Source organism: Nothobranchius furzeri, chromosome 19 (assembly GCF_043380555.1).
Source record: "Nothobranchius furzeri strain GRZ-AD chromosome 19, NfurGRZ-RIMD1, whole genome shotgun sequence".
Lineage (NCBI taxonomy): Eukaryota > Metazoa > Chordata > Actinopteri > Cyprinodontiformes > Nothobranchiidae > Nothobranchius > Nothobranchius furzeri.
In genome coordinates this window covers 13,674,070-13,746,158 of record NC_091759.1, presented here as the reverse complement: position 1 = coordinate 13,746,158, position 72,089 = coordinate 13,674,070, and the positions used below count along the sequence as shown (strand labels likewise).

General features: G+C 43.2%; 2 protein-coding genes across 2 annotated transcripts in view; one reads left to right on the top strand and one right to left on the bottom strand.

The window, feature by feature from the left end:
• Positions 1-2,344, top strand: part of LOC107374607 (voltage-dependent calcium channel gamma-6 subunit) — a 16,834-nt gene extending 14,490 nt beyond the window's left edge. The window contains exons 6-8 of the mRNA XM_015942763.3: positions 1,153-1,227; positions 1,654-1,791; positions 1,985-2,344. Coding sequence (XP_015798249.1) covers positions 1,153-1,227; positions 1,654-1,791; positions 1,985-2,205 — 434 coding nt within the window. The 3' untranslated portion in view covers positions 2,206-2,344. The remainder of the gene's footprint in view (positions 1-1,152; positions 1,228-1,653; positions 1,792-1,984) is intronic.
• A 39,023-nt stretch (positions 2,345-41,367) lies between these two features.
• LOC107394394 (voltage-dependent calcium channel gamma-4 subunit) lies at positions 41,368-63,676 on the bottom strand. Its single transcript, XM_015973321.3, has 6 exons — positions 63,545-63,676; positions 62,956-63,280; positions 61,679-61,930; positions 59,332-59,415; positions 52,652-52,792; positions 41,368-46,474 (listed from the first exon to the last, which is right to left on the bottom strand). The coding sequence occupies exons 2-6, from the start codon at positions 62,984-62,986 to the stop codon at positions 45,636-45,638; spliced, it is 1,347 nt and encodes a 448-aa protein (XP_015828807.1). The 5' UTR covers positions 62,987-63,280; positions 63,545-63,676; the 3' UTR covers positions 41,368-45,635.
• Positions 63,677-72,089: the final 8,413 nt, after the last annotated feature.

Below are 72,089 nucleotides of genomic sequence, written 5' to 3'. Positions count from 1 at the left end.
AGTTGGGATGCTGCCCCCGCGACCCGGACCCGGATAAGCGGAGGAAGACGAGAGACGAGACGAGACGAGATTGGTGGCTTCATAACACATAACCATAAAAATTGGGTCTAAAATACATGGGAGCAGGTCTAAGTCTGAGCGAAGCTATGTTTTCTTCTACGGGAGCCCGTGGGGACAAAATGCATTTACTGATTTGTAACAAACTGTTACAAAACCTTCGCCATTCAGAAACATTGTTATTTTACACATTTACCTCTTCGCTCGTTATGAAAGGGAGTCTGATGTGCTTGTCATTTTGTTGGAGGTTGCATTCCCAGGGATTTTTGACCCTAATGGCCATCCGTTTGTAAGCCCTTACTCAAACACAAAATATACTGTTTGCTCACAGTGATTTAGGTATTCACTGCCCCATATCGACAAGGAAACTACACATAGTCACTTTAAGGCTCATTTAGGGGAACTACATTCCCATTTGTATCCATCCAACTGTAGAAAGAGAAAAACTACAAACTGAAAATATACTTTAAATAAAATCTTTTCTCATTTAAAGGTGACAGGATTCAGAAAAATACTTGTTCTAGAGTCAGAATTGCTGTTATCAACTGATGCAGGTAAATTTGTTCAGTGAAAAGTCTAATCATTGCCTCAGTGGCCAGTGCCTACCATCTAATTTATGACAGGATTAGAATTTGCTCCTGTGGGATTAGTGATCCCCTGCCTCTCTGTAACCCTAGTTTCTCTAGCAAGGAAAAACAAACTTGAACACTCCCAGGATGAGGCTTTCATCACTCTAATTGAAAGTGATGTGTGTGCGTGTTTGCTTGCTCGCATTTGCTAATGTGCAAGGGAACAGATAGAGGTGTCACAATCTATTAGACGGCCAAACTCTAATCACTGTAACACATCGTCAGGACAGCAGAATACAAATAGCGCAGGGAACTTGGGATTGTCACCTTGAGCTCATCATTGACGTTCACGGCTGATTATGTTTGATGGAGAACAATTAAAACTAAATTGTAAAAGGTTTGGGATGTTGGGAAAATTAAGAAAGATGTGGCTCCTTGAATTTCAATGAGATGCTCATCAAGATTACCTGGCAGCGCTTACGTCTGTCTCAATTACAGCAGCCGCTCCTTTTCTCCCTTCCTGCAGAATCGAACTGCACCTACTTCAAGTTTTTCACCACGGGGGAAAATGCTGTCATGTTTCAGAAGACAACAGAGAAGAGTGAGTCACACCTCCTTATTTAAAAATCCTTTTCAGTACACACTGCCCCCCCCCCCCCCCTTCTCTTTATTTATTTATTTTTTTACCCTTTTTTAATCGCTGCTCCTGCTCTCAATCTCTGCTGCTTATTTTCCTCTCGTCACCTCCTTGCCTCACTCTGTCAGGCTGGCTATTGTCTGCTCTCCCAGTATTTCCACCCACGCTGCGTTCAAGTGTCTCTGAGCTGCCGTCTAACCTCCTTTTTCTCAGGCAGCTTCACAATGCATCAAGATTACTCAATGCCATATGCTGATGAAGAAAGACAGACATATGTTAAATCACATTGTTCTGGGTTGGCACACCCCCGTTCCCTTTGTAGGCCTCGGTGAGGTAGTTTGATAAAGATTTGTGATTCTTTTATGTTTTATATGTTCTGCTTCTGATTAGACCTTAATGTAGCAGCAGCCATGTTGGCCCTATTTAGCCTCTTCCTGATGGCAATGGGATCCATCTGCATCACCATGTCTCTCAGTAAAGAGATCCTGTTCTTTCTCAAGCCAGCATCCATCTGCTTCATTCTTTCAGGTCAGTAAACACAGCCAATTGATGTGAAATCTCCAATGCCTTGTTTACACCAAGTACGGAACGAACGCGGTCCTGACTCCGTACGGCTTCCACCAAGACTTGGTGGAAGACGTATGGAAACTGGACGGTATCTGTTCCGTAATCGGTGTAAATGAGGAGTAAGAGTAATTGCTTTCCGGTGTCTCCTCTGCAGGTGTTCTGGTGCTCCTGTCCCTGCTGGTTTTCCATCAGTCCGTATTGGCTCTCTTAGCCAGCGATCACACAGTCCCTCTCCACCATGAGCTCTCCTGGTCGGTGTCATGTATCGGCTGTGCTGGTACTATTCTCATCGTGGGCGGGATCCTCCTGCTGCTGCTGGCACTGCCCTGCAGTCCCTGGAAGAAATGTTTCCCTCAAAAGCAAAGCAGCAGTTAGGGGTGTTGAGGTGATAAAACTCTTTAGTGGCCCTTTTCAGAAGGGTGAGAAAGGTCTGTATTGATCACTTTTTCTGTTGTCTAGATGATTCACATTCACAGATGAGACTTATGGGAATAAACAATATTTTAAAAAGGCACGTTCTATAGTTCTTCTTTATTGATTATTGTTGGTTTATCATATTGTATTGTTTAGTTAGCCATTATGGATGCCAATTTTAATTTATATTTATGCCACAAAACAAATAGTTTAAACAATATTTTAAAGAGTTACAATTCTTCTGCAGTTTTATAAAGAATATATTGATTTTTATGCTCAGTTGTATGTTGGGAAAAACATACATTGTCTTACTAATTATCCTCCAAGGCTTAGAGACATTGTGCCTTAGTTCTAATATTAGCAATCCTCATGGTTCTCAGTTTATTCCACCTAATTTTTCAGCCAAGTCATGTGATTGATATTCACTTATTCAAACACCATTTTAAATGTTCTTGTAACCTAATATTTACTGATTGATTTGTATTGTTTGGTTTTTAAATGCCTTAATTAAATGCAGCTAAATTTTTTTGAAACACAGATGATGATTAAATAAAGGTAAAAGTCTGATAGTGCAGATAGAGGAGAACCGTCACTAGATGTTTAATGTAAGCTTCGCTCTTTTAGTTTGCATCGTTACATAACAAAAATATCTTAAAAGCAGCAAAATGTGGTAATGTGAGAAAAATCTGAGATTAATTTTAGTTTCCATGTTCACTTGTGTGGTGTTCCCTTTAAATACACAAGTTGAATTTTTGGGTGATTTTTAGTGCACATTGACCAACTTCAACATCAAAATATCTGAAAAATGAAACTTTCATCAGAATCAGAATCAGCTTTATTGCCAGCGCTCCAGTGACCCAGAGCATAGAAACTTGACTCCGCGAACACAACCTGACCAAGGTTAAACACACACACATGTGGACAAAACAGGTACAGGCAGTCATGAGAGCAGCCAGAACGGCGCTCATTTCATTAGATGAAAAGGGTGTTACATGAGGATAATTGGGGTAAGGTAAAAAAAGGCATAGCAGAGTTAGACCCAGCGGGGAGTAACTCTATTATACAAAAAAAAAAACTCCTCAACATAGAAGCACGAACATCACAGATACAAACATCAGAGTCCGATGGGGAGGCGGGGTTGGGAGGGATCCTGAATCCTCCAACGGGAGCTGCCATTACAGTGCTTCACCAGCTGCAGTCAACAGGTGGGAGGGAGAAATGAGGAACAGAGAGCGCATTGAGTTCCTGCAGGTCGATGACCTCGAAGCCGAAGTCACAATCTGAAGGCGGGGGGGAAGGTCGGGACACAGCATCTGTCAGCATTCCTCCTTTCGTGGCGGTGAGTTGAAGGCAGCCTTGGAGGCTGCTTGGCGTCAGATAAGGATAAGCAAGACTTTGTTTAGGGCAGACAGAGATAATTTTCCTCTCTGCCTTGGAGTCTGTTAAGTGGTCATTCATGTCCACCAGTGAAGCCAATTTATGCGTTCTAAACATCCCCACACCGTCCGGTGACCCTCTCTGAGATGACATCCATCTTGCGCACTAACACAGGCAACGCCGCGAGGACATTGTCCAGCTTACGGTTCACCTTGAGTAACGTACCAGTCTGTGAGGTCACCGCCCAGGCGGCACATTCCGTGGGTGCGGGTCGCACTCCAATCGCTCCCGTCTTCCCAAATTTCCAGAAAACCAGATATCCTCCCACTCCAATCAGAATAAATCCAGTGATCATCAGGCCGAATATCCACAAATCTTCCACGTCCTCGATGGACAACTGAGAGAGGCACACGATTCACCAGACCTCCCAAGAATCGAGTGCATATCCCGCTGCGAATGTCCCCTCGGGACAGGTGGGAGCCCCCTTCTCCGTTCTCATCGTAGAAAAAATCTTATCAATCGCGTTGAATGACCAGTAAATTAAGTCCATTTTTCAAAAGGAAGTGGTGATTTCAGGAGAAATGCAGAGAAGTGCTCTGTAGGCAGACAGGACAGAGAGAGCCTTGGGGAAGCAGATAAGGGAGCTTAAGTAAAAAGCGTCTGAACTTTCTGAGAGCTGGATTCATGTGGATTCTTCTTTGACAGCTATCTGGTGAACCATTGTTCAGGTCCTTTATGATCAAATTTAACATTAACAGCATTGGGACAGCTGTAGTTCAGGAGGTAGAGCGGGTTGTCCAGCACTCATAAGATTGCAGGTTTGATCCCAGCTCCAACCAGAGAATGCTGCTGTGGTATCCTTGGGCAAGACACTTAACCCACCTGCTGGGACAGTGCTGCTGGTGGTGGTTGGAGGGACTGGTGATGCAAGTGTTCGGCAGGCCTTGCCTTTGTCAGTGCACCCCAGGGCAGCTGTGGCTCATCACTATAAGCGTGTGAATGTGTGTATGAATGGGTGAATGACTGATTGTGTTGTAAAGTGCCTTGGGGGTTGTAGAACCCTAAGACGGTGCTATACAAATACAGGCCATTTACTATGAGCAGGTTATTATTTTTGCTGAGACATAACTGAATTAACTGGTTTCCAACCCCTCCAAACAACTAGTAAAATGCATTCATACACTTTGTATGAATTTGTATAACAAAAGTTATTTTCTTCCTTTGTTAGTTAACTTTATTGATTGATTAGCATTCAAATATCTCAGTGAAAAACAAAATATTAAAGAAATAAAAACAACAAAAAATTACCACAAAGACAAGGCTAATCCAAAGGTATTGGCTGAAGCATTTGCTTATTATGCCAACCCTTCTAACAAAGATCATTTTGCGTGCAGCTCCAGTACACAGGAGCTGCATGCAGAAAATGAAACAAAGCAAAACAAACAAAACAAAAAACATTCCACCTTAAGTAACTTCATCAAAGCAATACATTCAAGAGTTTCAGTATTATTATTTTTGCTCTTTTCATTCTTGATTTTATATTTTTCCTAATACTCGTCGTCGTCTTCTTCCTCCGATTATCCGGGTCCGGGTCGCGGGGGCAGCATCCCAACTAGGGAGCTCCAGACTGTCCTCTCCCCGGCCCTCCTCCACCAGTTCCTCCGGCAGGACCCCAAGGCGTTCCCGGACCAGATTGGACATGTAACCTCTCCAACGTGTCCTGGGTCGACCCGGGGGCCTCCTGCCAGCAGGACATGCCCGAAACACCTCCCCAGGGAGGCGTCCAGGAGGCATCCTGACCAGATGCCCAAACCACCTCAACTGACTCCTTTCGATCCGGAGAAGCAGCGGTTCTACTCCGAGTCCCTCCCGAATGTCCGAGCTCCTCACCCTATCTCTAGGGCTGAGCCCGGCCACCCTACGGAGGAAACTCATTTCGGCCACTTGTATCCGTGATCTCGTTCTTTCGGTCATTACCCAAAGCTCATGACCATAGGTGAGGATTGGGACTTAGATCGACCGGTAAATCGAGAGCCTGGCTTTCTGGCTCAGCTCCCTCTTCACCACGACAGATCGGCTCAGCGTCCGCATCACTGCAGATGCTGAACCAATCTGCCTGTCGATCTCCCGATCCCTCCTACCCTCACTCGTGAACAAGACCCCGAGATACTTAAACTCCTCCACTTGAGGTAGGACCTCTCCCCCGACCCGGAGTTGGCAAGCCACCCTTTTCCGGTCGAGAGCCATGGTCTCAGATTTGGAGGTGCTGATTTTTCCTAATACTCTATTTTTAAACATGTTTTAAAACAAGGAAAATGAACTACACCTTTTTAAGTTACTGTAATAACTATTCCACAGGTTAACTCTTCTAACAGAAACACATCTCTGCTTTATATTTGTCCTTATTCAGTTTTTGTTAAAAAATTCAGTTCCCCTTAAGTCATATTGACTCTGAGTTTAAACAGCTTCTGAGTACTGTTGCAAAGCAAGTTATTTTGTGCTTTATACATTATCTGTGCTATTTTAAATTCAATTAAATCATAAAATTTCAGGGTATTCAGATTAATAAACATAATGTTAGTTGGTTCTATATAGTTAGATTGATTTATAATTCTTATAGCTCTTTTTTGTAACTTGAAAATAGGAATAGTATTTGTTTTATATGCATTACCCCATATCTCAAGACAATAAGTCATATATGGAAGCAACAGATTACAATATAGTGTGTTTAACTGTTTCTTGTTCAGGACATATTTTGTTTTGTAGAGTATAGCAATGGTTTTTGACATTTTTGTTTTCACATGATTTATATGAGACTTCCAACTCAACTTGTCATCAATTATCACTCCAAGAAATTTATTTTCATACACTCTTTCAATTTCAATGCCATTAACCCTGATTTTAGATATATTTTTCATTTGTCTAGTGCCAAACACAATCAATTTAGTTTTCTTTATATTTAATGATAACTTATATCAAACAAGTTTTTAATATATTTAACTCCCTTTCCACTGTAGTCAGAAGCTGTTCTAGATTTGTACCTGAGCAGTACAAAGTGGTATCATCAGCAAACAATACATATTTTAACAGTTTGGAAACACTACATATATCATTTATATATAGTATGAATAATTTAGAGCCCAACACAGAGCCCTGAGGAACACCACAAATAACTTTCAACTGCTTAGATTTTACATGATTAATTTCAGCATATTGACATCTGTCATCCAGGTAACTTTTCATCCATTTGTATGCTATCCCTCTTATGCCATATCTCTCTAGTTCAAACCTGGGCATTTTACGGCCCGCGGGCCACATATGGCCCTTTGGTTGACTTTGACCAGCCCGCGTAAGGCTAACTGGAAATTACAAAATAAATTTATTTCCTAATTTTACCTCATGCATGGACTAAGGCTGCATTGCTTTTATTTTGAAGTAGTTTTTTACGTGCACAATGACGCAATACGTATAGCAACAAGTGCCCGCGGTTGACATGATGATTGTAGCCCCCAGAAATGTCCACTCATGCAAAAATAAAAGAAAGATGTTGAATGCAGGATTTTCAACAAAAATTGGACTGCTAAGTATTTTTTTACTGAAGTCAGAGGTAAAGCCGTGTGTTTGGTTTGCGGGGAGGAGATTGCCGTGTTTAAGGACTACAATTTGAGTTGGCATTACGACAAGAAACACTCGGAAAAATACAAGAACTTGTCTGATGCTGAGAGGGCACGGACATCCGAAGCTCTGCTAGCAAAGTTGCAAAAGCAGCAAGGCTTTTTTACTAAGCTTCACACATCCAGGGATGCAGCAACCAGGACCAGCTTTGTGATATCCCACAAAATAGCTAAAAACAGCAAGCCGTTTTCGGAGGGAGAGTTCGTCAAAGAGTGCATGGTGGACTCTGCTGCACTAATATGCCCTGAAAAAAAAAGGCGCATTTGAGCAAATCCCACTGTCCAGGCGAACCATGACCAGGAGGATCGAGGACATTGCCGGCAACCTGGAAATTCAGCTGCAACATGAAGTGGCAAGTTTTGACTTTTTCTCATGTTCCTTAGACGAGAGCTGTGATGTCCGCGACACAGCCCAGCTGCTCGTATTTGTCCTGGGATAACGGACTACAAGCTCACAGAGGAGCTGGCAGCAATGCAGTCGATGAAAGGGACAACGACAGGGAGATATCTTTTTACAGAGGTAAATACGTGCATGGACACTCTGGGATTGAAATGGGAGAGACTGTCAGGTGTCACAGCAGACAGTTGTCCAAATCTTACAGGGAAAAATGTCAGACTTTAGAAACGCATGCAAGATAAAGTGACAGAAATAGATGCAGATCAAAAATTGGTGTTTTTGCATTGTATTATACACCAACATGTGTTGTGCGTCAGTGCTAAAGATCAACCATGTAACTGATGTTGTTACTAAAATAATAAACTTCATCAGGGCGCGGGCAATGAATCACAGACAGTTTGTCTTTTGGAGGACTCCACACAGCTGTCAGATGGCTCAGCCTGGGGAAAGTGCTGAAGAGGGTTTGGGACTTGAAAGCAGAGATTCGAGAGTTTTGCGAGAGGAAAGGCAAAGACATTCCAGAGCTCTCAGATGAGGATTGGATGGCAGATTTTGCATTTGCTGTTGATGTGACTGCACTGATGAATGAACTGAACACCAAACTGCAAGGCAAGGGCCTTGCTGTTCATGAAATGCACAGCCTCGTGAAGGCCTTCATGAGAAAGCTGCAGTTTCTTTCAAGTCAACTGGAGAGCAACACTCTCACTCACATGCAAACCCTGAACGAAGTCACACCATCAGCTGATCACCTCAGCAGGTACTCATCCATGTTAGGAGCGTTACATGGTGAGTTTTCAAAGCGTTTTGAAGATCTCAGAACAATCGAGGATGAAATGCACATGATTTCCTCTCCCTTTACCTGCAGTGTGGATAATGCACCCAGTGATGTGCAGCTGGAACTCATTGACCTGCAGTCTGATGCAGTACTGGCAGAGCACTTTAAGTCAGGATCTCTGCTGGATTTCTACTCTTAAGGAGGAGAACTTTCCAAACCTGAGGAGACATGCTCAGAAGATGTTGGTTCTCTTCGGCTCTACCTACATTTGTGAACAAACATTTTCAATGATGAAGTTTACAAAATCCAGGTATAGATCCTCTCTCACTGATGATCATTTGTCAGCTGTGCTTCGCATCTCCACCTCAGACATTCAACCTGACTTTGATGCACTCGTTAAAGCCCAGCCGAGACTAGAGTTCTCTCACTGGATAAGAAAAAAAATCGCTTAAAAACACGAAATAAGGTGTTTGGGCCACAAATGTAGGCAACTAGCAGTGAACTGGGACACTTTTTTTTAAACCTCTTTCTCAAGATCGCAGTTCAGTGATTTTATTTTACAGACATTACTGTGTGTCTGTAGAATGCTAAGAACCTCTTTCTGACAATATTTGAAACTCAAAATGTGTTTTGGAGTGAATGTGATGGAAACTGTTAACTAATATAGGTCACAAATGTTTAACAAAAAACAAATGTGCACCCTCTGTTTACCATTGCCTTGGGAAATTTGAATAAATCACATTTTTGTAAGCCAACCTCACTTTTTCCTTTTTGCTCATTTATAACATATAGTCTACTCTTACCAGCTTGAAAAAACAATGGTATTCACTGCTTTTTATAAAGAAATACCATTAATATTATGCATGATTGACTTCAGCCTTTTGGCCTGGCCCTCCACAATATTTTCTGTTTCTCATGTGGCCCCATGGAAAAAAATAATTGCCCACCCCGCTCTAGTTTATTCATTAATATAGAATGATCAATTGTGTCAAACACCTTTTTTAAATCTATAAAAAAACCAACAGTATATTCCTTATTATCTATTGCATTAGATATCTCTTCTACAAGTTCCATCACTGCCATCGAAGTCGACCTTATCTGTCAGGTTCGGTGTGCTGAACGGGAGTGTAGCGGAGATAATGTAGCGGAGATAATGTAGCGGAGATAATGTAGCGTGGCTGTGTGACCCAGACGCGGAGAGGCTGGCGTTTGGTCTGAACAGAACACGCAGCTTGCTCTAAGGACGGCAGTACGGCGCACTTGAGATAATGAGGCTTTACTGCGGTTCCGTTTGGTAGGGTGATGTCGTGGTGGAGGTTAGACAGCGTGGAAAGATCACTTTCCTGGATTGGTTTTGGGTTAGATTTGGATCGGTTCGGTTTGGCGTCTGTCATGAGATGATGACTGAATGACAGCTCAGCGGTGACAGTTCCTTATATAGCTTCCGCGTGGTGATGTCACCGAGAGCATCGGTGACGGGAATGCTGGGAAATGGAGTGCCCCGTCAGCCCGGCCCGCAGAGGAGGTCAGGAGGAGGAAGAGTTCATGACAGGACACCCCCCCCCCCCACGAGGGACGGCACCAGAAGTCCCCGGGCGACGGGACCAGAAGTCCTCCAGCAAGGCCGGGTCCAGGAATGAATGGGCCGGTTCCCAGGAGCGCTCCTCCCGGCCGTAGCCCACCCAGTCCACCAGATACTGCCAACCACGGCCCCGGCGGCGGGCATCCAGGATCTTGCGGACGGTGTACACCTTGTCGTCACCCACACAACGGGGCGGAGGCCCGCGGGCCGGAGGAGGATGGAGAGGAGAGGAGACCACCGGTTTGAGCTGAGATACGTGGAAGACAGGATGTATCTTGAGAGAGGTCGGAAGGCGCAGCCGGTAAGTAACCGGATTGATGACATCCCGGACCGGGAAGGGTAACAAAAACGGGGGATGAGCTTCCGGGAGCTAGCCGGCAACCTCAGATTGGACGTAGAGAGCCATGCCCGGTCACCAGGCTGGAACACGGGGCCGGGCCGGTGCCGGCGGCGATGTTGCCGGGAGTACTCCGTGTTGGCTCGGGTGATGGCGGCACGGGCCCGGACCCAGGCGAGACGGCAGCGGCGGCCCATAGCCTGAGCAGCAGGGACCTCCACCTCAGGCACCTGATGGTTAAAAAGAGGGGGCTGGTAACCATAACACGTCTCGAAGGGAGACAGCCCCGAGGCAGAGGACGTCTGGAGGTTATGTGACAGTTCCGCTCATAGGAGGTAGCAGGGCCAGGTGGACGGCTGGGACGAGGCGAAGCAGCGCAAGTAACGTCCGAGCTGCTGATTAGCCCGTTCCGTCTGACCATTAGTCTGGGGATGATAGCCTGATGACAGACTGGCGGAAGTGCCAACCAACCAACAGAAAGCCTTCCAGAAGCGTGAGATGAATTGGGGCCCTCTGTCGGACACCACGTCCTGGGGGAACCCGTGGAGCCTCACCACATGGTCGAGGAGGAGTTCCGCCGTCTTCTTGGCTGTGGGGAGCCCGGCCAAGGCAACTAGATGCACCGCCTTCGAGAAGCGGTCGGTGATGGTGAGGATGGTGTCTAGATCGTCGACAGCGGGAAGGCCTGTGACAAAATCCATGCAGATGTGCGACCACGGCCGTTTGGGCACCAGGAGCGGTTGCAAGTCCCCGGCCCCAGGCTGGTTGGACGACTTGGACCGGGCACACGTCTCACAAGCAGCAGTGTACTCATGCACATCCTTCCTCATGGTGGGCCACCAGAGAGCGCGGCGGAGAAACTGGAGGGTGCGAGCCTGGCCTTGGTGTCCAGTGAGCCGTGAACTATGTCCCCACTCCAGGGCCTCCTGACGACAGACGACTGGTACGTAGAGGCGGTTGGGAGGCATCTCCGGGGGCGCCGGATCAGCAGGGAGGGCAGCCCGGATGGAGTCCTCCAGCGGCCATTGTAGGGTGGCCAAGAACCATTCGGCCGGGAGGATGGTCGAGGGCTCAGGAGGTTTGGGATCTTGTGAGTAGCGACGGGAAAAGGTGTCCGCCTTGAGGTTCTTGGAACTGGGTCGGTAGGCGATCTGGAAGTTATATGGTTCGAAGAAAAGAGCCCACCGGGCCTGACGAGGGTTGAGTTGGCGGGCGGTCTGTAGATGTATGAGGTTCTGGTGGTCGGTCCAGATCAGAAACGGGTCGGTGGTTCCTAGGAGCCATTACCGCCACTCCTCCAAGGCCCACTTAATCGCAAGCAGTTCCCGGTCCCCGACCCCATAGTTCTGCTGTGTAGGAGAGAACTTCTGGGAAAAATACGCGCAGGGGTGGAGCTTGGAATCCGAACCCCGTTGTGATAGTACGGCTCCTGCTCCCATCTCGGAGGCGTCCACCTCCACGACGAAGGGTCGGGTAAGATCCGGGTGGAGAAGGATGGGTTCGCTCACGAAGCGACAGACCAGCCCATGGAAAGCTGTGATAGCCTCTGGGGTCAGGCGGAAAGGGTGAGGCTGATTGGTAGTCTTAGTTAAAGAGGTTAATGGTGCCGCAAGGGTACTGTAATTATGGATGAACCTGCGGTAAAAGTTACAGAACCCCAGGAAGCTCTGCAGCTGTTTCAGAGTTGTGGGTAGTGGCCACTGTGCTACTGCCTGCACCTTCTGAGGGTCCATCCCTAAACCCCGGGAGGAGATGATGAACCCCAGAATGAGGTGGACTCCTGGTGAAAGGCACACTTTTCACACACTGGTGTGAGGAAGAACCGGCCTGCTGCTCGGTCGGGTAAGGATGCAGCAATCCAGCTGGAGAGCAAGGTCCACCGCCTGGTCCAGGGAGGTCGGGACCTCGTGTCCGATCATGCCCTCATGGATACGAGGGGACATCCCCTCCAGGTAAACGGCCTTCATGGCCTCATCGCCTCAGGTCAAATGGGCAGCTGTCATCCTGAAGCGTGACGTGTAATCAGCCACGGTCTGGGAGCCCTGGCGGAGTTGGAGCAGACGAGTCTCATCCGAGATCTCGCTGCTGGGATGAACGAAAGCCTTCTTCATCTCCTTCACGAAGACCTCATAGTCATTACAGATGGGAGACATTCACCGGCTCGCCCCGTCAGCAGGGAGGTTAACATGGCGACACATGAGCAGGACGTCAGGTAGCGTGCCGGCTGACACTCGAATGTCATGGCTAGAACAGCCAGCATGCTCTCTGGTGAGCCCTTAGTCCCGTCCCATTTGTCTGGGAGGCTCAGATTGGGCTCCTCTTTGCCACAAGCGGCAGATGTCTGGCGTTGGACTGACGTGGAGAGCTGGATGATCAGCTTGGTGATTGAGTCAAGTTTGGACGCTTGGCGGTCCACCACAGCACGTAGCTGGTTATTTTCCACCTCCTGGCGTTCCAATCGGCTGCGCAGCTGTGCTACCTCTGCACGCAGCTGTGCCACCTCCGCTGGGTCAACTTTAGTTTTAGTCATCCTGTCAGGTTCGGTGTGCTGAATGGGAGTGTAGCGGAGGTAATGTAGCGTGGCTGTGTGACCCAGACGCGGAGAGGCTGGCGCTTGGTCTGAACAGAACACGCAGCTTGCTCTAAGGACGGCAGTACGGCGCACATGAGATAATGAGAATGTACTGCGGTTCCGTTTGGTAGGGTGCTGTCGTGGTGGAGGTTAGACAGCGTGGAAAGATCACTTTCCTGGATTGGTTTTGGGTTAGATTTGGATCGGTTCGGTTTGGCGTCTGTCATGAGATGATGACTGAATGACAGCTTAGCGGTGACAGTTCCTTATATAGCTTCCGCGTGGTGATTTCACAGAGAGTGTCGGTGACGGGAATGCTGGGAAATGGAGTGCCCCGTCAGCCCGGCCCGCAGAGGAGGTCAGGAGGAGGAAGAGTTCATGACATTATCGCTCTAAATCCATATTGGTTATCACTTAGGAGATTATGTTTCTCAATATATTTATCAAGTCTATTAACAAATAACTTTTCTAAAATTTTTGAGAACTGTGGGAGTAGTGATATTGGCCTGTAATTGGTAAACTGACATTTCTCTCCATTTTTATAGATTGGTATAACTTTTGCTATTTTCATTTGTGAGGGAAACATACCAGTTCAAAAGGATAGATTACAGATATATGCAAAAGGTTTCACTATATATTCTATAATACTTTTCACTAATATCTTATCAATACCAAAACAGTCAGTGGACTTTTTATTTTTAAATGTTTTTACAATGTCAATTATTTCTCTATCAGTTACAGCACCAATAAACATGGAGGACACATTCTGAGTTATATGTTTATTTAGATCATTATTAATTCTTGACTCTGTAATTTCTTTTGCTAAATCAAAGCCAACATTTACAAAAAATTATTAAATTCATTTGCAATGTCTTTGGTTTTATCAAGCACAATATCTTTATCTTTTTTTAAATAGTCTGGATAATTCTTGAGCCATTTTTGATTACACTATTTAAGTGCCTCCATGTTTCTTTTGTGTTACTTCTGCTTTGCTCCAATAATGTGTGGTAATAATCTTTCTTACTTGTTCTTATAATATATTTTGTCCTCTGTTTTATGAATCATATATATATATATATATATATATATATATATATATATATATATATATATATATATATATATATATATATATTTTTTTTACATGCATCTTCTATCCCATTTGTGATCCATGGCTTATTTGATCTGTAATGTTTTCTGGTGATTTTCACTAAAGGACAATGTTTGTCATATAGGGAAATTACAGTTGCTAGGAATGCATCATATGCGCTATTTGAATTTTCATTTGTAAAAACCTAATTCCAATTGTGTTCCTTTAAGTCCACCTGGAGGGCAGTAATGGCTCTTGTAGTTCTATGTCGTTTCATATCAAATCTTTGATTCTTTTGTTTAGTTTTAATCCCAAAATAATTTTGAAAAATTACAAAACAGGAAGATGATTGCTTATATCAGTTATAAGAAGTCCACCTACTATTTCATAGTCAATTTTATTCGTGAATATATTATCTATCAATGTGGCTGTATCAATTGTTATTTTACTTGGTTTTATAATTACAGGGAAAAGGGAATTACTATACATTGTAGTAATGAAGTCTGTTGTTTTCTGATGCCCATTTGGGTTTAGCAAATCTATATTAAAATCACCACAAATTATTTGCACTTTTTTATCATTTAGGTTGCTAAACATAGCAGCAAGTTTTTCATAGAATGTCTCAAGACATGATCACGGTGTCCTATAAATGCAAATTATTGTTATATTGCTAGCCTTTTCAGCATGGATTTCAACAGTAACACATTCCAATACATCATCTATGGTGCTTGACATACATTCAATCAGACTGCATTTCAAAACTTTATCAACATATAAAGCAACACCACCTCCTTTTTTATTCACCCTGTTCATTGTAAATAATTCAAATCCTTCCAGTCCCACTTCACTAACTTTCTCATTATCAAGCCATGTTTCTGATATTGCAATTATAGTAAACTTTTTCTTAATTAAACAATCTGTAATTTTAGAAAAAAAATTATACAAGCATCTACTATTGAAATGTTTGACCGATAATGCATTTACCATTTTAATACTCATATTGAATTGGTCGTCTGTATAGTACTCACAAGTATTATTGTTGTTATTGTAGAAGTGGTCATCTGGGTCAATGTTACTTTCAGGGTCATGCATGTTGTGCTCTGCATAGTTAAATGTTTTGAAGTTCGTTTTCTCAGCGTGTGTGGTTAAATAACCTCCTTGACAGTCCTTTTCATAATCAAAGTCTTCCTCTTCAATATCTCTGAATGGAAACCTATAATCTGTGTCCAAACTTGTCATTTATGTATTTTTGTTTGTTTTTGTTGTTGTTTTTCCATTGTTGTATGAGCCACAAGGCCAGAACTATTTTCCATACCTATTGTTCATTATTCACTTGTCACTTTTCCAGTAGATTCCATAGCAGACTCCTATTATTTATATTGCTCTAAGTCAGTGGCGGTTCTACATCGAATTACTCCCCGGGCGAGGCCCCCTTTGATCGCCCCCCCCCACCACCACCACACCACCCCACCTGCATTAACACACGCATGTTTTCTACAAACAGGCATGTTTATTAGAACGACTGTTGAACATTCATTTTTCCTAAGTTGCACATATTTACATTAATTACTATGAAGTTGTCAGAATGAAAAGCACTATACATTATATACTGTATCAAAATACATAGAATCAAATATACAAAAACAAACAATAACTAAATATTAAGAATATATGAACATAATAGATAATAAATATTCTAAATAGCAAAAATATTTCACACATAACAAACTAAAGATAATCACTACAGCATTGCACTTAGAATAGAAAACACAAACTAAAATTAAAACCTAACCTTGATGCAAAGTCATCAATAATGTCATCATATGAAATCTGCTCCCCTAATGAGTGATTGATACTAATCAGAGCCAGGTTAGTGAGCCGTCCCTGAAACATAGGTGACCTCAGGTATGACTTGATCAAGTTTTGAAAAGCTCCTCTCAGCTTGAGCCACAGTGACCGGCAGAGCAGTCCAAAAGTTGGGGTAGATCTCCAATAGATCTCATGATCCATAATATTTTAGAATTGCCTCTGAAATTGTAATTTAAACTGGCATAAAAAACTGTAGACTACCAAAAATGCCAACTTTTACAGAACAAATCATGTAAAAAATAATCAGTGCAGCCATCTGCAATAAATAAACAGGATAGTTAGTGGTGACTGGGGAGTTTTCTTCTGCTTGTAGAGTTGTTTTATTTATTATTATGTGAACATGATCAACACGTGTTGTTGTTGTTCAGGCAGGCCACAGGCTGCAGCGAGAATTTAACAAATCCTAGTTTGAATCAGTAAAAAACGATTCAAGGACTTTTTTCGAACCATTTGAATATTCGTTTCAATATTTCAGCCCTATTAGCTCTGTTAGCAATTAGTTGACCGCATTTAACCGTTAAAATCCCAGTTAACTGGTTCAAAAAATTGAAAACATGCATCATGAGAGCTACATACCTTTATCTTTCTCCTCTTTTTTCTTTTTTTTCCCCTGAATGGGGCCCCTGGTGGTTTTAGCCTTTTTATGTTATTCTCTTCTGTTTGGCTCCTGACTCAGTAAGTTTCCTTTAGTCAGGACTAAACTATTTGACCTTGATGGGGGGGGGGGGGGGGGGGGGGGGGTGACCACAAAATCGTTTTGTTTTTCCTTTTTTTATTCGGCCATTTCACACAATTCAGAGAAACCTGAAAGAATGATAGGCCTGTGTTTATGATATTATGAATGAAAAATGGAAGAACGTTAAGATGTGATTGACTTTAGCCATGTTAATACAGTTGATTCAGCCCCTGCACGCTCATTTCATTTGGGAACGACGCAGAGGTGAATTCCCCCGCCGCACCCCTACCCTTCCTGTTCTTCATAGACACACGGTGCACGTGAACGTTCTCAGTCAGCAGGAGCGCCTGCGGCTGCAGGGGGCGCCAACTTGCTGTTTCCTATCCAGACACTGTCATATGACAGATAATAGAAAACCTCGGTGCGGCGCAGATTTCCTTTTTTTTTTTTAACTCAGCGCTTGTGCGCCCCTTTTGTGTCATGAAAAAATGCCGCCCCGGGCAACTGCCCTGTCTGCCCGTGCCTAAAACCGCTACTGCTCTAAGTCTTTAAGTTCACTTATCATCACAACTTTTGCTTCTTCGGGAGTGCTATTTAGTCCTATCATTACTTTGTAGTTCCTCGTCCATGTCGCTTGTATCTTATGTTGTTTTTTCAGGCTGCGGGCTTGTCTTGCAATTTCAGCATTCTTTTTCGTTAAATGTTCATTTAAATACACACCGGTCTGGGGGTGGATGTGGATGTGGTGGCGATGATGGGCTGGTGAAAATTCCGCTGGTGATCGATCCAGCCCTGGTACTGTAAACCGCGGGAAATGCAGCAGGAGGGGGAGGAACCGCTGTAAAAAAAAAAATCACTGCTAGCGGGGGGGGGGGGCCCAATACAGCCTCAGTGACAATAATAATGATAGTGGCTGGGTTAGTTTGGGAAAAGAGGAACAGTATTCCAAGTGGATCAGGCATTTTGATGAGCCAGTTGGATACTGTGGAGACAGGGATCTGTCAAATTCAGAATACATTGATTTTCTGTAAGTTTTTTTGGATGAGGAGTTCTGGACTCTCATCACAACCGAAACTAACCGATATGCTCACCAGTATTTAGAGATGGAGGAACTGAAATCTAGCTCCAGTTATAATGACTGGTACGATGTAGCTGTCCCAGAAATGAAAGCGTTCATTGCCATTCAGTTCTGCATGGTGCTTGTGGTAAAGCCTGCGATTGAGGATTATATATATATTATAAACAAAATAAACTAAAGAAGGGATGAGTGAAATGTGTTCATGACACTGAAGCACCAAAAACAGTGTTCTTGATTGATACGCAGTAAACATAACAAAATACCAATAAAGTAATAAGTATTATATATGTACATACATAGTTATACATATGTCTACATAGGAATATGTATAGATGTATCATAAACAATAACACACTAAGAAAATAAGACAAAAACATAAAAAAACAACAAAAATCTGCAAATGTGATGCAATCCAATATGGCTGTCACCTGATGATGCCTTAATATGCAAATTATGTGAGTGAATTTGTTCCTATCACAAAATTTGGCTCATACTGAAGATTTTTCTAATATACAATATTCCTCTATCTCTAACCAGTTTTAAGCTACAAGCTCTTTAAATGGTGATGTAAAAAAGTCATATTTTACTGAAAAAACTATGGCGCCTAAAGGGTTAAGCTTATTTAATCCCACCCCCTTTCCACTCTAACAATCAATAACCTACAGACAATCCTCCTTATAGTTTCAGTATATATGACCTGTATATTTTTAAGAATATAGGGATACCCACCGCAACATACCCGTGCACAATTATGTCAACGAAAATATTGTACAAGATCATCAATTCTCAACCTCCTTGTACTCTGCAAAAACCAAATCCTTAAACTGCTTTTTAAATTGCCTCATGCTCGGACAATGCTTCATATCTGCTCTAAAATTGTTCCACAGCTTCACTCCACACACAGAAATGCAAAAACTTTAATCTTGTATGGATACAAGGATATTTTAAGTTAAGTTCACCCCTCAAATTGTATCCCCTGTAGCGTGGTTAACTACATACTAGAATTAACGCTGTTTGCTATCAGCTTTGTTAGATTCTCAGAAAAGCTCAAACAAGTTAACAAATGAAGCTTCTATCACATGGACGTCACTAGGATTGAGATATAGGGGGGGCTTAGCCCCAGGAGCTTGACCTCGAACGTTTTTTGTCACACCCTGCAAAAACTTTGTCAATTAATTCATTATCTGAAGAACATTTAACAAAACCTATTATTTTATCACTTTCTTTTCCTTTCCTACTTTTGTGCATTTTCTCTCTTCTTTTCATAAAAAATAACACTTAATCAGTTCATTAGTGGGGTCTATGTTGAAGAAAGATTTTATGTAAGTCCATTAAAAATTAGATATGTTATATTTCCAAATAAAGCTATTCATTTCAGTCTACTGCACTTAACAGGGGGAAATGTTGTAGTCATTTATTTAATTTGTTTAATTACAACTTGTTCAATTATAAATGTTACTGAAATGTGACAATAAAGAACAAATGAATAATTGTAAAACTTTTTTTCTGCCAAATGAGTGTGCAGTTGACAGTTTTAATATATGAATAACACTGCTATGATATGGAATAAAGGAGTATGTAATTAACTATTACAAGACAAAATAACAGTATATATAAAAATATCCAGCAAGTAGTAGAACTTATAATACAGAAAGTCAACTATACAGATACAACTTGACATAAGGTTGCAGGCCAGATGATAATTATAGTTATTTTTTTCTCAATGTCTCTTACCTGTTCACTCCTAAATAGAAAACTGTTCAATTTTGCTTGGGAACTTTGTGCTCAGGTAAATGCTCATAACGGTGCACTCGCCCCTGTTTTCGCTGTAGATCACTGACCTTGACCATGCAGATCTCCTCAGCATCAACCACCTGGTCTCTCTCCTGTTCCTCACTCACTCTCTTAAAAAATCTTCGTATATCCATCTAGCCAACACATTGAAAAACATTTTCAATTTCTAATGCCAAGACAAATGCTACTATGCCATTTAGTTTTCACTCACAATAATTGAAACAGCCATTGGTGGATAAATGGGACAGAATATGGACAACTGTTAGCCTAATATAGCCTATGTTTGGTTGCTCATGATGATGGCATTTTCCATAACGTCACATTAAGCTGCCAAAATTTATGTTAAAGTTAGACGAGTACAATATCTCCTTTCTTTACCATAGGTAAACATGGGAAATATTAAGCAATTGACAACCCACATGGAAAGAATTCATATAAACATATAGGTTTTAATACATGTTTTGATATAGCTTTTAAATATATGTGACATATATAAAACTGGCTTATTATTATAGATACATATATGTACCTATAATATAATATATATATATATTATAGAAAAAATATATAATATAGAAAAACGGTCAATAATATACATTCGGCCAGATTCTGATTCAGGTTTTTAGTGTGGAGTGATTTTTGTGCCACCAACTGGAGTGTGCAGTGATAAATCTGCAAGAGCACAACGTCGTATGCAGCCCTCTCTCTGCATGCTCAACTCCGTCTCTGCCTGCACAAATCTCCCTGCTGTTGCTCAATTTGCAATTTACAAAGCAATGTAGCCTCTCCGTCAGCCAATCAGAGAGCTCTCCATTATGCAATCAAAGCATGTCCAGGAAATACTGGCAGGAAAATTGCACTTTTTTCAGATAAAGATGACTTTATATAATTATATTTAATTAGGTTGATTAACCCTCCTCTTTTCCTGGGACATTTCCACTGTTCACTTCCTTTTACACATCAAGGGATCATTTATGTCTAACCAAACAGAGAAGAAACACTTTATATGTTGAAATTAAAAGTCATTTTTAACTAAAAAGAGTGCAATTTAACAGTTTTAGGAATAGGCAAAGTGTCTTTTCTGGAAGTCAAATATGGTCACCCTAATCATGACACATGAATTACAACAAATTATTTTGCAGGCAGTGGATGGTGACTGGTAGCTAACCAGCAGCAGAAAGCAGTTCAATAAGATGTTAAATGGGTGTTTTTCTGTAAAGCAGTGTTTCCTTGACATGCTTTGATTGGATAAAACAGAGCTGTCTGTGATTGACTGGTGGAGAGGCTACTTGTTGAGGAGAGCAGGGAGAGATTTGCATGTGCAGAATTGATCCCATAGAGAGGGCTGCAGCTGCTGCACACAAGCGCAGAGCAGGTTCTGTTTGTGCAGACTCATTACTGTACGCTCAAGTTGGTGGCACTGTCACTCATTGAACTGGCTGACCCATTAATCATGTCACTTCAGGGGAGTTTTCCGACCATTTTACTTGACATCAAAGCTTTTCATTATGGTTTGCGGCATGTAAACATGCTAGCGGAGTTAGCATTAGCATGTCGGTGCGGTAGCATTTTCCACTCTCGTCTGAACTATAACCTTGAAATGTTAACGGTATGCTGCTGTTGCTGTCTTACCCTAATGTGATGTTGAGTGACTTACATGAGCGCTGAGCAGGGTTTGCTCATCGATATATAGGTTTTTCTGTATCGACCCGCCCCCTGACTTGTCAACAAAGCTGCGGGCTTAAGGAAGTGGAGGAAGTTCTTTCTTGATACTTCCTGTGTGCGACGGTGTAGTTCTATATTCATTAATTATTATTTCTGTTTCAGACTAAAAAACTCATGTACCAACTACACGTGTCGTGATTGTGTTCAGCATGTAGATGTGAACAAATAAAAAAAAGTTAACTGAAAAAAATAAAATAAACCAAAATGATAGGGGGGCTTGTGATTATTTTAGGGGGGCTGAAGCCCCCCTAAAACGGACCTAACGACGTCAGCGTTCTATCATATATAAATATCTAGGATATTATATATTCAATAGAAGTTCATATGCCAACAAGCTTGGTCTATTTTCAATCCAAAGATTAATTTTTGATTTAAGATAATTAAATTTAATAGCAAAAGTTTATTTATTTAATCAGAAGTTAGGAATCTTTGCTTATTCAATAACCAAAAATATATAAACCATTCTGTGTTTCATTTCAAAGAAGAGTCAGGTTTTTAAAGTTAAGAATTTATTACTAACACTTTAAAAAATGACAATTTGAAATGACAATTTTTACAGACAATTTGATATTAAAACTTGTTTTAAAAAACAAACATGTGACTGAATGGAAGCTAAAATGAAATGAGAGTTTTCGGATGCGTGAATGAATCTCAGAAGGTTTCTTTCAGCGAGAGAAGCGTTCTGGGTGAAAAATTGGTTTTGCAGCTAACTGATGTTACGTAGATAAACAGCATACAGACGCCATCTGTCAAAAGTGTCTACCTCACCCAGATCAGGAGACCCTCATCTGGATCCGAGATGTCAGGTGGAGATGATGTCCTCCAGGCACGAGGTTGGTAGAAGGACCTTAGTGCGACCAAATCGATCCTGAGATGTCTCTGTGGGTCACTCGACTGGTGAAACTATTTGCTTCTCAAAATCAATAACTGAAGGAGTTTTGCTGGTTACAGGTGCGTTTATTCGAAGGAAGTCTATCGGCGTGACAGAATGCTTAGTAGAGACTTGGGCGGCCGTCCCTCGTCTCCTGGTATGGTTCAAGAACTGAACTTACAGCTGCAGGATTTGGTTTTAACAAAACCCTCAGAACACGCCCACTCATGCAAGATGACCTTCTGGTTTACTGAACATACATTACTTGATTATTATAGTAACCCAAAGCATAATAAGTCATTTCAGTAATTAAAATACATTTATACTGAACCAGATGATTATTATGATGATTATAATAAATAGCAATAAAGTCATGAGTTTATTAAAATTATTGTTGTGAAATCTTGAAGTGTCCTTCATCTTGGGACGGAACAGCAGCCAGATAAAGATTTGTTGCAGCAGACATCACGGCTCCTGGCGTGTTAATTTGTGGGGCAAAGTTACAGTTCGACCCAACTTGACCTAGCTGGGAAAATGTGACCTTTTTCACAAATTAGAGGCCATTCATGACGCTACAGACCCCCTTCCCTTTTAGAAAATAATTTTAGAATGTTGTCAGGAAGTAGTTTATTTATTGCTTTATACATAATCTGTGCTGTGAGAAAATGCACCAGATCTGGAAATTTTAAAATTTTAGATTTTAAGAACAGTGGATTGGTATGATCTTTGTAGCCAGTTTTATGAATTATACTAATGGCCCTTTTTTGTAATATAGAGATTGATGATAATGAACATTTGTAAGTATTGCCCCAAACCTCTGCACAGTAGTACAAATATGGTGCAATCATGGAGCAATATAGAATGTGGAGTTATTTGAGGTCCAGAATGTGTTTAAACTAGCCTGGCAAGCCAGACTAAATAAATGTATTAATTAGTCTGGCCACGCTCCATTGACGGCTCTCGGTTGTGGGGCGGGTTCTACCGTTGTCTTTCAAATGATCTCCGCATTCCACTGGACAATGAATGTGACATACTCTTGTTTCACTCTGCTGCATCATCCCACCCACCAGGCATATAGAGTGCCCTGATTGGCCCACAAAGCGGATAAAGCTCTGTGATTTGTTCACTAAGCAGATAGAGCACTATGATTGGCCCACCATTATGGACCAATCACAGCTCTTTATGTGTTTGAAGCCCCTCTAGAGAGCTGTGATTGGCTAGCCAGAGTCCTGGTAGGAGCTGCTGAGGTTCCAATGGAGCATGCCTAGACCAAACTTTGCAAAGCAAGAATTTGGTCTAGTTCACTAGGCTATGTTTAAACAGCTTTTAAAATGAATCAAATGTATCACTAATTCAGGTCTTTGTTGTTTTGCTGAAAGGTCCTCTTTGTCACCACGTTGACCTCCTTCCAGGCTCACGTCTTTCTGAACCTTTTCCCTCAGTGTTATCTCTGTTCTCCTAATTAAAAATAGACCATAGCTAATAGCACTGATGTAGCTGGAGAAATATAAACCTGGAGACAAGCTGTGCATACAAACATACTTGTATTTATTCAGATGCTTGCTTTCTGGCTTTTAGTATTCAAATTGTTTCTCTGTTTGTGTGCACAAGGATGACCAAATATGATCATATACACAGTATTCAAATGGCAGAAATCTCAACACACTTCAACTCAAAACGAATCAGATTCCCTTCACAGTGCCACAAAGAATCAAATATCCTCCTCAGTTTAAAATGAAAGCTCATAAAATGAGGGGGACGTACATCTCAAATGGTATAGTTTCATAATTCTTTCAGCAGGCTTTGCTCTGGATGCCATACCTTCCTGTCTTGTGAAGGCAGCATGGCCCGCTATTGCCAATGAGGTATGGAATATAGGTAACTCCAGCCTGTCTTCTGGTGAAGTTCCAAATTGTTTTAAACATGCTATCATTAAACCCCTTGTAAAAAAACTGTCATGGACACAACAGTTTTATCAAATTTAAGGCCAATTTCTATGCTTCCTGTCCTCTCCAAGGACTTGGAAAAGAACCAGATTTTTGAGTTTTTTTTAATCATGTTTTGAGTCCTGCCACAGCATTGAGACTGCACTGGTTATGATTTTTAATGACATCTTCTGGCTACAGATTCTGGTGAAAACGTATTGTCACCGCTGGTGGACCTGACCGCAGCTTTTGATACGAGTGACCACTAGCGATGGGTACCGAATTCAGTACTTTTAAAGGTACAGACCGAATTCCATAGTACCGACTGAGCACCGCTTCACGTCATTTGAAACGGTGCCTCATTTCGGTACCCGTCCTTCATAACAAGAACTTGCCTAGACAGCTGCGCATGAGCAAGAGCGTGATGTCGTTGGTCGCTGCGAGCCAGTTGTAAACAGAGCAGCATGGTAGAAAGAATGCACGCTAAAGCTAGGGGCCACTTCACTGAATGTGATGGGTAACTGGGAGATGATGAAACCAGCGACAACGATCTAAGTGAGACATCCTCATCTTAATCTGCTCCGGTAGGTAAATATAATTAGCTTTACATGTTAGCTTCCGTTTCGCTAATGGTGCGTTCACTTTCTCCTCGGAACTCCGAATTCCCGACTAGAAGAACATGAACGCGCTCTAAAGTTTGGCTTCACTTTACTAAATGCGACGAGTGATTGGGTGAAGATGAAACCAGCGACAATGATCTAAGTGTGAGGCATCGTCGTTTTAATCTGCTCCAGCAGCTAAATAAACTGTTTAAGATAACGTTAGCTTGATAAATTAGCTTCCATTGCCACCATTGTTATCAGCTAATGGTGCGTTCGCTTTCTCCTCAGAAATTCTAACTTCCCAGTAGGAAAAATCAAATGAAAAAGGATGGCAAAAGGAATGAAGATACACAGTAAATTTAGTTCACAGTAAAGATGTTTGCTTCAGTTTAATTATCAGCTTATAAAACTACTAGGACGATGTTAAAATACAAACAGTTGTATGTTATTTATCGTGATATTTATCAAATATGGTTATATATTGAGAAAAATATATATTTTATTATAAAAGAGAATTAAAATATTAAACACTCAGAAGTATCTAAAATTAGTACCGTTAAGTACCGGTATCGATTCCTAGGTACCGGGTATTAGTACCAAATCGATTCAAATTTCAAAGGTACCCATCCCTAGGACCACTCCATTTTGTTGTCAGGTTTGGAAGATTTTGTTGAATTTAGAGGCATTTCCCTGAGCTGGTTCAAATCACATTTGTCCAAGGTCAGTGTCTGTCAGTGTTGGCGACTTGTTTCTAGGAGACTCCCCTTAAATGTGGTGTTCCTCAGGGCTCAGTGTTTGGTCCTCTAGTGTTCTCTTTATATATGCTTCCTCTGATTGCTATTTTTAGGAAATATGGCCTGGCTTTTCATTGCTACATGGAAAACTATCAAATTATTACTCCAGTCAAAGGGGTATCTTACAGGGTATTTAGGAGGTAAAAGAGAGGATGGCCTCTAATTTTCAAACCATAAATGAGAAAAAGAGTGAAATTATCTTTTTTTAAAACTAGTGGGTCATTGGCTGTTTCTCCTTCTCTCTTAGATGCACTGTCGCCTTAAGATGTCATTTCAAACTTGGTGGTCAATGTAGATTCAGAGCTGAAATTTGAAAGGCAGATAAACTGTGTGGTAAAATCCAACTTTTTCCAGTTAAGGAAATTGGTTAAGGTTAAGTCTGTCTTGGTAAACAAAGAGATGGAAACACTAATTCATGCTTTTGTTCCCTTAAGAATGGACTTTTATAATGGTCTTTATATTGGGGTGAGTCAAGAATGTCTCTCAAGACTGCAGTTGGTGCAGAATGCAGCTGCACATTTGCTAACAGGCATCTGTAGGTGTGATCACATCAGCCTGGTGCTAGCTTCTCTTCACTGCATCCCAGTTGTTTTTAGAATTTTATTTAAGATTCTCATGCTGACATATACATCTTTATATGGGCTGGCAGCTGCAGGTGGTTGTTCTGAGGGCAAGGCTGAGGCGGAGAGGTGATGGGTCTTTTGCTGTGGCTACTCCTAGTCTACGGAATCAGCTGCCTGTCAATATCAGGAAAGCCTCCTTGCTTGTGGTTTTTAAAACTCTTCTCCAGACGCACTTCTACTCACTGGTGTTTAAGACGATATGATTGTTGTACATCCACTCTTGTTTGAATTTTATATACCCATGTTGTTTTTTTTTATACAGATTTATTTGAGCTGTGATGTGTTTTATTATTGGTGTGTTTTTATTGTTTTATCTGTGCTTATTTATTTGTTTATTTTATTTTTTTCTTGTGCTTGTAAACTGTACAGCACTTTGGTCGACAGTGTTGTGTCGAAAATGTTATAGAAATAAAACTGGATTGAAAAAATAAAATTGGATGGGTCTGTTTTATGCTTTAGCACATGCTCCTTTCAGGATAAACAGACTGTTAACTTGGTAAGTAGAACAGCAGTGCACACCCTCTGAAACAACATGTTTGGAGTTGATGGCACGTAATGCTCAGAAATTTCAGACTTGAGCTATTGAACCAATGCCAACTGAATGGTATTTAGCACCTTTTTAATTTCTCAGTCAATTAGATAAATTAGAGTTTAAAAAAAAGCAGAAAAGTTGGTCAACCTTTAGTAATTGCTTCACTTGGTTCATGCAGAAATTTCAAAACAGTAAGGTACCAAAGATTACTTGTTAGTGTTGTTAGTTGATTATTTTGAAATAATCTTTTTTCAAATTTAAATCATTTAGACTTTTTATAGAATCCACAATGTTGTGTGTGAATGTGTGTGTTGTAGAACTAAAAAAGGCACTACACAAATACAGTCCATTTACCATTTATCTGAACACTACAATATCTGAAGCTTGAAGAAAGACAAAAGAATGAAAAATACAGAAGAAAAGAACTATTATCTGTGTCTCACAGATGCAAGAAAAGCTATATTCAAGTTTATTCATGGTTTAGTGAACACATAATAAGTCAAAGTTTAAATGAGTATAGTTAAAAAAAATACTCAGGAAGTATGGTTTGTGTGGGAGTATTACCAAGAGAAGATTATTTCTCACAAAAGAAAGGAGTTAAACCTGTAGTTCGGGTTTGTTGAGTTTCCTTTTTGGATATTGGAAATTCATGTTTTTGTTTCACATAATGTGAAATGATCAATACATTTTGTGGGAAAACTAAAGAAACCAAAAACACATTCATTCAAAATAGTTTTCCCACATATTCACCTCAGAAGTAATCAAAGAAAGTCCTCAAACGAGCAAATAGGGATGAGCCGGATACTCGTTTCAGACGAGTATCCAATACGGATAAAGCAATTTTGATGAGTACGAGCATGAAACAAGTCAAACTCGTAAAAATATCATGCTGGAGGAAAATCCTCATTGGGTAACTGACTGTCTTCACACTCTGTGATTGGCCAGTCACATAGAGCGTCCGCCCCTCCCTACACACAAAATCTGCAGCCGGGAGCTCTGTCCGCGTCCGGTCCATCCACGCACACACACAGACAGTAGCAGATCTCTCTGTGCTTGCGTCACTGTTGCTCACGATTCTTCAGTACTCCCTAGGTTTTCTTCAGTTCACCTCTTTTTAAAGTTACTTTAACGTTATTTAAAGTGTTGGGGTTATTAGGAGCGAACAATTAGTAAGCTTCAACTTACTTTTGGATTCTTCAATAAATTCTGTAAATATGGGAATATTTACTGATTTATTAATTAATTAAGATATTCTTAGATATACGGGGCACCATTCCCCTTTTTCCGGGGAAAAATTGAATCCAAAACTCTTATCAGTCTTTCTTGAAGTTCGTAGAATCCTTGGAGCAGAGACTTCTCTTCGACACAACAAAGCTACTGGACACAAAAATCTGAATTTTATAACATTTAATTAACAATTTGTCAAATGAATAAACAGTGGAATAGATGAATAATAACCGTGTGATATGATTGAAGATGGATGTGTTTGCATGTGATGGAGGATGTATGAATGGGGTCCTTTGTTCTCACAAAGGAGTAGTGTGTATGTGTGTGTGTGTGTGTGTGTGTGTGTGCGTGTGTATGGATTCAAAATGGAGTCTTGAATACAAGATGGCTGACCCCTTTGTCTGGCTAAAGTGTGGGTGGCAACTTGCACTTTAACTTCCAAAGCACTTAGAATCAGTAGTAACTTAACCTTAAATCACTCAAAACATTTCAAAAGATCATGAAACAACACAAAAGATTAATCACAAATTAATATCTTTTAGTTTCAGCCTGGCCATGACAGAAACCATTTTAAGATACCAAACAATGATCAATAAGCAGTTTATTCTTCAAAATGACCCGACGGACGTGTTTGGGACGAAAGAGGAAAACACGAAGCTACTTTTTAAGCAATAGACGCGGTTTATTGCTTATTTGAGACTATAGAGGAAACGGGAGAAGGAAAGAATGAGAGAAAGAGATGAGTTTCTGATCACCAGAACAGTGAAGCGTCCCTCACTGTTTTGATTTGACGGTTCTCCGTGTTTCTCCGCAGTTTGGCGTCGTCCGTTGGTTTGATGCTTTCTCCGTTGTTTGGCTCCACGAGTGTTTCTCCACGGCTGGACACAAAGAAAACGAAGTTCCTTTTGGGCTGAGTTTGACAACTTACAGCGTTTCTGAGAGCTGGATGGAGTTGTTGTTTCCCTCCGCGGGTTCTGTGTCCTCAAACATCAGCTGGAGGGGAGCAGAAACGAGCAGATCAGCGGTCCCGTGGGCTCAACTTGGCTCTTAGAGCTTCCGCGTGCTCAAAGAAGTCGGAGCGTTCGACAAGCGTGTCCTCACCGCCAGGTATCCTGGGCAAAAGAACGAGGTTTCTTTGTCTCATTCATGATTTATAGTCTTTGAAGTCGCGGGAAAGCTCCAAGCTCCCGCCTCCCGCAGATCGTGTTTCTGGTATTAGGCGGTGACGTCATCACAATGCTTCCGTGTGCAAAGCATCATGGGAAATGAAGTTTCTTGGCGCTGATGTGATTATTTGCTTTTCAGAGCAATTTAAGCACAGTCATTTTGGAGAAAATCACTGCATAGTAATTTCCTCATGAGGTCAGACCCTCAACATTCCCCCTTTTGGTTTCGGGGATCGCGCCCAAAGCTCGATCGTCGGAAGCACAGATGGGTTTGTTCCTCATGAACGTAGGTCGACTTGATTGTCGGAAGCACAGGTGGGTTTGTCCCTTAGGACGTTGGTCTCCTTGGACGCCTTTGTCTTTGGTCTTTGTCTTGGATCCTGGCGCCTTTGGTCTTTGATCCTGGTCAGGCACAAAGAGGATAGGAAACGGGATAGTCCCCAACGCGCATAACGAGAAGAAGCCACTCACGCAGGTGGTACGCAATGATGATGTCGTCCATGCGAGAGGTAGTAGTGTAGAAGGAGGAAGGTCGGTGGGCGGTTAACTCCACGAGTGGACACAAAGGCATCTCACCGCCGGCCATACAGTTCAGTTTATGGAGCACGCGGTGATGTACGAGGTCCATAGTTCGCAAACGCGCATTGACCTATGTGTTCCCAAGATTCCCCCCTTTTTGGTCCAAAGGGCGGATCAGGACAGTCTTTGGGCTAAAACAAGGACCATTAAACTAAGAGGTACTACAATGTGCTGGTGCGTCAGACAGAGTCATTGACAGACTGAGCTGGGCCGGCACATAACCACTAGTCAATATGTGACCAAGTAAGAAACAAAAATACAGAAACCCAAAAAAAAAAAAAAAACATGTAACATATAACATCCAAGAAAATTCATAGCAACCTTGAGGTCTCATAAAATACATTCTTAGGTCATACATTCAGTGTGTAGCTTATAAAGAATGTGACATAATGCAACATTCAGATAAAAATGTGAGGTAGACTAAAGTGAGAACTACTCTTAGGGTTACAAAATAATAAAGAAAATGTTGCTCACCCCCTTTAGACAGGTGTGGTACATTCACGCTTGGATTCTCCCCGAACGCGGTCACGAGGCACACCGTAGGTGAGCAAGTGCATCTTATCTTGGAGTTTATTAACACGCCTGTAGGCGGAATAAGCTATCACGGCCGTGATGAGCCATCCCATCCCCAGGGCGACCAATGTGCAGATTAAAGTCGTATAATCTGTGTCAATGTAGCGTCTTGGGTATCTATTCATGGGCGTCAAAGTAAGTTCACGCGGGGTTTGTGTGAACTTAACAAGTTTGGTTCCTTCAATCAGTAATTGTTGGTCAATTTCTAAATCGATGGTAAAGTTATAACCCTGGAAAGCGTCCATGATCTCAATCTCCGAATCATGCTGTTCGAGGTTGAGGTGATGGAGTGCCAGGTTTTTAGTTCAAAGTGGAAATGCCTACCGTCCTTTCAAATACCAATGTTCAGCATCGACCTAAACTTATAGATGTGAGGTGTCACAATTATGGGAACGTTTAACAGGAAACCGAGTTCTAATTTTTTTTCAACGTGAATGGGAATTGCACTGCCTAGGCTGTACGCTAGGTGGATTTGTGAAAGGTGCACAGTAGAGGGGTAGCAGCTGTCAAGCTATCTTTGAGCAGGTCCAGTGGTACCAAGTACGGGGAAATACGACTTTCAACCAAGCTGTCCAGCGTGGAACTTACTTCCCTGAGCAGGTCCTGCATCAAATCTCTCACCACTCATGTGTACACAATATCCTGAGGTATGGTTTCAGACAAAGTCTTGATTGCACGTAGAGATCCATTAATCAGAGCCTAGTGTAGGTACCAGAGTACCCTGTAAGGTTTTAGTAGGTACATCCTGTTAGCGGTCTAGGAAGGAGTTTCTCTTGGTTAGTGAAAGTGACGGCGGGGGGGGGGGGGGGGGGGGGGGGGGGGCTGGTTCTTTGTCGGTTAGTACATGTTAGTGGGTTAAACGTGCACTTTCCCCCCTTTTCCATTTCCATGCATAGAACTATGTCGAGACTACGTCTACCTCCTGCGGGGAGTCTGGTCTCTGTACCCGCGGGGACGGTTTGACGTAGGGTTTGATTTGGTTTGCATGCACCCATTTGTAGACAGGCTCCTGTCTCGCTTTGGTGATGCGTAACCTGTATGCAACTGGAGAGAGTTTTGCCACGATCTCAAATGGTCCTGACCAGCAGGGCAGGAACTTCTTAGGTTTGCGTGCCGGTTGGGCGAACCGAAAGTAGAATACTTTGTCACCCACCTCGTATTCGCGGCTGGTTGTCTTTTGGTCGTAGTAGGCTTTAGCGCCTTCTACGTTGGTCTCCAGTTTCTTCTGAGCGTGCGCGAACGTAGCTCTGAGGTGTGTTTTCAAGTCTGCCACATACTGATGAGCGGTATAGGCAGTGGCAACACTGACATCCTCTGGGTGATACAGGAGGTGCAGTGGTAGAGTCATCAGTCTGCCGGTCATCATCTCAAAGGGCGTAACCCCCGTGGATCTCTGGGGAGTGGACCGTATGGCCATCAGGACCAGAGGGAGCTTGACGTCCCAGTCCTTCCCCGTGGAGCAGACGCACTTTTTGAGCATGGAGACGACCGTGCGGTTCATCCGTTCGACCTGTCCGGATGACTGTGGGTGATAGGGGAGGTGGAATCTCACTTCCACTCCCAGAAGTTCAAACAGGGACGTCATTACACTGGATGTGAAATGAGTTCCCCGGTCAGAGTCAATGCAGAGTGGAAGTCCCCATCGACTGAAAACGTGGTTAATCAGCAGTACAGCGGTTGTGACGGCTGTATCGTTTGGCGCTGGAAGGCACTCAACCCACTTTGTGAAACTGCAAGTTACAGTTAGCATATATTTGTTTCCTCTTGCCGATTTGGGAACCGGTCCAACCCAGTCGATCTGCAGGTGGGACCAAGGGAAGGTTATTCCCCTGCGTTGCAGTGGTGCTCTAGCAAGCGGCTGGGAGGGTTGAAACTGGGCACAGATGAGGCAGCCTTGGACATAGCTGTGTACGTCCTTGGACATCGACGGCCAATATGCTACTTCTGTCAGTGACGCGAGGGTAGCTTTTGCTCCGCGGTGACCTCCAACCGGAGTGTCGTGGGCGTAGGCAAGCATCACTCCTCTGTGGTCGAGTGGAACAACCCAGCGCGGCGGGCTGTGATTGTCACGCATGTAAACTAACAAATCGTTTTGTAGTTTCAGGTGCGTGAGTTGACGATGCAGGTTCACCAAATCTTGGCTTGCACCAATAGGTGGTGATGGTTGTTTAGACATCGGGCCCTTTTGGAGAAGCTCGCGGATGAGCTTCAGGTCAGGATCTTGTTCCTGCATGGTGACTAAGTCCGCGTCCTGTGGTTGTCTGCCTAGAAACACGGGTACCTCAACGGTCCGAGGTTCGTCTGCCTGTTTAGCATGGCGACGAGTAATCGCGCAGACCTTGTGAACGGCCTTGGGTGGAAGCCACTCGTCTTTGAATTCCCAGCAGGTTCCCTGGTCAGCACCGAGCTTAGCAAGGCGGTCAGCTTCGTCATTACCATCTTTCTCTGGACCTAGGGTCCTGGAGTGACCTTTGACCTTTTTCCAGTAGACCATTATGCCTTTCTCAGTGGTGAGCAGATCACACGCTAGGAATAACTCCGAGTGTTTCACGTCTCTGTTCCTGGCGTTTTTCATGTGGTTCTCCTTCCACATGGGGAAGTGAGAGATGAAGCTGTGTCTAGCGTAGTTTGAATCAGAGCAAAGGACGATTTGAGTGATGTCCAAGGCTGCCGCCTGCTGGAGGGTTATCAACACTGCAGCAATTTCGGCGTACTGACTAGACTTTTGGCCCAACCGGTAGTGATTTGGTTGCTTAGTGTCACAGTCCACCCAAACGACTCCAACCCCGGCACGGAGCTGGCCTTCGTGAAGGTAGGCGCATCCATCAGTGTAAACTTTCGGAAGCCCTTGGCAAACATTCCCATCAAAGTAGCGATGATTGTATGCGGTTGGGTAGACTGCGGCAGGTGTGTCCAGGGGGCCCATGACGGAGTCAGAGTCACAGTGCTGGCAGCCTGCTAGCCCTTGTCCTAGCGCTAGCTTGGTGTTCTGACCATACTTGACCTCAATGTTGTATCCTTGGAGCACCATCATCCACGTCGCAATGCGGCTGTTTGACACTCTTCCTTCGCGCAGTTGCTGGCTGTTTAGGAAGGTCACAGGCTGATGACACGTTTCAATGATCACTTTCTGTCCACCGATGTAACTACGAAAGTGTTCGACGGCCCAGACTGTAGAGAGGAGAGCTCTCTCGCAGTCTGAGAACTGGAGTTCCACCTTGCTCAGAGGCTTGCTGGCGTATGCCACAACTCTCATGTCCTGATCGTGTTTCTGCTTCAAAGCAGCGCTCAGGCAGTGAGAGGAGAAAGTAGCCTCTATGTAGAACTCTTTATCCTTGTCTGGGTAAGCCAGACAGGGTGCGGACGCCAACTTCTGTTTTAGGAACTGGAAGGAGTGTTCTTGGGGTCTGTCCCACACGAAAGGTGTGTCGTTCTGAAGCAGCTCAGTGAGGGGCCTCGCTATTTCAGCGTACTCCTCAATGAACTGCCTGGAGTAGTTGCAGACTCCGAGGAAGCTCCTGAGTTCGGTCAGATTAGCTGGGGCTTTGATGTCCTGAATGGCTCTAATGCGTCCCGCTTGGGGCTCGACTCCATTAGGGCCAACCAGCAGTCCAACATACTCCACTTTGGTTCGACACCACTGTCCCTTGAGAATCGCCAATTTAGCTCCGGCGTCAGCGAGCTGTTGCAGCACGTGACGGAGTTCGGCCAGGTGCTCCTCGAAGGTTCGACTCCTCATCAAGATGTCATCGACATATATGAGGTTCCCTCTGGAAGCAGCATCTGACATGGCTTTGGGGAGGAAGATGTTGAACTCGGCAGGTGAGTTAGAGTAGCCAAAGGGGCAGCGGTTCCAAGTATATTGGCGATTTCCAAAGGAGAAAGCCAGTTTATACTGGTCCGCCGGCTCAACCTTCATGGTCCAGAAGCCGTTGGCTACGTCAACCGTAGAGAAGAAACGAGCATCTCTGACTCTGGCTAGCTCCTGATCTAAATGGATCATAGGCCACCTGGAGAGAGGTACTTGTTTGTTCAGTGCGCGATAGTCTATGGTGAGACGCCATTTCCCAGTCGGTTTCAGAACCGGCCAGATGGGAGAGTTGTAAGTGGAGTTACACTCTCTGATGATGTTTTTCTCCTTCAGCTGATCGAGGATCTCCTGGATCGACTCATAAGCAGCGAGGGGAATCTTGTACTGACGTACAAAAGTAGGAGGGGCATTCGGGTTCGTTGGAATGCGAACCGTATGCAGGTTTGTGAGTCCACAGTCCAGGGAGTCCCTGGATAAGACGGACTGAAACTCGTAGAACAGGCTTCTAAGCTCTGCTCTCTGCTCCTCTGACTCCAGCGCATCCGCTTTGTCAAGCTGCTGGCTGACTTCGGCCTCGAAGCCGTCATAAGGTTCAGAGGAGGAGGGTCTCTGATGTTCCGGGCTTTCAACCGGTGACTCAGAGGGTTGAGTATTTATTGCAAAAACCGTTAGACACTGACCGCAGTCAGTATCTAAGGTTGCACTGCAAATAGGTTCCTCAGGAAGGGCTTCATGCCGCTTGATGGTAATCATTTGTGAAGGGAAAGTACTGAATGTGTCTACACCAACCTGTCTGTCGTTCAAGAACAACGGAAGTTGTCCGATCACGGGGACTGAAAGTTCGAAGTCATGGAATGAGCTATCTATCAGCATGCCCAAGGGCTTTCCTGCCGGCATGTGGATAGGACTCCGGGTCGGATTTTCGACCAACAAGTAGGCAGAACGATTGTTCAGCTCCAAGAGTGGCGTGCCACAGACGGCTAAGTTGAGCTCCAAGAAGTGTGGTGATGGCTGGAAGAAGGCCTGTGTGCCTGGCAGCTTCTGATGCTTCATCAGAGTTAGACGAACAGGCACTCCTTTGACCAGTGGGGGCAGAACCGTGCTGGCCTCAACCACTGCACGGCAGGCCTGTGGAATGGTCTGTCCGGACAGCAAGTGTTCACGGCCTTCTGAGCGAGGCTCAGAGGAAGGTGTGGCCCGGGCCCAAAGGACTTGATTGCAAGTGTCCAGCTGGGCACCTAGTCGAACCAGCAGATCTGCTCCAATGAGTGCAGGTGGATCAAGCTGTGGTATGATGCTGAATGTATGTGTGAGCTGTCTTGCTCCAAGTTGGATAGTCAGAGAGCAGACCTCTGGCGCTTTCAGGAGCCTCTGCGGCCAAGTAGGTGACAAGAGCCGATGGCTACGTGTCACACTGACCAGAAGGGGGTCCTTCTGACGCAGGTGTTCAAACGTCTGCTGGCTGATGGCTGACTTTTCAGACCAAAGAGCAAGGCGAGCATCTGAGATGTGGGTGCAGTTGATGGTAAGACCACCAACTATGTGTGGTGCATATGGCTGCAGGCTGACGTTCTTCAGCGAGCAGAGAAAAGATGAATGTGTGCGGAACGGAGTTCCAGGAGCGGTTTCATGCCTTTGCAGGCGGACATCGTCTGTGGGAGCTGTAGGGAGGGGCATGACCTTGGAACAAGGGTTTTGCGGCTCACTTATGCTGACTTCAAGAATGGAGGATGGTCGGCTGCTATCTGGGTTCCAGGGCTTAGGTGTGTCCACCTGAGCCCACAGTTGACCCTTCTGGCAGTCGATGAGGGGAGCTAGACGTTCAAGCAGGTCCTGACCAATGAGAAGTGGTTCAGTGTCTAGCTGGCAGACATAAAACGGGTGAACCAGAGTCATGTCTTGGAAGGTGATGTCCAGCCACGCCCGGTGAGTGATACACTCCCGGGTCTGGGTGTAGCTGGTGATTTTCAGGTCACAGGGTTCTACCTGGACTGGTTTCCCGAGCGACCGCATGGTGTCAGACAAGCGATGGAACAGTGTGGAGCATATCAGGGTGATTTCTGAGCCAGTATCCAGCAGAGCATCAACCTGTATGCATCCACCTACGTTGGTGCTACAGTACAAACAGCGAGCATGATCATGGTTTGTTAAGTCACCAAGGAACTTCAGAAATTTAGTATCAGGTTTCTCTGGGGGGTAGATTTCAGGAGACTCCTGTGATCTACCAGTAGTGTTCCCCCAGCTGATCAGGTAGGTCCTGGCCACGCTGGGAGGTTGAGCCACGCCTAGTCATGCGGACGTTGGCTCTGGGTCTGGCTTCTTAGAAGCAGACTTTGGTGCAGGGGTCTCATCTGCAGATCTCAGCTGTTCCTTCTGTTTAGCTAGGAACTGCTGAAACATCTCCTGGACGTCGGCTTTGGTCAGAAACTCATCTGCGGACTCGCGTCCGGGACCTACCTGTGGGCGGCGCTCCTTAAACCTTCCACTGTTCCGACCTGCTTGCCGTTGGTTTTGGTTGGGCCACTTCCTGTCTGATTGTCCAGACCTAGGCAGCCAATCAGCACCCCCCTTCCCCTGTTGAGGAGATTGGGACTGCTCTCGCGGTTTAACAGGTCTAGGTTTAGCAGATTTTGGCTTAGTGGGTGGAGCTTCTGTGCCTTCGAGCTCCAAACGCGGCTCGGCGTCGGGAGCTAGGTGCATGACGCGGTGACGTGCGTCAGGCTTTTGGGGCTTTCCGCCGGCTTCCCAAGCCTGTTGGGCGTATCTCCTAACCTCCTGAGTTGTCAGTTTTTTCATCCGACAATACATTGAGACTTCGGAGCGAACACACTCGTGCAGGTTGTGAATGAACAGGGATCTGAAGGCAGGGTCTTCCTCGAGCCCAGGGCCGTTTCGACCTTGGAAATAAGCACTTTTGAGTCTGCGATAATACTCTCTGGGGGGTTCGTTCCTCCCGTGTTTGATGGAGAAGGCCCCCATTGTAGCTGACGCGGAGTCTGCATACGTGGCGTATTCATCCCTCAACGCTCGGCAGAGCGAGGAGTACCGATCTCGAATGTCAGATGGTAGAGTTTCCATGAAACCATGCACCGTTCTAGATGTAGTTTTCCAAATTAGCTTGAGCTTTTCCCTTGAAGAGGGTGCTGGAAGATCAAGCAGACAACGTTCTATCTCCCTGAGATAATCGTCAACATTGGATTCATTGGTGTTAGGATCAAAGCGTTCTATGTCTTTAGCTAGCGATTCAATTTGACGTACACGGAGCCCTGACTCACGGTACGGCGCGTCATCCTCTGACTCTGACCCACGGTCTGTCTCAGAGGGCGCTGGATATCGCTGGTGTGCTCTGGGCTCCCAATGTTGACTCCTGGGGCCCAAATCGGGGTCCGGCATGTTGTGGCGGGCTGCTGGCACGTCACGTGGGTGTCCTGGGAGATCCTCCTCCCGGGGCACGTCTGCGTAGTGCAGCCTGCGTCTTTCAACTGGGGCATCTGCGTAATACGTTTTGTCCGGGTACGGACTGGCGTATGATGCTTTGTCCTGCAGCTGGTTATCGGCATGCCGAATACCGGAGTAGCTAGGATGGGTGGATGGTGGAGGTGCAGGTTGGGCTTGTGCATAACCCCAGCCGGCACCTTGCACCCTTCGTGGACTGGGGGAGCGGTCTAAATAGAGGTGCCGCTCAGCTGGTCGACTTCTCACTGATTGAGAAGGCCGTGAAGATGAGGGTGGTGGTCCAACCTGGGGTTCGAGGGCGAATTGCCCTCGGCCCCTAGGTGGTCCTGAATGCCCTATAGTGTGTGTAGGGAACGGGGCCGAAGGTTGGGACAGATAAGCTTCATCTCTCCCCTGCGGCGTGCTTCCGTCCAGAGAGTCATGGTGTTTCCCCCCTTCCCACTGTCTGTTGTCATCAGCAGAGGGGGGCGGGGTCTCCTCCCCATCTTCCCCAGAATCGGTGCGGGTGTCGTCTTCCTCGATCAGCCTTCCATTTCGCTGTTTTTCAGCTAGCATACTCTGGAGGTTCATGATCTTCTGACCACGTTGGAGTCCTCTCTGATAGAGGATCAGGGCTAACTTAGCTAAGTGAACCTGGATTGGTTTTGTACCATCCGGGTTTTCTATTTGATCAATTACAGCTTCTAGCTCGTCGCTACGCTGTTCTTCAGTGAAATCCCTAGAAGGGTAGTCGGGTTCTCGAGCAACCGCGACCAGTTTGGACAATAATTGTCCAGAAAGTAGGCCAGGTTCATAGTCGTGGGCCGCAGCGCCACCTGGTTGCTGGGAGTTGGTCAGGTCACTACTCTGTCCCTCCATTTTAACAACCGAACCAAAAATAGCCTAGTAGAGCTTCTGCAGATAGCTCAAACTGCACCTTTTGGGCAGTAACTGCTAGCTTTGTAGCAGAAAAACACTAAATTAACCTTTGTGCGCACAGGTTTTAGCGTTTTAAGATTGCACGGAATGCCGTGACTAACGCCTAAAATACTATTCCTTTCAGTATTTTAGCAAAAGCTGGTGCGTTGCCGTAGCAACGTCTTACAACACTTGCAGTGTTAAATATGCTAGTTATTCCTTCAGAATATTAGCAAACAAGGTGTTATCAGTCTTTGAGTGAAGGTTTCAGTTAGTTACAATAGCCACTGTGAGTTAAAGTCGCTAAATTAGCAGTTAATTTTAGCCTAAAAGGGTTAGTCAGAATTACTTACACGCTGCACCTTTAATGAGGAACTGAATTTTAACCTAAAAGGTTAGCCAGAATTAATTACACGTTGCACCTTTAAGGAAAACTGAATTTTAACCTAAAAGGTTAGCCAGAATTAATTACACGTTGCACCTTTAAGGAAAAGCTGAATTTTAACCTAAAAGGTTAGCCAGAATTAATTACACGTTGCACCTTTAAGGAAAACTGAATTTTTAACCTAAAAGGTCAACCAGAATTAATTTACACGTTGCACCTTTAAAGAAGCACTGAGTTACTGGTGAGAGTTCGATGCAGCTTCCTGCTCAGCGAAATCAGCACCACTCTGTTGCTGGTTCAAGGCTGAACAACTGATTATTTTTAATTCAAGCTCTTTGGATTTATTTGTTTGTTTGTGCCGGATAGAAATCTCTGTGTATCCAAGCCTCACACGGCCGCACCAATAAAATGTTGGGGTTATTAGGAGCGAACAATTAGTAAGCTTCAACTTACTTTTGGATTCTTCAATAAATTCTGTAAATATGGGAATATTTACTGATTTATTAATTAATTAAGATATTCTTAGATATACGGGGCACCATTCCCCTTTTTCCGGGGAAAAATTGAATCCAAAACTCTTATCAGTCTTTCTTGAAGTTCGTAGAATCCTTGGAGCAGAGACTTCTCTTCGACACAACAAAGCTACTGGACACAAAAATCTGAATTTTATAACATTTAATTAACAATTTGTCAAATGAATAAATAGTGGAATAGATGAATAATAACCGTGTGATATGATTGAAGATGGATGTGTTTGCATGTGATGGAGGATGTATGAATGGGGTCCTTTGTTCTCACAAAGGAGTAGTGTGTATGTGTGTGTGTGTGTGTGTGTGTGTGTGTGCGTGTGTATGGATTCAAAATGGAGTCTTGAATACAAGATGGCTGACCCCTTTGTCTGGCTAAAGTGTGGGTGGCAACTTGCACTTTAACTTCCAAAGCACTTAGAATCAGTAGTAACTTAACCTTAAATCACTCAAAACATTTCAAAAGATCATGAAACAACACAAAAGATTAATCACAAATTAATATCTTTTAGTTTCAGCCTGGCCATGACAGAAACCATTTTAAGATACCAAACAATGATCAATAAGCAGTTTATTCTTCAAAATGACCCGACGGACGTGTTTGGGACGAAAGAGGAAAACACGAAGCTACTTTTTAAGCAATAGACGCGGTTTATTGCTTATTTGAGACTATAGAGGAAACGGGAGAAGGAAAGAATGAGAGAAAGAGATGAGTTTCTGATCACCAGAACAGTGAAGCGTCCCTCACTGTTTTGATTTGACGGTTCTCCGTGTTTCTCCGCAGTTTGGCGTCGTCCGTTGGTTTGATGCTTTCTCCGTTGTTTGGCTCCACGAGTGTTTCTCCACGGCTGGACACAAAGAAAACGAAGTTCCTTTTGGGCTGAGTTTGACAACTTACAGCGTTTCTGAGAGCTGGATGGAGTTGTTGTTTCCCTCCGCGGGTTCTGTGTCCTCAAACATCAGCTGGAGGGGAGCAGAAACGAGCAGATCAGCGGTCCCGTGGGCTCAACTTGGCTCTTAGAGCTTCCGCGTGCTCAAAGAAGTCGGAGCGTTCGACAAGCGTGTCCTCACCGCCAGGTATCCTGGGCAAAAGAACGAGGTTTCTTTGTCTCATTCATGATTTATAGTCTTTGAAGTCGCGGGAAAGCTCCAAGCTCCCGCCTCCCGCAGATCGTGTTTCTGGTATTAGGCGGTGACGTCATCACAATGCTTCCGTGTGCAAAGCATCATGGGAAATGAAGTTTCTTGGCGCTGATGTGATTATTTGCTTTTCAGAGCAATTTAAGCACAGTCATTTTGGAGAAAATCACTGCATAGTAATTTCCTCATGAGGTCAGACCCTCAACAAAAGTTACTTTTTTCGTAACATACGTGGTGCATTTGACAAGACAGAGCTGAAAACGGCTCGTGCTGCGTCAGTCACTGCCTCCGCTCCGGTCGTTTTTTTTCCTTCTCTCTCTCTCCTCTTCCTCAGGATCCACTCCCTCTTTCCTATTCACTGTCTTTTTCCTTACATTTTTTAATCACAATTGTCTATTTTTTGCCCATTTGAAATATATTTTAATCATTTTCTAAATTCTTTTTTCTATTTTACATGTTTTGTTTTTGTGAAGCACCCCGTGATTTTTATCTTGAGAGGCGCTATAGAAAAGATCTCTTCTTCTCACTCTCTCTCTTAATTCATGCACTTAAATATTAATGTTCAGATTTTATTGAAAAACTTGTTCTGTAATAGTTCCTTTACTATTGTGATCAAAAATATTTAATCTCAACTCTGAGGCTGCTCTGTAAATAGTTTTCAAATAAACAATACACATAGCAACTTCTGATCAGACTTAAAATAACGTATTGATGTAAACCACACTCACTTGCAGTTAAACTACACCCACTTCCGTGTTAGGCCACGCCCACTCCAAGTATAGATACGGATACAGATAATTCAGATGGTTGAACAGATACAGATAGATAGTGGTGTACTCGCTCATCCCTACTACCAAACTACAGTAAAACCAGGCTGATGCCAACAGTTTATGTCTCACTTCAATAATGATTTGATGTCTCTGCTCTTAAACAAAGCAAATAATTAGCCCTGCTCAAATATCTTTATAGATCTTTCACTAAAGTTAAAGAAATCTAATACCCTTATTTTAGGACTCAACCTTTTATCCCACCAAGTGGGATGGCATAAAATATACATGACACATAAAAGTTTTCATTGAGAACTTTATTGAATATATCATATCTATATGTATATACTCTCTATACATATATATCCTCTCTACATCTGGCCTTTTTCATAGATAATTGGTATTGTATTGCTTTTCCTTATGTCATCATTTTCCTATTCTTGAATCACTCAACTTTAAGGAAATATACCAACTTTCTATTTGAAGAGTTTCAGTCTTTTGTGTCAGTAGCCCAAGTGTTGGGAAAGAAACAGTTTTTAAGCTAGTTTTAGAATGGCTTTAACAAGATTTTACAAACATTTAGGAAACATTTTTCTGTTATTGATCCTGTAACAACAGACAAACTTTGAGAAGTGAATGTTTGTATGTAAAAACTTCTGAGATCACCAGTACAGACCACACATAGTGCCCTTTACCAGCACTAAGGCTACTGTTTATATTTCACAGGCAGACATGTAGCCTTTTTAGCCCCAGGTCACTGGTGTACGAACTTGGAAACAACATGACATTAAGAATATCTACACACATCACCACCAAAATAAATATAATAATATAAATTCTATTACCTACAGGTACACACTAGTTTGAACATTAAAAAACACAGAATATTAGGCTACGTTGGTTATGTGTAGAAAGTATAACATCTATGCATTTCCTGAAAATAAATGAAGACAGCATGACTTTGGGAGAGAGATGAGAGGAATATAAAATTTTAGAGAGGGACCAACATAGCCACACACACACACACACACACACACACACACACACACACACACACACACACACACACACTTGTCTTATTAGTTGAGAGGACCTTCATTGACCTCCATTATTTTTAATGATGGCATTATGTCTAACCCTAACCATTACTGGTCCCTTTCTAACCCTAACCTTGGCCAGAATTTAATTCACACCATTCATTCAAACCTGTTAAATAAAGCTAGTTAAAACTGTAACAAAGTGAGGACCAGGAAAAATGTCCTCACTTTATTGGTAAAACATGAGGCAATGGTCCTCAGTAAGTAGTAACGACAAGAACACACACACACACACACACACACACACACACACACACACACACACACACACACACACACATGCTTGCCTTACTAGTTGAGAGGATCTTAATTGATTCCATTCATTTTAGCATTTTGGCATTGTCTAACCCTAACCTTGACCAGAACTTAATTCACACCATTCCTTCAACCCCAATAAATAAAGCTAAATAAAAGTGGAACAAAGTGAGGACCAGGAAAAATGTCCTCACTTTGCAACGAATTTCCACACTTTATTGGTGAAGCACAAGGCAATTGTCCTCAGTAAGTAATAAAGACAAGTTCTCTCTCTCTCTCTCTCTCTCTCTCTCTCTCTCTCTCTCTCTCCCTCACACACACACACACACACACACACACACACACACACACACACACACACACACACACACACACACACACACACACACACACACACACATGTATGCAAACAGAAATACACACAGTTTAAAATAAATCCATAACATAAATACAAGTGAATAAAAATGAAATTGAAAAAAAAAATCCAAATAAAAAACTGGAGAACAATTATATATCAGTAGAATACAGAGTAATATTTTTGTAAAACCAGTATTCACAGTTGTATGACCTTTGGACAAAAGAGGAACTTAAATTTACCCCTTTTTAGTTTATGGCATAAAGGAGATGATTTACATGGGTAATAACCAAACAAAAATCACTTTTTAAAACAAAAATGAACTTGCCCTTTAGCAAGGCACATTGTCCAGTGTTGCTTGAAGGCGGCTGCCCATAAACCAGCTGGACACTGGGGTTTATACTGAGCAACCCTCAGTTCCAGTGTGTGACAACAAAGCAGGGCGTTGCTGAAACAGAGCATGCACACTCAGTCAACTCTCCCTGCAAAAATCAATTCAAACACAATAATGACAAGAATACAGAAAATAAGGAATTGTACATCATTGACCTCTCACGTATTGTGCACATGCTTTCCACATGACACCACTGACTTTAGTGTACATAGGAAAGGGAAAATAAAGTAAAAGAATGTAAAAAGATACAAAATAAAATTAATTTTAAAATGTGTAAATACCCTGCAATAATTATTACGATCATAGAAACACCAGCAACGTAATATCAACACTCAAAGACTTCTTGTAACCTAAAGATGATAATTACTCACACATAATAAATAAAGAAGTCAGAGTTTATCATTTACAGACATTATGTGCTTTAGTTTAAGTTAATGGGTTGATCAACTAATTCATAGTACATTTATTATTCTAAATTGTAAAACATTATATATAGCTATAGTTTATAGACAGACAGTGGAAAGGGAATTAAGAGTGTGCTCTTTTCTTTCCTTGTTAGGTAAAATGTTTATTTTAGAAGTGAATCCAATTTTCAATCATTCAGTCTAAATACATGTGGCGTTTTATACAGATCAGAATTTCTAGGCTTTGATTTTCATTTTGAAAAAAAAAAAAACTAAAACACCCAGAGAATATATTTTTCACAAATATTTTCATAAGGATTTCCTTAATTGCTTCGTGTCATTTTTACAAGTTTTAATTGTCAAAATGTAATACTGGAGCTGTAGGTCATAATAACTTTTACATCTAACTAAATATACACCCCATGAGTGTGAACTAATTTAAGCCCCACCCTGTTGCTTTCTTTTCCAGCCTTTAGCAGCAACACTCAACTGATTCTGTCTTAGAGCCTTCTGTATCTCATCACAGTCATAAAAAATAAACCAAATCATTTTGGAGCAATTAAACGTCACACAAAAGAGGTTTGTTTTACAAGAGTCTGTTATTGACTTTGACATCCTTCCAAAAAGCTGACATAACCATAGTTTTAGAGCAGGGAGGTACATTTGGAGTCATCCATCTGTGCACTGAAACTTATTTGCAAAGTTTTTAGCAATATTAAGTATGATCTCTCCCTGAGTTTGGAAAACCATTTTCAAATCTTAACTGTACAGTGATAATGGTGAATATTTGGACTGCCAATAAATAAATAAATTACTGGGTAGGTTTCAAGGATTTTCTGATACTGATTGTACAGTTTGGGCATCCATCTATCCATATTTGGTCATCTGAAGTTGGGTGTAGTAGCCAGTTTTAGGTGGGAAAACCACCAGTTCATCCCTCAACAAAACCATTTATCTCTTCCTTAAGGAATGTCAAAGCATTCCCAGGCCAGAGGTTTATACAATCCCTCCAGCAAGTTCTGGGTCGGCCCTGTAAACAATTAAGATCCACGTCTGGAAAATCATCAATAGGAGGTGAAAGAAACCTTCTCAAATGCCCAAACCACCTCAAGTGACTGTTTTCAATGTAGAGGATCTGCTGCTCTCCAACCTTTTACATCCATACCAGAGCCGGACTAATATCATGGAAGTAGATTTCAACTAATTGTATCCAGGATCTTTTGTAAACGGTCTAAAATTCTTATCTATAAATTACGTGAACTATTCCACAAGAGGTGAAAACACACTCAACCTGGAAGGACCATTCTACCTTCAGGCCATTCATCTTTTTTTCACCAATTTGGTGTAAAAAAATAAAGCTCTAAATTGCTCAACATTATGAAATATGAAATTCTGTCAATCTGTACAATTGTATCTGATATTTACTGACAAATGTCAGGAGTTTAACCTCTGATAAAAATGACTGCATCAAAATTCAGTGTGATGTGTTCTCAGCTTAGCTCTACTCTTTTGAGGACTGAATGCCCATTTCTCACTGCAGTTAACTTAAACACACTCTGAATAATAAATTGACTTTGAAGAGAGGCAGCCTGCTCCCATGTGTGCCATTAGGTTAGATATGGCTGAGGGGACACTCTGTGGACCAGAGGTTAAGCAGCTATTTTTGATCTGGAATTGGTCACTGAGCAGCTTGTTACCTGGTACTTTGGTGTGACATTTAGCTCCCTTTCAGAAATTTGTCACGCGAGTGTGGCCCAGATTATCTTAGACACTGAATTAGCTTTTATTGTGAATTTTGAACATGATGGATAAGTTACAAAGACTTGTGTTGCATTTTCAGTATCCTATATCCTGGACCATCTGTGCTTTTAAGATTTAATGCAGTGAAAATGATTATGCAAACAACATCAGACCTTTTATGACAGCTTATGAGACTTATTGTAACTATGGCTGTTAAATACTTCAGGCTCGAGGACAGAAACATTGATGTTGAAGTGTCATCCACACCTTTAAAGCCCTAAATACTTTCTGCCTACCTTCAAGCCCTTCTCTGTAAGGTTTTGCTTTAAACTGGCGTAGTCTTCCTGTTGAGTGTATCGGAATTGCTATCCCTGTCCCGTTTGGCTGTCAGTCGGTCCAGGGTTCCAACATTGCCCCTGTCCCTTTCCATGGTAGCTGTAGATATTGGGGCTGACGGGGCTGGTGCAGCAGCGGATGTGGGGGTATTCAGTGGCGCGGTATTCTGGGCCACAGCTGCTGCCGCTGCCAAGTTGGACTTCGAGTGAGACGGGAGGGTGCCACTGCTTATTACTGCGCCTCCTCCTGCTCCACTGCCGCTGGAATCTTTTGGGAAGTAGTTGTGGAGCTGGTAAAGCGTGGCACGGTCCACTGTGCCATAGAGTGGTGGAGCCCCTCCTCCAAGGCTCCCCAGCTTGGAGTCCCTAGAGAGGGTGTACATGGAGATATCACCGCCCCCTCCACTCCCACCACTGCTGCTGTGATGCGGGTTGGGCAAAGTGGCGACGGAGAACGGTGGTGCAGAAGGAGGAAGAGTGAAGGTCTTAGAAGCTCCAACGGGGGAGGTCTCCTGCGAGCGAGGCGGATCGGTAGAGCGCGAACTGGAGCGGGAGCGCCGTCTGAAACGGTAGCTCGGCAGACGCAGCATGGCATGAGTGGTGCTCTTGAAGAGGTCAGTGCGCGAGCGGCATCGAAGCTCTTTGTTCTTTTCAATGTAGATGTTAACAGCCAGAACTCCAACCATCTCAGCCAGAATGAAGGACAGACCACCAAAATAAAATGACCACCCATAGGAGTAGTGCCACTTTTTATCCTCGTCTTTCTTTGGGGAGATGTCACTGAGTGCCGCTGAAATGTACACAATCACTCCAATGATGTTGCTGAGGCCTGGGGAGGAACATAACATTACTTTACTAAAAAGGTTTTTGAGGACATGCTACGTAATGCACTAAAAGAGATGGTGATGCCAATAACAAAACCTTGGATACAATAGAAAATTACTTACTAGGGATGAGAAACGAGTACCCGGCACGGATAAAGCAGTTTTGACGAATACGAGCATGAAACGAGTAAAACTCGAAAATATCTGTAATCGTGCTGAAGGAAAATCCTCATTGGGTAACTGACTGTCTTCACGCTCTGTGATTGGCCAGTCACATAGCGCGCCCGCCCCTCCCTACACACAAAACTCTGTAGCCGGGAGCTCAGTCCGGCTCATCCACACACACTGACAGTAACAGATCTCTCTGTGCTTGCTTCACTGTTGCTCTCGTTTCTTCAGTACTCCCTAGGTTTTCATCAGCTCACCTCTTTTTCGGTTTAAGATTTGAAGTTACTTTTTTCATAACGTACGTGGTGCATTTGACAAGACAGAGCTAAAAACTGCTCGTGCTGCGTTGGTCACTGCCTCCGCTCCACTCGGGTTTTTATTCCCCCCCTCTCTGTGTATCAGAGGTGGGAAAAATGATCGATTCTAAGATGCATCGCGATTCAGCCTTGCATGATTCCGCATCGATGCAGCAACGTGACATAATGAGATTGTCTCCCTATGTCTATGTCGGGGGTCGGCAACCGCGGCTCTGGAGCCGCATGCGGCTCTTCCATCCGTCTGATGCGGCTCTCTGTGCTTGTAAAATAATGAATGGATATTTACATAAAATGCTTTATATTTTACTGCATTAATTTTACATCTGTATGCCAATTCTAAATGTAAAGATTGTCTGCGTAAACCTGAACAGTTCCAACCCGGTCTTACTGTGAGACCGGGTAGACGCGTCACGCTTGTGCGTAATCATAGGCGTGTTCTGAGCTGACGAGGATGTGAGATTCTGGGATTTTCCTCAGCTCCTGGATGTGTCGCCACATTGGAGACAGGAACAAGTGCTATTCAGCCAAAGTTTCATAATCAGGGAACATTTTCTAAGTGACAAGTCAGTCGGAGGAATCTTCCTGCATGCGCCCTGGTTCTGCGACGTGCTCCAAGCCCCTCTCCACTTCTTCAGCTCACTGTGCGCCGTACGTTCGCGCTGACAGCGAGTTGCGCTGAGCTCAGTGTCCAGCTCAGATGGGAATCTTTTCTTAAGTGATTTAGCTACATCTGCGATGTGCGAAACGAATAAAATGTCAGTTCGTCTGCATGCGTCGGGGTAATTCTTTCTGTTCTTTCTCCATCAAAATAAATAATCAAAAATGGGAACTATCCGGTCAACACAACACATGCCCTGCTTTTAACAGTTTTGTTTTCTTGTGAAAATAGTTAAATTTAACTTGATTAACACCAGAGCCAGGCGCACTGCGACGTTATCTCCGTCACTGTAAATGAGGGAAAAACAAAATGATCGGATCCTTTTCTGACCTTCCCCACCTACAAAGTTTAATTACAACAATCAAACGTGACAGAGCCTGGATTTGTATTCTGAACAGTCTAAACATGTTTTAAAAGAATCGTATGACAAAAGTGGCACCTGCTCAGTAAAACCACCAACAGGGTGAAAAATATCAAAATATTGTAGGCAGAGACGGGCTACAACTTCTGGATCCACTGTATATAAATCGTTTGATTGATTATCTTCTTATGAAAGATAACTTTGACGTACACGAGCGACCGACCGGTACCGGCTGCTGTCTGAGGGTAGGCCCCGCCCACAATGCCGCAGCTGCTGCAGTGTTTTCTTTACTGTGGGAAACGGGTAATAATGGCTCTTTGATGGGAACAGGTTGCCGACCCCTGGTCTATGTCTATGCGAGGACAATAAAATTTTGAGGTATTACTTCTGGGGGCAGAGTTGCAATGACATGCGCACTGCGTTGTCCTAGAAGCAATTGGACAGGGATACAGGGCCACCATTACCAGTAATCAAAGATGTACCCGTTACATTTAAATCGGATGTCTGGGCTAATTTCTGTTTTGGGATCCTTGAACCGTCACCTTATCGTGGTGGAGGAGTTTGAGTGCCCTAATGATCCTAGGAGCTATGTTGTCTGGGGCACTTAGTGCCCCTGGTAGGGTCTCCCATGACAAATTGGTCTTAGGTGAAGGGTGAGACAAAGAACGGTTCGAAGGATCTTTCATGGCGGTTAAAATGAAGAGTCGGAGTACCCGGCCCGGAGGGTTACCGGGGTCCCACCCTGGAGCCAGGCCTGGGGTTGGGGCCCGTGAGCGAGCGCCTGGTGGCCGGGCTTTCGCCCATGGGGCCCGGCCGGGCCCAGCCCGAACCGGATACATGGGCTCGTCCAACTGTGGACCCACCACCCGCAGGAGGAACATGAAGGGTCCGGTGCAATGCGAATCGGGTGGCAGACCAAGGCGGGAGCCTTGGCGGTCCAATCCCCGGACAAGAAAACTAGTTTTTGGGACATGGAACGTCACCTCGCTGGCGGGGAAGGAGCCGGAGCTTGTGGCAGAGGTTGAGCGGTACCGGCTAGATATAGTCGGACTCACCTCGACACATTGCATTGGCTCTGGAACCCGAGACCTGGAGAGGGGTTGGACACTCTACTTTGCTGGAGTTGCTCCGGGTGAGAGGCGGAGGGCTGGGGTTGGCTTTTTGTTAGCTCCGAGACTCTCTGCCTGTGTGTTGGGGTTTACCCCGGGGGACAAGAGGGTAGCTTCCTTGCGCCTTCGGGTCGGGGAACGGGTCCTGACTGTTGTTTGTGCTTATGGGCCAAATATCAGTTCAGAGTACCCACCCTTTTTGGAGTCCCTGGGACGAGTGCTAGATAGTGCTCCATCAGGGGACTCCATTGTCCTGCTGGGGGACTTCAATGCTCACGTGGGCAATGACAGCTTGACCTGGAGGGGTGTGATTGGGAGGAACGGCCCACCTAATCTGAACTCGAGCGGTGTTTTGTTATTGGACTTCTGTGCAAGCCGCAGTTTGGCCATAACGAACACCATGTTCGAACATAAGGATGCCCACCGGTACACTTGGTACCAGGGCAGCCTAGGTCACAGGTCGATGATAGATTTTGTAGTCGTATCATCTGACCTGCGGCCGTATGTTTTGGACACCCGAGTGAAGAGAGGGGCGGAGCTGTCAACTGATCACCACCTGGTGGTGAGTTGGATCAGATGGCAAGGGAACATGCCGCGTAGACCTGGCAGACCCAAACGCATAGTGAGGGTCTGCTGGGAACGCCTGGCAGAAGAACCTGTCAAGACGGTCTTCAACTCCCACCTCCGGCAGAGCTTTGACCACGTCCCGAGAGCAGTGGGGGACATTGAGTCCGAGTGGGCCTTGTTCCACTCTGCGATTGTCGAGGCGGCTGTTGCTAGCTGTGGCCGTAAGGTGGCCGGTGCCAGTCGTGGTGGCAACCCCCGTACCCGCTGGTGGACACCAGAGGTTCGGGGAGCCGTCAGGCTGAAGAAGGAGGCCTACAGGGCGTGGCTGGTCTGTGGGTCTCCGGAGGCAGCAGACAGGTACCGGATAGCCAAGCGGGGTGCAGCAGTGGCAGTTGCCGAGGCAAAATCTCGGGCGTGGGAGGAGTTTGGTGAGGCCATGGAGAAAGACTATCGATCGGCTCCAAAGAGGTTCTGGCAAACTGTCCGGCGCCTCAGGAGAGGAAGGCAGCAACTCGCTCACACTGTTTACAGTGGGGATGGGGAGCTGCTGACGTCAACTGAGGCTATAGTCGGACGGTGGAAGGAATACTTTGAGGAGCTCCTCAATCCCACCAATGCGCATTCCGAGGAGGAACCAGAGCTGGGAGGCCTGGGGATGGACTGTCCGATCTCGGGGGCAGAAGTTGCTGAGGTAGTCAAACAACTACACAGCGGCGGAGCCCCGGGGGCGGATGAGGTTCGTCCTGGGTATCTCAAGGCTATGGATGTTGTAGGGCTGTCATGGTTGACACGTCTCTACAACATTGCGTGGTCATCGGGGGCAGTTCCTAGGGAGTGGCAGACCGGGGTGGTGGTCCCCATCTTTAAGAAGGGTGACCTGAGGGTGTGTTCCAACTATAGGGGGATCACACTCCTCAGCCTCCCTGGAAAGGTCTACGCCAAGGTACTGGAGAGGAGGGTCCGATCGATAGTTGAATCTCAGATAGAGGAGGAGCAATGTGGTTTTCGTCCTGGCCGTGGAACTGTGGACCAGCTCTATACCCTTGCAAGGGTGATGGAGGGGGCATGGGAGTTTGCCCAACCAATCCACATGTGTTTTGTGGATTTGGAGAAGGCTTATGACCGTGTCCCCAGGGGCACCCTGTGGGGGACGCTCCAGGAGTATGGGGTGGGTGGCTTTCTGTTAAGGGCCATTCAGTCCCTTTACCAGAGGAGCGTGAGTTTGGTCCGCATAGCCGGTAGTAAGTCGGACCTGTTCCCAGTGAGGGTTGGACTCCGCCAGGGCTGCCCTTTGTCACCGGTTCTGTTCATCACTTTTATGGACAGAATTTCTAGACGCAGCCGTGGTGTGGAGTGTGTCGAGTTTGGTGGCAGGAGAATCTCGTCTCTGCTTTTTGCGGATGATGTGGTCCTCCTAGCTTCATCCAGCTCTGACCTTCAGCTCTTGCTGGGTAGGTTCGCGGCCGAATGTGAAGCGGCTGGGATGAGGATCAGCACCTCCAAATCTGAGACCATGGTTCTCGACCGGAAAAGGGTGGCTTGCCACCTCCGGGTCGGGGGAGAGGTCCTACCTCAAGTGGAGGAGTTTAAGTATCTCGGGGTCTTGTTCACGAGTGAGGGTAGGAGGGATCGGGAGATCGACAGGCGGATTGGTTCGGCGTCTGCAGTGATGCGGACGCTGAGCCGATCTGTCGTGGGGAAGAGGGAGCTGAGCCAGAAAGCCAGGCTCTCGATTTACCGGTCGATCTACGTCCCAATCCTCACCTATGGTCATGAGCTTTGGGTAATGACCGAAAGAACGAGATCGCGGATACAAGCGGCCGAAATGAGTTTCCTCCGTAGGGTGGCCGGGCTCAGCCTTAGAGATAGGGTGAGGAGCTCGGACATTCGGGAGGGACTCGGAGTAGAACCGCTGCTCCTCCGGATCGAAAGGAGCCAGTTGAGGTGGTTTGGGCATCTGGTCAGGATGCCTCCTGGACGCCTCCCCGGGGAGGTGTTTCGGGCATGTCCTGCCGGCAGAAGGCCCCCGGGTCGACCCAGGACACGTTGGAGAGGTTACATCTCCAATCTGGTCCGGGAACGCCTTGGGGTCCTGCCGGAGGAGCTGGTGGACAAGGCCGGGGAGAGGACGGCCTGGAGCTCCCTAGTTGGGATGCTGCCCCCGCGACCCGGACCCGGATAAGCGGAGGAAGACGAGACGAGACGAGACGAGACGGGATGTGAAAGAATCACTTAACACAGTATTTGTTTACTATTTTTAAGTTCAGTAATATTCTATCTTAAAGCTGCTCTACCGAAAACATTATTTCTTGAATTATTTAAGTCATTATAGGCAGCACACTTTAAACATTATTGCTCACTATAGTGAATAGATGAATGTTCTGTTTTTCAGGGATTTCGAAATCAAAAAGAAATTGAAAACTATTCTACTGCTTTTATTAAGTAATGAAAATTTTTGTGTGAAGAATCGTGATGCATTTCAGACTCAAATCGAATCGTTAGGCAGATCGGAATTGGATCGAATCGTGAGGCAGGTAAAGATGCACACCACTATTGTGTATGTATGTATTAATTCATGCACATGAATGTTAATGTTCTGATTTTATTGAAAAACTTGTTCTGTAACAGTTCCTTTACTATTGTGATCAAAAATATTTTATCTCAATTCTGAGGCTGTTCTGTAAATTGTTTTCAAATCAACAATACACATAGCAGCTTCTGATCAATCCAGATCAATTTCAGACTTAAAATAATGTATTGATGTAAACCACACCCACTTCCGGGTTAGGTCACGCCCAATCTGAGTACAGATACAGATAATTTAGATGGTTTAACAGATACAGATAGTGGTGTACTCCCTCATCCCTAATGAATATATCTGACAAACACATCCAAAAGTATAAAATGGCAATCGTTCATTTCCGTCCGTATGTTGCAAAAAGTGTTCAAGTGCCAAACCTTGTCAAAACCTCAAAAGAAGCACAATCAAGTATTCATCTCACCTGCAGCTACAAAGAGAATTCCTCCACCAAGAATGATGTTCCTTTTGCTCTTGTAGAAGCCGCTGGAAGCAACACACACTCCTCCCAGTAGAAGCAATATGGCACTGAGAATGGGGAAGATGCTGGAAGCTCTCACCACACCTGCAGACACATCAGGTTTTACATGATTAATCCTCTGGGACACAAGTAGAAAATGTTCTTCATCTTCTGGTTCAAGCACAACCAGAACCTGCAAAGAATGGAGCTTCATGATACTCTGGAGGGACCAAGCCAACACTACCCTTGAAACAGTAGCCACTTCTTTACTTTTACCTGACTTTTGGCTTTATGGACTTTTATTGCTCCATTGGTAAACCTGTGAACTTTAGAATACCATAAAAATCTTAATGTTCACTTTTCAAGGTATTATGAAATTTCACCTTCCTACATTTCAGACATCTTTTCAAAATGTCCAAAAAATAGAGTGACAAATTTGTGAGGTCAATTGTACCTGGATGTCTCTAGATCAAAGTGCAAACAGTGAGGTGTTCACAATTTTGTTGTGGCCACCACAAAATTTTGGGGCAAACTGCCCCCTGATCTATGCACCGACACAGAATGTCACTCCTTAGAAGTGGACTTAAACTGTACCTTTTTGTAAGGCTTTTAATCCTTAGATGTGCCCACCTTTATTGCATTATGTTGCTTTTTTGTTTTAAGCTGTTTTTCCTCTGTTTTATGTTGTTATCTGTTTTTATTTGGTTTCATTCCCATTTTTGTTATTTTGGTAGCTATATTTTGGTCTTTTATTGTGAAGCACTTTGTACATGTTAAAGTGACAATGTGTAGTTTTTATTGTTGATCTCTGGAAATATCCATCAAAATATTGTTGAAAATGATTGAAATGATGCCCAGTTGTTGAAAAATATTGGCGACTTTGTAACATATAACCATAAAAATCTGGTCTAAAATACATGGGAGCGGGTCTGTCTCTGGACAACGCCATATTAGATGCCATGTTTTCTTTTACGGGAGTCCTTGAGGACAAAACACATTTACTGATTTTTAAAAAACGATTACAAAACGTTCACCGTGAATAAACGTTGTTGTTTTACACATTTACGTCTTCACTCATTGCCACTGATTAAAGGGAGTCTAATGTGCTTGTCATTTTGCTGAAGTTTGCACTCCCTGGTCCTTTTTTGACTGTAATGGGCATCCGTTGGTAAGGTCTTACTCCAACACAAAAATACAGCTTGCTATCTACTGCCCCCTATTGCATGGAAAAATACACACTGTCACTTTAACAGCAAGAACTCAAACCATCTCAGACAGAATGGACAGACCAGCCACACTCTTGGCTGTGTAAAGTACTCAATAAATAAACATTGATTGAGTGGTTGATTGATTTTTACATAAACTCAGGCTACAGTGTAGCTTCCTAAGCACATTAAAATATAAAAAAATAAAATGATAAAGAAAGATAGCTTAAAAAATCTGTCTAAATATTAGTTCATAGAAACATTTAAGGAAAACACCTCAACAGTCGCTGCAGTGATTTTTTATTTTTTTTTTACTGTGGTTCTAAAATACTTGAATGTCCTCCCAAACATACTGTTTCTACCTGAGAATGCCTGGAAAGTGTCAGCTGTATCAGAAAGACATTTAAAGAGGATTGGAATGCTAATGCGCTCCATCTAGGGTGTGTTTATTAAAAAATGCAAAGCCTGCAAACTTTCAAGGAGAATTTCCATGCTGCTTTAAATTTTGTTTACCTCTGGAAAAATAGAAAACTTGCTGATAAACATGTTTTTAAGAAGCTTTTGTCAGAAACATAGATTACTTATACAATTGGTATTTTTGACATCCATCCATCCATCCATCCATCCATCCATCCATCCATCCGAACACATTAACAAAACTGTGGGAAATCATGTAATGACACTTTTTTTGCCAGCCAAATGTACAGATGTATATTCAAACATGAAGACATTTCATTCAATAAATAGTCAAATTAAAGGGGCATTCTGGAAGTTTGACAGCCAAAACATGTATAGAAATAATAAATTTCTTCTCCATACATTCTCCTGCAATGCCCTGGTCCTGTAGAATGAGCCCTGACATTTTTACTGTGATTGCCTATTTTTCTGTAAAATCACAGAAAAAGAGAGATGCTCGGGTTGAGCAGGCTGCTTCATGCGCGTTCACGCTCAGGCATAGCCCTCCAAAGAGTTCTTAAGTGGTACAGATACAAGTGACATCACTGTCGTGTTAGCTCACCTAGTAAGACGTCGGACATTCTTGCAGAAGACCTGGGTTCGGTTCTGGATGTGAACATAGTTTATTTAGAGGTTCTTTTTTACATTAATGGTATATTTTTTTACAGTAAGATGCCCAAATTTTTATTTGAGACTCGCCGAACAGCAATGAATTCACAGATAAAAAAGATGTGGATTCAACTTTCATTTTGGAACAGTTTTTCAAGAGCATGCAGGAGGACTGTCGGCTGTGCTGAAGAGAAAGGTACAGAACCAAATTATTTAATTAACTAGCTGCGCGTTCTCCTGTCCTCTGTCCTCCGGGCCACACACACACACACACACACACACACACACACACACACACACACACACACACACACACACACACACACACACACACACGCACGCACACACGCACACACACACACAGAGCTGACTGTCTCAGCTGTTATTTTCATTGAGTGTGCACGTACAGCATGCGCGCCTCGTGCACGAGCCTACTATTGAAGCTGCCGTTACACTTATGGCCTGAGGGGGCAATCGCAAGCATAAAAAGTCAAAACTCCGTAAAGTCCCTTTAAACAACAAACCTTTTGGTATTTTGATTGTAAGATGGATAAAAAAGCAATTCAAATATGTGTCTGTGGACAAAAATAAATGAATTTGATGGTTTTATTTCCAATTCAACTCAAAATTTCAAATATATTTTTAAATAACTTATGTAAGTTTGCACCAACAAACAAATAAACTGCAGGATGCTGTGCTTTTAATTGGCTTTGAAAAGTTAAAATATTTTGATCACTTTTTTCTAAACTCTTAAGACTGAGTTGTAAATTAGTGCTGAATAATCTATCGTTCTTGGACATCGACATACATGGGTTTCCAAAGGCTCCAATAACAAGTTTTTGGACTAAAATGGGAGGTGGCCAGCACCGCCATTTTGACCGTGTCACAGGTTCCGTCAAGCCCAGACAATTCCATAAAAGGGAAGAGAGGTGGAGCTGAGGGTGGGTCTGTAAGGCTGGGATCAACTGACGACACCCGGTTGAACTAGCTACAAGCTATCCTGAAGCTAACCCAAAGCTAATGCGGAGGTGGGAGCTAAGCTAACGGAGGTAGCAACCTAGCTACAACCGGAGTTAACTGTGCACAACACCAGAGCTTCTGAGTCAGAGATACGCCGGGCTGACCGCTGGGTAAAACCGGGTGGAACACAGAGGTCTCGGAGACCTCCACAAGCCGGCAGCCGCACAGCAGACAAGCGCCGCTGCGCAGAGCTGCCGCTGGGGAGAACTGGGCGGAAAGGTTTCCATCCCAGAGCTCCACAAGCCGTCAGCCCGCCGCAGCACACAGAATCCGCGATCAGAAAGAGATGCGCCGATCTGCTGGGAGAACCAGCCGTCAGCCCGCGCAGCTAACAGAAGTCGCGATCAGACGGAGATGGACCGGGCTGTGGGGAGAAACAGCCGGCATTCCGGGTGGAAAACATTGGTCTCCCGAGAGCTCCACAAGCCAATAGTCAGAACCCAGCTCCACCAACATGTTATATTTCAACCCATTTTCTAAAGTGCAGCATTATGTTAAATGCACTGGGTTTTACCCTATTACATTTAAATTTCATGGTTAAACAGTACATTTTAAAATCTAAGCTCAGCTCGGCAGTGACCTAAAATACATAAATATAATTTTACTTACTGAAAAAAATGAAGTGGAGACTCCTTGGGCGCTCTATTAGTGCAATTAATGCCACAGCAAGTCATTTTGTCCAACAATTGCACAAAAAATATCCAAAACAGAATACACACACACAGAGACTCAAAATCCCAGAACAGTTTCCAGGCCAGACCGAGGCTCTACTGAGGCCTTTCCACGGAGCTAGCTCTGTGGTCACGTGGGTCGGATGCTCATTAATTATACAGAATTTTAGGCTTTTAATACACTTAAACAGAAGAGTGAGAAAAAAATTCACCCCCCTCAGAGTTGTCATGAGTGTAAACTAGATCATTTAAACCAAAAACATGTTTTGGTACCAGGCTGTAAACATGTTTATTTCTGCTGTGAAATTGGTATTTTTAACATGGGAGTCTATGAGGATTTGCTCGCTTCTGACACCAGCCCCCAGCGGATGAGGGTGGAACTGCAATTTTTGGTACTTCCGGGTTGGGACCAATTTTAGAGCCGCTGTCGTCTGCATTGTGGGGGCTTGTTCTTGGACTGAAATTGCAATTTCAAACAGAATGATCATGTGACTGTCAAAGCTGCGGTTTTAGCAGTTTTGACTGATCCAGGATCAGTTGTGTAACTTTTTTAACATCCGGGGTTTCCCCCTGTATTATGGTGGCGGCAAAAGCCAGCACGGGGGAGGGGGTGGTGTGTAGTGACCAGAGTCGAGCCCAACTCCACAGCTGACAGAGCTGCATGTTCAGGTGATTTTCCCTGTTTTACGTTCCCACACACAGTGCTGCTAGAGCCGATAATAGTGGCACTGTAGGTCAGCCCGGGACAGAGAGAGAGAACGTAGTTGAGTAAGGGAGAGAGAGACTCCTCCCACATTAATGGGCTCGACACACAGGAGGTGACATCGCCTCTCCTCCATTCATTTTCAATGAGACATGCACGACAAAGCGATAATGGTGGGTCTCCCTCCTACTAAGCGAAACGCGAAAAACGTGCATGTGAAATTTTGCGCTCGTGCACGTGTCGTGCACAGGCGACCCAGCGACGCGATCCCAGAAAGTTGAAATATTTTCAACTTTTCATCGCTGTCGCTCGGACGAGGACCAATCAACGGAGGTTTCATTCACTGACCAATGAGCGGACAGGACGCTCCGTACATCTCCGAGCAAACATGGAGGAGAAAGTTGATACTTGCAGTGATGGATTTCCCAGAACTACAGTATTTCTACCAAAGAATATAGAGATATTCACAAAAAGGCAGCGGCATGGGAAGTTGTTGGTGCCAGAATTAAATGATGGTATTCTACGTTTCTTTCTCTGGTTTGTAATATGGGATGAACCCATTCTCGTTTTTTTTTTAATATAGTAAAATCAGAAGTAAGATTTCACATAACTCTAGCAGCACCCTGTGAAACATCATATCTACCGCTTTTTTTAACTGAACCGCTTAAATAACCTTAATTCCCTACAACCTGACTCAGCCAATCAAAACAACAGAAGATTCGATTTCGCCATGGAACAGAACGTACCAACGGCTTTGCCGCTGGCCGCTCCCGCGGGTCGACTCCCATGTGTCGAGCCCATAAAGCTTGGTTTATGCGTCATCAGCACGAGTGCAGAGTCGCACACTTTAGTTGACTCTTTTTAAAAACGGTTTGAATGTTTCTGATGGCACACGTTAGTTCAAACAAGCTAAGGTGTCAGAACGTGGGCGTCTCTCTCACAGAACTGATGTTTTAGTAAGGAAAAACTATCAGACGGCTTGGTAATGAGGTGAAAACTGTGTGCATTTTTAACTTAATACATTTAAAAGCTGTTTCTACCTACAGATTTCCTCCATGCATTTTTGGAGTAAAACATGTTTTTATAAAGCTCCTCTCTAGATAAAAAGCACAAACACAGGTTGCTTCACAAACACATTAAAAAGTAATTCGAATCTAGACCATCTTTTCACTTAATCTACAGGATGGCTTGGCAAGCTAGTGTTGGACCTTTGTTTGCAGAAAATCTTGAATTGAACCAAAATCGCAATTTCTGCTAGAAAAATTTAAATTCAATCTTTTCCGAAAACCGTTCAGCCCTATTGTAAATAATATTTTTTTATTTATGTCTATTACATTAAGGCTAAACTTAAAGTGTAACAAAAAGACTGTGTAGTTGATGATAAAAGCTTTTCTTCCAGTGCAGTGAAGCCAATCCAACATTAGATCTCAAGATAACATCGCAGCCTCCTTCACAGAAATAGATATCTTTATATAACGTAGTCAGTGAGCAGATACTTAGTAAACTAAAAGGTCCAGGACCGAATGAAAAGCATCTCTACCATCACAACAGAGACAGGATGTGAAACCTGAATCCTGAGCTGAAAATAATCCATTAGTTAAGGCTGTTCATTCAATCCATCTGTAAGAAAATGAAAAAAAAAGCTTTCTGTACACCCCCAGATGCACAACCTCATGCACCTGGGAATTCACACACACACACACACACACACACACACACACACACACACACACACACACACACACACACACACACACCTTCAGCTACACTTTTCTTGAATCTGACGAGCATGCAATGATGTCCGCCCACCACCCCCTTCTGTCCTTTTCTGTTTCGGCTGTGATAGAGATTGCTCTGTGGATGTGTGTGCTGTTTGCTGAGCTGTGCGTGTGTTTGCCAGTGAACTGTTATCTAAGGCCTAGATAGCTTTTTTTGTGCGAATGTGCCGCGCCTTTTTTTTTCGGTGTGAGCGTTACTCACGTAGCAGATACTCTGCAGCATCTTGGTCGTAGTCGGCATCGTCTGGGAAATGATTGATCTGGGAGCACACGCCTCTCTTCAGGCCTGAAAACAAAATGCAAAATAAGGAAGGAGGAAAAGGTTTATGAAGGACGTGAAGATAAGCAAAAACAAAAAACAAGAGCTACCCAGTCTGATTCCCACAATGTTTCATGTTGAATCTTGTCTCAAATGATAAATAGTGTCCTTAACAAAGGCACAAGTATAAATACTTAACTTTTCTTACTTGTCATTTGAAAATTCTTAAATATTTTTCTTTATTCTGGATTGTCGCACAAAATCTCTTTGGGGTGTTTTTTTCAATTCCAAGCTACAAATCCCCCAATACCCTGAACGCAACTTAGTTTAAGGTGTTTAAGGACACACGAGGACGTAATATTCAACACTTCAGCTTCTCAGCTCTTAATCTCCCAGCCTAATCCCTGCAGTTAAAAAATTAGCAAATGATCCCCAGTTTTTAGTGTTTGTGCATTTTTACATCTGAATTTGATCTCACGTCAGTAACTAATGAGTCATTAGTTACTGACGTGAGATGAAATTTAGATGTAACCCTAACGCTAACAACTATACTGTAATGTGCCTTTTTACGTCACCAGTGCATTTGTCCACTCTCATCTACACATAATATTCCTTATTTAGCATAAATACACAGTTTAAAATCCTATTTTTATTTATTTTAAACAGCAAAAATCTAAATTCAACCTTGGAAAGGGTTGCACCATCACCCTATGAACATTTTCATGTGATACAGCTTTCATTTAGATGTTTAGTTAAACTAGAACTCACACATAATTAGAAAGACCAGACCCCAAAAAACAAATTAATTATTAATTACTAAGATTCTGAAAAGTAATTAGGGGCCAAATAAAATGTTTTTTAGATGGTAAGTTAAATCTTCAGAGTTAAAGTTAAAGACAATTCAAATCATGCAAAGAAAGTTTTCATCCAGTATGATGTGCTTCACATCTTTCCTAATCCTGAGAATCAGAATCCGCTTGATTTAAGTGAATAAAATTAATTTACTGCTACTACCACTACTACTACTAGTACTACTCAACTAATAATAATTATAACAACAACAAGAAATGAGGATGTTTGATATTAGCTGATAATATTGGCATCAAAATGTAATGGAAATTTGTGTTATTGTTTTTTTTACTCTTTTAATTTACACTTTTACATACCACACACATATTGCACATAAAACTCTTTAGCTACTTCTACTCTCACTCAAAATGTAAAATATGACGGATCCAAGGTAAAGTTCTTTTTATACTGTTTTGTTTGTTTGGCTAGTAGCTGTCATATTTTGCAAGGATAATTTTTCATGTTTAAGTCTTTATCGCGGGAGATGTTTAATGGTAATTGCCTAAAATGATTTGGTTGTATTTTTTTTACTTTGGCAGAACCCAGCATGAATTGGTATTGGTTAATATCGGTTTTAAAAATTAAGGTTATATCCCTAGATGGGATATCGGTGAAATAGCCAATACTGAACATCCCTAATAAAAATGTAGTATAGTATAGTAAAAGTAGGTTTTGTACGAATGCAACAAAAAAGAAACAAAACCAAAAAGAGCAAAGTCTGAAACACCTGAAACCTGACAAGAAAAATACCAAAACAGCTTTTGAAAATAGATTTCAGGCTGCATAATAAACAATAATTTAAATAATTAGGAAATGCATTAAAACACATTACAATAAAGCATTAACAGTTGTTGAAACACCATGCTACTAACTGAAAATCAGCAAAAAATGCAAACAGAAAGATAAATGCAAATGATCTAATTTAGTTCCAGTCACTTTTAAGCAACCTTATTCTAACAAAATACAGTTTATATAGAGTAAATTCTGCAGGGGTAGGATCAAAACCATTCTCATCAAACTATTCAAATCAATGTGTTGAAGGAGGCATTTTAATTTAAAGAGCCAATTATTTCTAAGTTAATTCAACTCTAAACATGAGTAGCAATGGAAATTAAAAGGGGAAAATCCATGAAAACATACAGAACAAATCACTGCTTTTGTCCTGAGGAGTGTGAAATGAGAGCACCAAGGATTCAGAGTAAGTTTTTCCAGCTTAACAAAAATTCAAATAAAGCATCCAACAGAAGTAGAGACACATATCACACATGTAACGAGTGTCTGTGAGTGAGAGAACACCTATTCCTGTTTGGCCTGATCGCACACTGAGAACCTCGACAAGACCCCTCAGAGAAAAATGCATGACAAGGCTGAATCCCTCATCACACAGGCAGGTTGTTTCAGCTCTCAGACACACACACACACACTTTCCCACCAGCTATACCTTCCAGGCAGCAAATCCTCCAGAGGCCAGAGTGGGTGAGAGCCCCAGGGTCTTTCTTGTCCTTATTGTTGGAGTCCTCCTGGGATGAGTTAGCTGTGCTGTTGCAGATAAAGGCGCGGGCGTAGAGCCAGTAATCCGTACCGATGGCCACCGTCATGAGGGCAAAAGCTGCAAAGGCTCCCATGGTGGTCAGCAGCACCTGGATGCCTCGCTCCCACCAAACCATGGCAGGACGGGGAAGAAAACTGATGTCTGAGGGGAAAAACAGACGAGAGCATCCGTGTGGTCTTCCCCCGGCACAGATTCAGCCACAAGAATGAACACATTCTATTGAATAGCACCTTTATTATCCAAATTTTAACACACTATTTGTTCATTTTGCAAAACCCAACCTGTGACAATCTAGTGAAAGTTCTCAAATAAACTTGAACATTTTGTGAAACATGACCTTTGGTGGACACCAGCAGTTTTGACACCATTTTCCACCCACCTATAGTTGTCTGTTCTGATAATTGTTCCCATCGTGCTTTAGACCCGATGCTGTTTCTAACTTAGGACCAGACTTTTTGTGATTTTAGCATAATTAAAAATACATAAATAAATAAACGCTTTTTAGTTTCAGCGTTTGAATTAATTAATGCAAGATTCAATTTAGAACTCTTCACAGTTTGATCATTTAAATTTGTCCTGAAAGGACACGCGTCTGACAGAAAAAAATATACAAACTCTCATAAAAGTGCTTGTGTTCCACTATAGAGTCTGAAATGAACTGTAAAAATATTTATGCATTAATAGAGCTAGACCCCCCCCCCCCCTCCCCCCCCAACTTTGACCAACAGTAAGAATGGGACATTTCACATTTAAAAATGGTCAAATTAAATTAACTTTTACTTAACAAGACATATTTAATGATTTTAAGTGTGTGTCTGATCAATTTTTCTCCAATCATATTTGTCAGCAGACCTTTCAGCCAGTCGAACATGAGCAAATGTTCAGCTTGGTCATATCAGCATTTCTCCACATGTCCTCTGAATACTGAAGCATCTGTACACATCTGGTCTCGGTGTGTGTGTGTGTGTGTGTGTGTGTGTGTGTGTGTGTGTGTGTGTGTGTGTGTGTGTGTGTGGTTTCCTATGACTGTTTATTTCAGGTTGTAATACAAAAAAATCCCTGATCTTCACACATGAGAGTCATGTATGAGCATGTGTGAATGCACATGTGTCTCAGGTCTGTTGTGTATGTAAGATCAAGTGTGTGAGTGTGTGTGTGTGTGTTACCTGGGGGCATATTCCTCCCTTTCGTCTCCATCTCCTCTCCCCCCTGCTGCTGCTGTTCTTCTTCGTCAGTGAAGAGCGCTCCGTAGCCCCGGTCCAAGCCGCCTCCATCCACCGTTTATCCTTCACTTTCTCACCTCTTCTCCTTCTTCTTCTTCTGCTATTTCCTCTCTTCTGAGCCCTTCACACTTCTCTTTTCTCCCTTTTTCTCTTTCTTATTTCTCCTTTGTTTTAGATCTCGGGTATTCCTTCGTTTGTTCTCAGCAAGTGGTGGGCACTTCAGTTACCGTCCTTTCTTCTCATTGAATTGTCATGGCAGTCATCTTAGCTAGTGAAAGAGGCAAGCAAGAGGTGGTGAGAAGGTGGGGGAGTTGGAGATTGATGGTTCATAGAGAGCAAATGAGAAAAAGGAGAAAAACAAGAGGGACAAAAGCAAATGACAGGCATTGTAAAGTGAAGAAGAGAGAGATGATATCAGGTGATACTGGAATCGATGATGAAACATAAGTCTGGAAACAGATGATGCTTCAACTAAAGGATCTCTCTTAAAATGACATATCAGGAAAAAGAATAAATAAATAAAAATCCAAACCTGATGCCAGCGGCAAAAACGAGCCCCCTGTCAAAGAACAGAAGCTGGTTTGCCTCCACAGAGAGAGAGAGAGAGAGAGAGAGAGAGAGAGAGAGAGAGAGAGAGAGAGAGAAGAGAGAGAGAGAGAGAGAGAGAGAGAGAGAGAGAGAGAGAGAGAGAGAGAGAGAGAGAGAGCAAAAGAAAAGAACAGGCAATGCGAGAGAGCGTGCTCTTGTCCATTACCATGGCAACAGTGAATTCCAAAGTCTATGGTGAAGCTGGCAAGTGTGCATGTATGTGTGTGTGTGTGCGTGTGTGTGTGTGTGGATTTGTTGGGGGAGTAAAAGGGTGGATGTAACAGCTGAGAGGATTTAGCAGAGATTTTTTTTTTAAAAAGGAAGAAAAACAGTGTGTGAACTCCATTAGTGTGCTGAGGATGTTCTACATGCCAAACGCTTGAAACACAAGTTTATGTACGGCTGCACTTGGAAGATGAGGAATGAACATTCACAGGAGAGATGACAGACTTGTGAGTCACTTGTGCTGCGGTCACAGTGTCTTGGCATGTTTCATCCATCCAACTTTCTTCCTGCTGGTGCCACAGCTTAATCACAGCCATTTAGCGCTGTTTCCTACTTTGAAATGCACAATGCAGATTTTTCAAAGCTGAAAGATCAAGTAGAGGATTTGACACCCATCTCAAGGGCATTTGATCAGAACAGCTGATCTTGTTTGAACCTCTGTCCTATGTTTGAACGCTTTTGCTGGAGAGAAAAATCCCCATCAGCTCTGACATGAGGTCCTCTTTTAGTTTTTTTTATTAAACTTATTTATTTAAATTTCTATTAGCAGCTGTTGCTGAAACTGCAGGGCAACCGGAATCCACATGGGAGGCATCTGGAGCAGCACAGCATGAAATCTGAACATGTATTATGTTAACAGCACATCTTGGAATGCTTTTAATCCTTGTGACCTAGTCAGACCAAAACAAATACCAAAAGTAGTTCTCAAAGGTAAAATAAATAAAAGGGTTAACATCTGAACACGTGTTTTGTTACTTCAGCTGTGTGACGGGACAAAGGTTATTTTATAACCTTTTTTAATGAAGGAACAATTATTACCTGATTAAAACAGTTAAGTTTAGTTTAGAATTTAGTTTTTGTCATGGTCTGCATCTGCCCCTTCCTTATGTGCCTCCTGATGTTTCTCCATCCCTCTCTAGATTCCCTTCTGTGTCTCATAGCGCCCTCATGTGTCCTTTGTCTGCGTCTCAATTATGTGTCTTATGTTTGTAGCCCTTTAAAGTCAATTCCTCCCAGGTCCTGTGTCATTCATTCATCCCCAGCCCTCCAGGTCTTCCTTCACATTCTGTAGCTCCAGCCTCTTTGTCCCCTGCTCAGTGTTTGTGTGTGTGTGTGTGAGTCCTTCCCTCAGTCTTAGGTTTAGTTTTATGTTTTAGGTTTATCTGCCCTCCACTGGTTCTGTTTTCCCCATTTAGATAATTTGTGTCACCTGCCTTCCCTCCAGCCCTCACTCCACACACCTGCTTCCTGTTTCATTAATTGTTCTCCATGTGTATTTAAGCCTTGTCTTGTCACTCTGTGGTTGTTGGTTCATTGTCTTGGTCAGCGTTGTTTTGTCTTCAGTCTCCAGTCTCTAGGTCTCTGCTCAGAAGGTGAGCTTTTGGTTTTTGGATCTGAGTTTAGTTATTAGGTTTTTGTCTTCGCCCCTTGGATTTTTGGTTCTCTTCCTAAATAAAGGATTTTTGCTTTTCAACCGCTCCTGCCTGTGTATTCTGGATTTCCTGCACCTTGGGTCCAAACCTCCTGCTCTCAACGTGACAGTTTTGACCAAAATGACAAGCTATCAGCTAATCGGACCACTCCTTTCCACGACAGACATGTGAGAAAAGTGTTACAAAAAGAGACGTTTTCCCCACAATCTCCCTTCTAACTGGGACCATTTCAGACACAAAACGGGAGCGCAGCTGGTCGCGCGAGAAGAACAACAACACCACACGTGGTTTCGGGCATTCACACAATAACAAGCATGGCGAAAGACAGCCGCGTTTATCTAAAAAGGTCTGTGATTTATTTTCTGTTCTGTTTACCTCGGCTACGAGGGTTTCACAGGAAATTGTGTACATTATTTACCAGTTAAACTACTGGAAATCTGCACTTGACTTATTTTGAAGGTTTCTGGATGTTTTACTTTGCTGACATTTTCTGGAAGTGTAGCACATAAAATATAGACTCAAAACGTAATGGATGCAACCTCATGCTTCTGGGACACGTCCAAATCGTGATGTTAATTTCCGCAAAGTACTTTTTACGACGCCTTCGCGTCTGGCAGAAAGGAGGGTTAAGTGTAGCCAGATCCTAGGTCATCTCAAATATTTTATAGCTGTTCAAGCCAATCTTATATATATATATATATATATAATCTTTACTCCACCATACATGTTAAATTCCATGGGTATTTATGTATTTACATGGTTTATTTGCAATGTAGATAGACTGCAATAAAACTGGGATTTCGTAATGTATGCCGTAACAGTAAAGCAATTTAAAAGTCTTTGCAAAATCATAAGCTAGTATTTGCTTTAGCTACATAGCTACACGGAAATTTATAAAACTGGAATTGTTTTAGGAAACATAAAACTGTAACTGGCCCTTGTGAGGCTAGTTGTGTTTGATCTGAGTTTCCCCTAATTTAGGCTGTTAAAACTAGAGATGCCACGTTCCATATCCATATCGAAGTAATTCGATATCGGCCCAAAAACAGTGTATCGGATTATATCGGAAGGCATCAAAAATCTCCGATATAAGCAGTCCATTAAGGTTCCCATTTTTGCAACCAATGGTTAAGAAAAAAAAATTGTAATTTTTTTCATACTTATTGTTATTATCTCATGTTCTCCGATTAAGTAATATCACTTGATCCTTTTTATGCCTTCCACACAACGAAATAGGTATAAGTATGTATGATTTATGCTGATATCAAATCAGATTGATATCGGTATCAGTCAGTACTGAATGCTGCAATATCGGTATCGTATCGGAAGTGAAAAAGTTGTATCGGGACAACCCTAGTTAAAACTGCTGAAAGACGTAATTACTCACCTTTTTCCACTGAAACAGTCTTTATTTAGAGATCTAACCTTTTCTGTTATATTAAAACAAACAAAAATATGTGTCATGGATTTTATCAATATGTTTATCAATAACCCATTTCCTGTAGTCGGAGAGAAAAGGGAGACAATGAACAAGTCTGCGCAGTGGGTAAACAAGGCTGTGCAGTGGTTTACCCTGTTGCCTCGCAACATGAAGGTTGCAGGTTCAAAACTCGGCTGCAGCCTTTCTGCGTGGAGTTGCGTGTTCTCCCCATGAATGCGTGGGTTTCCTCCGGGTACTCCGGTTTCCCCCACAGATCACAACATGCCCTATAGGTTATAAATTGTAAGTCGCTTTGGATAAAAGCGTCAGCTTAATGAATAAACATAAACATGAACAACATAAAGTCAAACAGTTATACCTGTGGCAGATGCGTTCTACGAGCAATACATTTACATTCAGTTGATTGAGTCCATGATCAAGAATTAATAACATTAAGTTTTTCATAACAGTAAGTCTGAAATTTTTTACATTATTGAAATTTCACATTTTTTTAACCAAGATCTTTTTTTTAAATGGGAGCTTTAGGTAAAATACGCCAACATAATAGCTGAGAAATTTTAAAGTAAAGTTTAGTAAAAAAGAAAAGCTGGCAGGGCAGCACAACAAAACTTGGAAAGGAAGTAAAGACTGGAACACAAAGGAAACACCAGGGAACCTGAAACCTGCGAGGTGGAAACTGTGACCTGACAAACAGTGAGGAACACAGGAGTGGATGTGCTGGGGCAGGCGACTGATGTCACAAATAAAGCCCAGTTGAGGCAGGATGAATTACTGTAGAGCTGAGGGAAATGACAAAACAATCTAACTCAAACCTCAGAAGGTCCCAAGCAAATAAATGACAGCAATATGACTAAATTTTTATTTTAATAAGAAGGAATGAATGAAATTACTAAACAAAGAACATGACAACACTTCCACTGTTTCATTATCTGTACAAATCTAGCCATGGAGTCTCATTTAATATTAACCAGGCACAATTTGCTGCATCCTGTTTTATTTACTTTAAGATGCATTAAAGCAGAAATTCAGAGTTTTCTCCCTTTCAGGAATTATGTGTCTTTTTTTTTTTTTTGTAGAAATCCATAACAGGGAAAGTCTTATCTGTACTTCACACTGGAGGCACCAGCGGTGTGGAACGGTTTACTCGCCAGTTTTACTGCTGGGAGAATCTCGGTCACGGAGCGACTTTTCCGCTGTGCTCCTCGCTGGATTCACGAGATCACAAAATCCCTCGAGACTTCAAAGGTCACGCATTTTTTATGCTGTCCACCATTAAACCAAAATGACGAAACTCACGTTTGATGTTGCGCATGATGTTGTTCTTCTCTACTGCCAGGATTAAAGGATTAAACACCCAGTTGCACTTCTCCAACAATGTTGGGAATAAATAAGCTGTTAGGTCACATCTATTGACTTAATCTACATAGATATGAAATGGCAGCATAACGTGAGCGTGAGATTAATTATTGGGATAATGGAGCTTCTCAGCTTATAGTAGCCTGAGTGGAGAATGGTGGTTTTCTTAAAGTGACAGAGCCAAGAAATGGCTCATTCTGGAAGGTACTGAACATTTCAAGAAAAAAACTGCTGAAATGACTTCATGTGAGAGGAATTTTATGCAGAACTTCACAAATGTGTTTTATGGACCAAATAACTATTATAACTTAGGACAAACAGTTTTCCAGTTTTTTTTTTGATTGCTAAAACTCAAAAAGCAAAAATGAGGCACAATTTTCACAACCTCTACTTCTGTTCCCAATCGCTTGACTCAGTTTATCACTACTTAAGACTTCCTTATCATATTAGAACTGGGATTTTCCTCCTTTACACTCTGATGTCAATTTCACATTACCTTGCTGTCAAAACACAGCACACATTTTTCAGGTTTACAAACACTTCTCACATAAATTCTCAAAGCTTCAATCAACAACACACAAATATTCAAATCTCTAAACTTTCGGGTCTGGCGAGCAATTTGCAATCAGGGACTGCAGCATAAACGTAAGTTTCCACAAGGCTACCCAGGTGTGTGAGTGGTTTCAGGACCACCCACGGTTTTCCATTTTATACCTTCCACCTTATTCCCCCTTCCTCAATCCCACTGAGGAGTTTTTCTCAGCCTGGAGGTGGAAGGTGTACGAAAGGAATCCACAGAGCCAGGTCCCACTGCTTCAAGCCATGGAGGAGGCTTGTAGAGATGTGGCCTTTGAGTCCTGTCAGGGCTTCATGAGGCACTCGAGGCGGTACTTCCAGCGCTGTTTGGACCAGGAGGACATCGCCTGTGATGTTGATGAGGCCCTCTGGCCAGACAGAGACCGGCGGCATGATGCCCCATGATCATGCTTGAATGGGAGAGGGGGTGGGGGTGGGGGATTTAACTGTAAAAGTAAAATCTTTTGTCTCAAACTTTGTGTGATGTCTAATGTTTGTCTCAGAGAAAAGTGGGCACTGTCATACATTCAGTGTGTAATTCATTGTGATCCACTTAAGCCGGGCGTACACTGTGCGACTTTTTCACCCGTAGCACTCAGCTTCAGCTCAAACTGTACGACTTCCTTGCAGGGCAGATCTCACGAGTCATGTGTTCACACTGCACGTCTGGTAGCAACACGTCGGCCCTAAAAATATGCTAAAAATAGCATTTTTTTACACAACACGTCAGACTTTTTTCTTGTTTTGCCTGTTGTTCTTCGGGAGTGCTGCAGGAGGACACACAGGGATTTATGGGAGTTGGATGAGGAAAACGAAATAAAGAAAGTGAATCTGTGTTTTGTGATCAGTTTAATTTGACATGAACACGACAAACACGCTTTCTTGATAATCTTTGTGAGAAAAAAAACGTGTAGAAATAAAAACTAACAGCGTGTGTTATTAGGGAAATAGCGGGCGAGCGGTGTTGATGCAGGATTGCGCATGCGCCGTGAGCGGTTCTGATACTTTTTGGGTCGCAGCTGCTCGCAGCACCGCTTCAACAGTGCGATACCCTCACGAGGGACGAGCGAAATATTAAACACACCAGAAGTCCGTGCGAGCTCACGACTGCTGATCGGCAGCTGGTCACGTGGTGTTAATCGCCTCTCGTAACCCCCTGTACACTACACGACCGCTCGGCGCAAAACTCGCCCCGATGTCGTGGATTCTCGCACGACTGGAAAATCGGCTCAAAAAAGTGAAAAAGTCGCACAGTGTACGCCCGGCTTTAGACAATTGTGTTTTCAGTTTTGCTCTTCAGTGTTCTTTCTATGCTTGGTAGTGGTCACCCAAAGGCTACTTGCGTTTAAGCAATGAATGGTATGTGTGTGTCATGTGAAAATGTGGCTGTTTTTACCAAATGAAAACACGTGTTCCATTTTGGGAACATGTTACGATATGTGGTGGCAGGGTTTTGTTGCAAAGGGAAGCCACGGTCTAGGAATTTGTGTGTTATGTTTGGGGTTTTGTGTGTGCAGTTTTGAAAGAAACGTACAGTTTTGAAAAACGCGTTTTAGCAATCGAAAAAAACTGTAAGTACAAAAGCTGAGAGTTGCTGCCTGCAAAAAAGTATGCTACCTGAGCTAAGTACTTAGTGTACTCAAGGAAATGATCTCAACTGTAGAGGCTTGCAAATGTAGGTTTCACAAAAGACAATTTCCTTATTTCGGTCTGTAAAAGAATCTGACTGTTGTCCCTCTAGTGATCATTAGAAGAATTACACTTAAAAAGGTGGAAATTAGGATGCGAATTAAATTTATCCATCATGGACAATGACTAGCACTTCTCACACAGGATGCTACAGCTTAGCTTCCACTGTTTGTCTGTCTGTCTGTCTGTCTGTCTGTCTGTCTGTCTGTCTGTCTGTCTGTCTGTCTGTCTGTCTGTCTGTCTGTCTATCTAGAATAAAAGCAACACTGCACTTAACATCCTGATTGCATCTTTTGAGAGCCACAGAACACCCTGTAGGACCCCTGGGAGATCTGCAATCAGCAACAACAGAGAGACACAAATATGAACCAAGACAGTTTCATTTTTACATTCAGCGCTGTGGTGATAAAACTCCTTTGAACTGACAGAGTGGATAGCGGGGAGGCTTCTGCAACACAACATAGAACAGTCGTGTGTTGAAAGGGGCTTGCTTGTGGCAATGCAAACACAGTAGCTTCAAGTTCAAGGACGAATCAGACATGCTGTGCATCAGGAATGCAGCTGTGGAAGAAATTCTGGGAGGATGAAGAAGCAGAGGCAGGACTCAGTGAACTTTCTGTGAAATGGAAGCTTTTCTCCATGCCCTGGGAGGAATTTTGGGAACAGAGGTGCCTTTAGACCCTGTGCACGAGAAAATGCTAACTTCTGGGGTATTTACCGGAAGTTAGTGAGAGTTACAGCTGTTAAGAGGGATCTTTCCACCAGCACTTCCACTGAGCCAGGAGTGGCTGGTGTTTTTCTGAGTTTATTTTACAGTTTTTCTCGATTGGTTTAGCTCATTTCCTGAAACCGAGATGACATTCTCAAAACCATAAGGTCATTTGGCCAAACAGTGTGACAGTGCTGCCCAACATTATAGCTCACTAGCAAAATCAAATATCTTTCCCCAAACTCTTCGTCCATGCTTCAAAAGCAGATTCCTTTCCCATATAAAAGCTCAGTACAGTCAAAATAGCACAGATCCTTTCTCAATTGCCTTGGCACATGTGCACTCATTTAGTGCTTTTGTCAAAATAACCTCATTGGTTTAGCACAACACCATGGATCCCCTGCAAAAGCTCATATCTCTCCCTAAAGAGTTTATCCATGTGTCAAAACTAAATATCCTTCCCATATAAACATTCAATGCCCCCAAAATGCATTATACCTTTGGCATTGTTTAAGCACTGCAAGTCAAAATGCTCAGACATTGTGTCACTGAGGCACAGGTCTAGCAACAGAATACCACTATGAATAAAACCAATAGATTTCACAGTAAAATCGGCCTCCAATTAACCACTCATACTCAAGGAAACTGTAAACATTTTCATTCGTACAAAGAAATGTTAACATTAGAGAACATACTGTGAAAAGAAAACATATACAGGATTCTGTAAATGTGAACAGTTATAAACACAAACAAAAAACAAAACAAAAACAAAAACAACTCTAGCCTACCATACTGTAAATAAGGTTTCAGAACTGTAGTACAGTAATATTTTCAGTGGTCGCCATTGTCACCCTCTCTTTCCTGGCCACCATCCTCATCCTCCTGGCCATCGACGCGCTGCTCTCTGTCAGGCCATAAATTCTCATCCACATCGCAACAGATATTTTCTCGTGCGATGCAGCGAGGGAAGAAACGGCGTGAATGTCTCAACCATCCCCTACATTGATCCCCTGTGATGTCCTCACATGCAGCATCCATTGCATGCAGCAGGGCCCTCTGG

Excerpts from the sequence above, each read along its gene's own strand:
- LOC107394394 (XM_015973321.3), bottom strand. The coding sequence starts at position 62,986 with ATGGAGACGAAAGGGAGGAATATGCCCCCAG. Across the intron at positions 61,931-62,955 it reads AGGGAGGAATATGCCCCCAG|ACATCAGTTTTCTTCCCCGT; the intron begins GTAACACACACA and ends TTTTCCCCTCAG. Across the intron at positions 59,416-61,678 it reads GAGGATTTGCTGCCTGGAAG|GCCTGAAGAGAGGCGTGTGC; the intron begins GTATAGCTGGTG and ends TTTTGTTTTCAG.